Below are 52,500 nucleotides of genomic sequence, written 5' to 3'. Positions count from 1 at the left end.
AATTTAGAGAATTTAGAAGTGGAAAAGGGTCCACTTAGTGGATCTAAGGTTAATGATTCCTTTTTGGGCGACGTGTTACTTTCTGCGAATAAAGAAGCAGAATTGATAAAATTAAATTATAGTGACCCAAAGGATCATCCTGCTGCTTGTCGTGCTGTACGTAACAGTTTTGCTGATATAGGCGACATTATAAGAGGAAGAGACATTTGGGATAAAGACACGGATGCAAAACGATTACAAGGAAATTTGGTAAAAATATTTGCTAAAATTAAAGAAAAAGTTCATAAAGAATATCCAGAAAAATATAAAGACGACACCCCCGAACATAAACAATTGAGAGAAGACTGGTGGGAAGCGAATCGCGACCAAGTATGGAAAGCAATGAAATGTCACTTAGAACAATTAAAGGCAGTACAAGATAGACCAAATTGTAAAGATGGAGATACTGAAAAACCATTACAATATTGCGGCTATGATAATGATACACCATTGGACGATTATATACCTCAAACTTTTCGATGGTTAACTGAATGGGGAGAAAGTTATTGCAAGAAAATAAAACGTGATTACGACGATGTTAAAGAGAAATGTGACAAATGTAAGAGTAATAGTAGAGAATGTTCGAAAGGAAGTGGAGATTGTAAGAAGTGCTCGAATATGTGCAGCATATATACTGATCATGTAAAAGAATGGAAATCTGATTGGGAAAAACAAAAACGAAAATATCAAACTTTATACAATAACCCTAATATTGGTGCTAATGATGATGAAAGTGTGAAAAAAATTAATGAGTTTTTCGAAAAACTTAGGAAAGACGGAATAAAGGATTATGAAAATCCTGAAGATTTTATAGAAGCAATGCGAGGTTATACGTATTGTCAAAAAGCAAATCAGGTTAAATACCTGGACAAGGATAAAAGTGATGACGCCCATGTGTTTAGTGAAACTCCAAAAGATTATAAGACAGAATGTAATTGTGACAAGGAGCCTGCACCACCGCCTAAACCGCCACCTGCTGAACCAACAGAACCGTCACCTCCACCGACATCGAATACATGTGAACAAATAATGGCTAGTGGGATAAACCAGTGGGATTGCGAAAAGGCCACAAGTGGTGGTGAACCAAATATGTGTATCCGAAAAAGTGGTAGTAGTGTTGGCACAAATAATTCACCTGACGATTTTATCCTTTTATTCAATGACTGGTTGAACGATATGCAACGGACGTTACAAAGGAGTACTGAAATGATAGAACCGTCATGCAAAGGCAAATCACAATATAGTTATAAACCAGCTGGAAAAGAATGTGCCGAATGTAAGCGTCGATGTGATTGTTACGAACAAATAAAAAAGAAAATCGAAGACCAATGGTCAAAACAAAAAGAATACTTCAATGCATACGTAAATAAAGAAGGAAAGGTAATGAAAAATGTTGAATTGAATGTTTTTTTGGAAGCGCATTGTATGTTTAATGAAATTTCCAAATCAAAAAATATAAGGACTACACAAAATGGTAATTACCATGAGGAAGAAAAAAAAAAATGTAACGAACTCAAAAAAGAAAAAGCGAATTATGTGGATGCATTGATAGATGATAGTAGTGATAAGCAATCAAAAATTTGTTATGTATGTGATACAAACAAAAATACACAAGAAGAGACGTTTGACAAAGAAACATGTAAAGGTATTGATAATATTGACGATCGTGAATGTGGATCAAAGGATTATACGGAAACAAATTGGAAATGTAGAGAAACACTCGGGACGTTAGAAAAAAATACTTGTGTTCCCCCTAGAGGACAGAAATTATGTATAGCAAATATGTATACGGGTGGAAAAATAGTAGCAGATATGTCGACCGAATATAGAATAAAATCCGAAATACAACGAGCAATAAAAAGAGAAACGAAATTATTGTGGGATAAATATGCAAAAAAAGACAAGGATAAAGAAAAAGGATGTAGGTACATACAAAGAAGTTTTAATGATTTCAAAAACATAGTGACAGGAAAAAGTTTGTGGAAACCTAATAGTATTGGAGCCTTGGAAACAAAAGTTGGTGAAATTATTAAATCTAAAAGTGGTGATAGGAAAAAATGGTGGAAACAATATGAAAAAGATTTTTGGAATGCAGTTAAATGTGGGATTGAAGAAGCTGGTGACAAGGGCAATGAATGTCCCCAGATACAATACGACAACGAGTATGATTCGCAATTTTATTGGTGGTTTAGGGAATGGGGGGACGATTTTTGCGATAAAAAAAAAGAAAAGGCACAAAAAGTGAAAGACACATGTAACAAGAGTGGAGCAAATAAATCATGTTCTAGCGGTAGTGTTAATGTTATGGAAGATGGAGAGTGTAAAAAATCGTGTGAGGAATATAAGAAATTAATTAAAGATAATAGAGAAGCGTGGAAAACCTTTTCTAAACATTTTGATGAAGAGATAAAAAAAGAAAAGGATAATGACTCCTATTACAATCCTTCATTTTATTTATTATATAATTGTGATGATTGTAACGGAACAAATTTTGAAAAAGTATTTAGAGATGGTATGGTTTATGGAGATTACCAAAATACGTGTACATGCGAACCAAGTAGAAGTGGTCGTTCTATGCAGAATACTGTGAGTAGTACTACCACTAATATAAATCCATGTGACCCCGAAATCATAACATCGAGTTGTCATGAAAAAAATTTGAATGGAACATCATGGAACACAACTATTGTATCTGATAATGATATGTTTAACGTTTATTCCCCTCCACGACGTCAAAAACTCTGTTTAGGGAATTTGACCTCATTAACAGGTGGAGAAAATCCGAAATTAACTTTAGAAAAAGAATTATATGCTGCAGCAAAGAAGGAAGCGGAACTATTAAGAGAACTTCACAAAGTTTCAAGACGTACTACTGCACCCAATGACAAAAATGATAAAGCCTGTAAAGCTATAAAACGCAGTTTTTATGATTTCGGAGATGTAATAAAAGGCACGGATAAGGAAAAAGGATCGTATGACAAAATAGTCGAATCACAAATAAAGGAAATTTTTAAAAATGATGAAAAAAATGGCACTATACCTACAGAGGAAGAAATAAAAAAGTTACGTAAAACATGGTGGGAAGAACATAAAGATAAGGTATGGAAAGCAATGAATTGCGACAACAAAAAATGTGGAGATGACACAAAAGTACCTACTGACTATTATAAGAATGACCAATTTTTGCGTTGGTTTATTGAATGGGGCGAAGAGTTTTGCGAAACAAAAAAACAGTATATACAGAAACTAAAAACTGTATGTGAAAATAAGTGTAACAATAAATGTGAAGGAACAACATGTGAGGAATGCCAACAACAATGTTCAATATATCATAATTGGTTACAAAGTAAAGAAAATGAATGGAAGGGTCAAAAAAATAAATACGAAGAGGAATTTGAAAAAAATGGATTAATGTCCACTAATAATTTTTATACGAAGAAAGATCCTCATGAATTTTTAAAAAGTGAAGCAAGTGGATGCGGTGATGTCGAATATAATAATGTTTTCAAGAAAGAAGATCACCAGTATAACCCATATAAACAAAAATGCAAAAATTGTGCAACAAATTTAATTACAAATATTGTAGAAAAAATTGAGAAACAGAAAATCAATAAATCCAAGGGTCTTCCAGAACAACCATCACATATAGAAAATATATGTAACAATGGAAATGTAGATTGTAACAAAGTGAAGAATGTTGGTTTAATAAAGGTTCCTATGGATCCAGATAATACAAATATTAACACTTATCGTAATAAAGATGGAGAAAGGGATAATTGTGGGGGAATACCTAGTAACACATCACAAATAGAGTGGAAAAATAAAGAACATAAAGATTTGCGGCACTTGAGTAAAATGGATGAACGAATGTACGTTTCCCCTAGGAGAAAAAAATTTTGTGTAAAAGATCTTGACAAAGCGACAGACGACAAAGATTTAAAAGCTAGACTATTAACTGTTGCTGCAAATGAAGGTTATAATATATCTATTAAATATGATGATTATAAGAACAAATATGCTGTTCCTCCATGTAATGCATTGAAATATAGTTTTTATGATTTTAAACATATAATCCTAGGTGATGATCCGCTCGAACCAGACAACACTGGTACAGGAAAGATACTGAAAGGTCTTTTTCAAAAAACATTAGAAAGCAATACTCAGGATGAAAATAAACTTAATAAGAAACGTAAAGAATTTTGGAATGAATACAAAAAGTGTGTATGGGAAATTATGAAATGCGGTTACGATCGAGGAAAAGAAAAAGGAGGAAATGCCCCCGATATTAAAAGTGGATGTTATATGCCAACAGAATTTGATAATTCCGATCAATTTTTGGTATGGTTGACCGAATGGTACGACGACTATTGTCATAAAAGATACAAATTGGTAGAGAAGGTGCAAGAAGCGTGTAACACAAAAGAGGATGATTTCAAATGTAATGATGATGAGTGTAAAAAAAAATGCACAGAATACAAAGAATATATGGAGAAGAAAAGAATTCAATGGGGAAAACAAAGTCAGTACTATATTACCAAGAAAACAAGTGGACCTCCTGGTGTAAACAATAAAGGATATACTAAAGATAATGCGACAGAATACATAAAAACTAAATTTACTAAGAATTGTAATGCCCAATCACATGATAATTCACACAATAGTGGTGATGAAGTAAAACACAACATCAATTTGTTAGAACAACAACCCTATTATGATGTAGATTCACATTGTGGGTGCAAAAAATTTATTGATGAGGATGACTATACTAAAATTTCGGGACAAAATAATTGTAAAGGGATAAAAAAGGAAGCACTAGAGGAAAGGAAGGAAAAAGAAGAATCTGGAATTAAATGGAAACATAAAGGTGCGACGTATGGATATAATTATTTGACTGAATTGTCTAACGATGTATTGTTTTCTTCACGTAGACAAAATATTTGTTTCGAAGGACTAGACAACAAATCCAAGGACAGAACAGTTAAAGTTGAAGATAAAGTTACGTTGAGAAAAAGATTATTGCAAGTTGCTTCAACTGAAGGATATAATTTAGGAGCATATTATAAAGAAAAAGAAGACGAAAGTGGAAAAAGTATTGAAGAAAAAAAATATACATACGAGGTCAAACCTTGTAATGCTATGAAATATAGCTTTTATGATTTAAGGGATATAATTCTAGGTACTGATAATTTAGAACCTGATACCACATCGACAGGTAGTAATCTTAAATCAATATTTGAAAAACAAGATGGGGGAAAACAAGGTAATGGTGAACCCGGTAGTGATACGCGAAAAATATTTTGGAATAATAACAAAGAATGTGTGTGGGAAGCAATGATATGCGGATATAGAAAAGGTAGACTTACTAACGATAGTCAACAAGAACTAGCAAATTGTGTACGTAACGATGATGATTATCCTACAGGAAATAATCGCAAGGAAGGTACTTCATACCAATTTTTAAGATGGTTTTCCGAATGGGCAGAAGATTTTTGCAAAAAACAAAAGAAAGACTTTGAAAATTTACGAAAGGCCTGTGATGATTGTAAGGTTGATGCAGGTGGAGGAACTAATATAAAATGTAAGAACGAATGTGAGGAATGCAGAAAAGTTTGTCAAAAACATAAAGATTTTATTCAAGAATGGCGTCCGCAATATGAAAAACAAAGAAAAAAATATAGTGAGGATAGAGGGAAGAATATATATAACGATGTTCCTGTGGCAAAAGACGAATCAAGTGCTCGACATTATTTAGACAAAAAATTAAAAAATATTACATGTAATAGTGGTGTTGACTGTAATTGTATGGATCAAACGACCACGATACAAACCTCGAAAACACCTGGTAGTAATGATATGCCTGCATCGTTGGATTATCCGCCAGATAAATATAATACTCCGTGTACGTGTGGTGCTGCTGCCAAACCGGTCGCAGCGAAACCAGCTGCGGTGCGATCTCCGACGGCTACGTCAGTACCTAATAGTACTAGTCCTAACACTAATCCGTGTGCCAAAAAAGGTGGTACCACACTCACCATGAGTGTGGATACGGTGGCGGAAACACTACAGGAGGAGGCAAAACAAAAAATGGGTCAACGTGGTGGTACTATTTTGACAGCTGATGCAATAAAAGGAAAATACCAAAACAATAATAAGGAATTTACGTTGGAGGGACACATATGTAATATAAATATCAATCATTCCAATGCTCAAAATACGTCTGGTTATACATATAAAGGACCATGTGAAGGCAAAGGTACAGGTAGGGGTAAAGACACAAGGTTTGAAATAGGAACCCTGTGGGGAGAATATGACAATGAAGTAAATCCAAACAACAAAGGCCTTTTATTTCCTCCTAGACGTCGTCATATGTGTACGTCGAATTTAGAATATTTACTGAATAATGGCGAAGGTGCACTTCTAAAACAAAATGATGACAATATTAATCATTCTTTTTTGGGTGATGTGTTGCTTTCTGCAAATTTAGAAGCAAAAAAGATAAAGGAAGAGTATCAACCTCCAAATGACAATGAAGGTATATGCAGAGCAATGAAATATACTTTTGCCGATCTAGGTGATATTATAAGAGGAAGAGACATGTGGAAAGATCAGTATCAAAAAAATATACAAGCACATTTGAATCATATATTTAAAAGGATTAAAGACAAACATCCTGGTATCCAAGGAAATTATACCGATCCTGATGGTATATCAATCCTACGTAATGATTGGTGGTCTGCTAACCGAGATCAAATATGGAACGCAATGATGTGCAGTAACGGATGTAGTGATAAAGCCACACCGTTGGACGACTATATCCCCCAAAGATTAAGATGGATGACCGAGTGGGCCGAATGGTTCTGCGAGGCACAAAAACAAAAATTTGATGAGTTGGTGAAGGGATGTAAAGGATGTGAGAGTATTAGTAAGGGTAAACCATGTGCAAATTGTTCACAATGCCTACAGAAGTGCTCAGACTATAAAAAATTTATTGAAACATGGAAAGAACAATGGGACAAAATGAATAAAAAATACGAAACATTATACCAAGAAGCAAAAAACCAAAATAGTGGTAGTGCTGCTCCTAATGTTACTGAAGATCAAAAAATGGTTAACTTTCTGTCAAAATTAAAAACTACAAATAGTGGCACCAGTGTTACCAATACCACTTATTCTACTGCTGCAGGGTACGTTCATGAAACAGCATATGTTAAGAATTGTGAGAAACAAGATGTTTTCTGTAATAATAATAGCGAGAAGGATAAATATGTTTTTGAGGAGTACCCAAAAGGTTATAAGCAAGCATGTGGTTGTCAGGAGCATACAACAACAGCACCTGTGACAAGGGCAACACCGACACCAAATGGGATACAATCAACAATACCTACACCACAAACACAGAATGTGGTGGCACCTGGACCCGCACAACAACAACAGACTAGACCACAAGGTCTCCCGCCGCCGACATCATCATCGTCATCAAAGGACACGGGATTACCACCCGAAAAATCTCAAGGATCACGACGGGATCCAAGCACTGGTGCACCCGGAACAAGTGACGAAACCACTAGTGGAACAGGAACCCATACCCAAGGTAGTGTAGTCAAAACAGTAAAAGAACCTGCACCAGGACAGCAAGGAGTATCGCAAACTAGAAAAAATGATCAGGGTGTTGATAATGCAGCAGGATCACAAACGGCTCCAAGTAATAGGGTTTTTCATTCTGGTCAATCTGTTCCTCCTCGTACTGGCAACGTTACTGACCCTGATAGACCAGGTACTGTTTCTTCTTCTAGTGCTGGTAATATCCTTGCTTCTAAACAAACTAATATTAATCCCGTTAATATCTCAACTAGTGGTGGCCAACGTGATGTGGGACAAACACAAACACCTAAAAAAGGACAAACACCTAGCGAGCAAGAATTGGAAAAATGTCCTGATATAAATCATTCATATTGTAATTATTATGGAGCAAAAAGAGGAACTGTTTGTCGTCAAAAAAAACTTAATACAGATTTGAGTACTTGGAGAGGTAGTCTTGTAAAAGTTCCTATAGGTATGAAAAACGATAACTTAATTCCTCCTAGAAGGAGACAGTTATGTCTTAATCATTTGAATAAGCTAAATGATCGATCACTAAATAAAGAAATGTTAAAGGAATATCTTCTTCGTGATGCATCAAGCGAAGCAAAAATATTATGGGAAATATATAGTAATGATCAAAAAAAAGCCCTTGAAGCAATGAAATATAGTTTTGCAGATTATGGAAATATTGTAAAAGGTAATGGTATGCTCCATAATTTTGAATTTTTAGAACAAAATATAAATACATTATTTAAAGAAAATGGAACTGCAAATGAAAGTACTAGTGTAACTGAAAATCGCAAGAACTGGTGGAAAAAAAATAAAAAATATGTTTGGAACATAATGATGTGTCATTACAATGGAACGGACAAAAAAGTAGGTAGTTGTCCTCTTTACGATGATATTGATGAAATACCTCAGTTCTTAAGGTGGATGACCGAATGGGCTGACGAATTTTGTAATGAAAAAAAAAACGAAGCACAGGCATTAATGAAGAATTGCATAAATAATTTTAAAAATAAAAACTATGAGAAAATTGATGATATTAATTACAAAAATTGTAAATACTTATTTAAAAAATATAAACATTGGTATATTAGTAGAAATCAACAATGGAAAGGATTAAAGGATCAATATGTACAATTTAAATCTCTTGATACAAAGGTTTCTGCTCAATGGTACGGAATATCACAACAACTTGAAGAAAAAGATGCTGAAGAATATGTGAAAAAAAAATGTCCTAAATGTAATTGCAACTACAATGATTTGGAATATATAACTAATGTTATAAAAGAACGTGAAGACGAATTATTAAATGAATTAATTTTAAAAGCTAAAATTGATAGTATTGTTCCTGAGGAAACATACATTTATAAAATTTTATCTCTTGGTGGACATGGTCCAGAAATGGTAAAATCAGCTATTAAGACGGCTGAAAGTATAATTCCTCAAGCTGCAGAAATTGCAAACGTAACTGCATCAGCTGGAATTAAACTTGCACAAGAAACAGCAACTTTTGGATTAGGAGCTGCAAAAGATATTTTGAATACACTTAAGGAGGTCGCTCCTGTTGTCCAACCTAGTAGTTCTAATGGTGTTCAAGATCCTTCGGGTAGTTACAATTCTGGTCATAGTGGTCTTAGATCCACAAGGAACCAAAATCCTGGCTCACCAAGAGCTACTAGTGGTGATGATAATGCTAGTAGGCATAGTATTTCTTCCTCATCATCAAGTTCATCAGGTAGTGGTCCGCGACATGGTACCACTGGACATGCAACATCACACAAGGCATCACCAAGTGCAAGAGCAGGATTACCCGGACCAACAGGCGTAGTTGTTGCTCCAGGTGTGGGTGTTGCTCCAGGCGTAGGTGTTGCTCCAGGCGTAGGTGTTGCTCCAGGTGTGGGTGTTGCTCCAGGGGGAGGTGGATCTGGTGTACCTAATGGAGGACCAGCATCAATACAAGGAAATTTTGTACCAGCGACAACTCAATTAGCACAAGTACAACAAGCAACAGGAGCACAAGCAGCTCATGGACCACAAGGACAACCCGGAATAGGTAGAACCCCTGAAAAAGCTGTAATATCACAGACCTCACCCTCAAATGATATATCCCTATTTGAAGTGATAACATCTGTTCAACTACCCCTTCAAGTAGGATTTCTATTAGGTGGGATCGGATTCCTTTTCTATTACCTGAAGGTAACTAACACATACATGTGTTATTTTGGTGTGTTTACATGTATATCTTATATTTATTTTTTATATATATATGTTACGTTTGGATATATTATATATATGTATAACGTTTGGGTATGTATTATATATATTAAATATATGTATTTATATTAAAAAAAAAGCAAATAGGAATAAGGAAACATATTTCTTAAAAAAAAAAAAGAAAAAAAAAAAGAAATTTCAAAAATTTAAAAATAAAAATGAAAAAAAAAAGTTCATTAAATACAAAAAAAAAAAAATTTTTAATGAAAAATGATAAATTTTATAAAAAGAAAATAAAATAGAAAAGAAAAAATTCTATCAAAAAAAAAAAAAAAATTTATTAAAAAAATATATATATATACTGGACCTACATAAACATATACATACTAGCTCCTATATATATATACACCTCTTTTCTGTTTATAGAAAAAACCCCAAACCGCATCTGCCGATATATTTCGTGTTATTGATATCCCCCAAAACAATTATGGAATACCTGATGAAAAATCTACCAATGAATATATAACATATAGTCGATATAAAGGAAAAACATATATTTATATGGAAGGAGAAGAAATGGACGATTATATTGGAGATATATCTTCCTCTGATATTACGTCTTTATCAGAAAGTGAGTATGAAGAGTTTGATATAAATGACATATATGTATATAAATCGCCAAAATATAAAACGTTGATCGAATTGGTATTAAAACCTAGTAAATCAACACAGGATGATACACCTATGTATCATGAGAATGACAACAACAAAATTACGGATAATGAATGGAATGAAGTAAAACATGACTTTATATCTCAATATTTAAATAATATAGTATCTGACGTACCATTAAATAATGCGTCACAATCAGATAATATTCCTAAGGATGCCCAACCTGACATATTAGCAAATAATATGGAAGAAAAACCTTTTATTATTTCGATACAAGATAGATATCTTGATGGTAGTCGTGAGGATGTTACTTATAATATTAATTGGAATGTTCCAAAACATAAGGAAGTAACTATTAATTCTATGAATGTTCCAAAATACCGTTCATCAAATAATATATATGCTGGAATTGATTTAATTAATGATTCGTTAAATAGTAATACTAATCTTGATATTTATGATGAATTGCTCAAAAGAAAAGAAAACGAATTATTTGGGACAAAACATTCAAAAAATACATCAACAAAAGTGTTTGCCAAACAGATATATGATGATCCTATAAATAATCAACTAGACGTTTTCCATAAATGGCTAGATAGACATAGAAATATGTGCAATAAATTGAATCATAAGGAAGAAATATTAAGTAAATTAAAAGATGTGTGGAATAAATCAAATAACGAACATATATTTGATATACCACAATCAACTCATAATGAAATTAATGATGAAACATATAATATGATTAATACAAACACTCATAAAAGTAATGATATAACATCTCTTGAACAACTTAGATCAATATATAACAAACCTAGCGATATTACATAAAATAAAAATATTCAAAAAAAGAAATTACGAACAAATGTATCTATGGATATATATTATAATGAAAATAATGATATAAAATTTGTCGACGATTAGTTAGAAATTATTTATAATATTTAATAATATTCAATATAATTACCATGAGTGATATAAAAAATATAATGATATTTTAATTCAAGATAAACAACAAATATGAATCAAAAAAGGATTGTTTCAAGAGAATATATTGATAATAAATTAAAGTAAAAAGTTATTCCAATATGGAATATATAATATATATATATATATAAATATATATATAAACAAAGAAAAAAAAACAAATAATACTCTTAAATATATATATACCAATACACAGATATAAATATTTCTATATAAAGTCATATATATTTGTGTGGTAAGAGATATTTCTTTTTTTTTCTCATTTATAAATACTTTTTTTCCAAATGTAAATATATGTACATAAATGTATTGGAAAATTAGTAACTTTCATTTTAAAAATATACAACTATATATTTTGTATATTTTATCATTCTATTCAAACATATTCAATTTTTGATACACAATAATGTATTCACATTATATTTTCTTTTTATTTTTAAATTTTATTGTTATATAATGATATTTTTGATTAAGTATTTTGATTTTATTTTTATATTTTCATTTTTTATTTAAAATATATTTATTTTATTTATTTATTTATTTATTTATTTATTTATTTATTTATCTTCATAAAACAAAATTAAAACATTAAAAAAAAATAATAAATTATTTCTATAAATAATAAGAAAAATAATCTAACCTAAAATATTTTAATAAAGAACTATGTGTAATAGTATTATTAATATTAATTATATGGTAATGTATTTAATTTATAAATAATTATTTTTCACTTAATTAAGCAAATTGACAACATATAAAAAAAAATATATTTATACTTAACTAGAATTTTATTATATATAAAAAATATATAGATGGAACATTAAAAAAAAAAAAAAAAAAAAACATTATGCACAAAATAAATATAAAAAAAAAAAATTTTATAAAAAGATAAAAACAAATATATATATTAAAATAAAAATATAAATAAATTATGAATAAATATATATACAAAAAAAAAAAAAAAAAAATTGGTTCATTTCATAATTTATATGACTATAATTATATAATAAATATTGATTAAAAAAATATAAAATGGAGCTCATGTAACACATGCATATTCTTAATAACAAACATAAATTAAATAAAAATTATTGCATTAATAACTAAATAAATTACAACAAAAATGTTATAACCCCTTCAGCTAAAAACAGCCCTGAATGTGAGCCTCAGTGCAACACCACGTGCAGGATTACCACAATATGGATAATAGTAGTAACAGTTAAGTGATAACAGGATATTGTTGAAGCTAAACCCGGAATCCTACATGTAAGTTCAGTCAATTATGATATGTTTGGACGTTATAGTAGTATGTGATGTTGTACTAATGATTATATAGTGATGTAATAGTAACATTAGTTCACTTTAATATGATATTTATGTGCATGGAGGTGCAAGAAATGATAAAATGAGTATTATGTTGACATGTTATGAGCAATAGTAAGGTAAGATGAAGTATGTAGATGAGGTAAGTAGTGGAACAATGATGAAATAAGTGATTATAGTAGTAGTAGTTGACTTATGTTGGACGTAGTTGTGCATGTAAGTGCGACATAAGAGAGAAATATGTAAAAATTGGACATGAAATAGTAACAGTAAGGTAATATAAGGTTAGTAAATGACGTTATATGTACAATAATGATAACATAAGTGTTGATAGTAGTTGTAGATGACCTATGTTAGATGTTATAATGCATCTAAGTGCGAGATAATACAACAATAAGAGGACTTATGACGTAGATTTAGTAATAGTAAGGTAATTTCACTTTAATGGGATATTTATGTGCATGTAGGTGCAAGAAATAATAAAATGATACTATTTTTACCATATGTGCGTATTGGTAAAGTAAAGTAAGGTATGTAGATGAGGTACAAAGTGGAATATTGATGAAATAAGTGATCATAGTAGTAGTAGAAGACTTAAGTTGGACATAATTATGCATGTAAGTGCGACATAAGAGAAAAATATATAGAAATTGGACATGAAATAGTAATAGTAAGGTAATATAAGGTTAGCAGATGACGTTATGAGTACAATAATGATGACATAAGTGGTTATAGTAGTAGTAATTGAGTTATGTTAGGTGTTATTATGCATGTAAGTGCGATATAAGGCAACAATATGAAGACTTATAACGTATATATAGTAATAGTAAGGTAAAATAGGGATAGTAGATGATGTTATAAGTAGGATAATGATGAATAATGCCTCAATAGTAGTTATAGATGATGTATATATGACGTAATTATGCATGTAAGTGCGAAATAAGAGAACAACATGCACATATTGGACCTGATATTAGTAATAGTAAGGTAATATAAGGATAGTAGATGATGTTATATGTACAATAATAATGAAATAAGTCATGATAGTAGTTATAGATGAGGTATATATGATGTAACTATGCAGTTAAGTGCGAGATAAGTCAACAATATGAAGACTTAGGACATAGAATTAGTAATAGTAAGGTAATATAGGGTTAATAAATAAAGTTATATGTACAATAATGATGAAATAAGTCATGATAGTAGTAGTACATGTTGTATATTGGAAATAATTATGCATCTAAGTGCGAATGTACACTTTAAATTCGTAGTAGTCAGGTAATATAAGGTTAAATATAGACTTAATGAGTACAATAAACATTATCAACGTCATAATAGTAGTACTAAATGACTAATGTTCGATGTAATTATGCATATAAGTGCGAAGTATGACCTGAATATGGTAATAGTTAGGTACGATAAAGATTATAATTGACCTAAGAAGTACAATAATGATGAAAGAAGTCATGATAGTAGTACTAGAACACATAGAAATGACATTATTGTGCATGTAAGTGCTACATAGGATAACTTAAACTTCACATACATAACAAATGAGAACATATAAGGCAATAGTAGTATAAAGAAAAGTATAGGATATGTAAAAGGTATAATAGAAGAAGTGAAAAAGAGAGTTCCTAAGCTAAATCCGGAATCTAGAAATGCATAAAAGGTATAAATCATGATATGACTATAAAATAAACTAACCCATGAACTATTTAGTAACATAAAAAAACCTACATGATCATAATTACAAAAATGAAACAATGAATCATAACCCCTTATGAACTAAAGAACAGCTAAACCTAACCTTAGTGCCCAACCAAGTACTTTATTACCACATAAGTTATAATAAGTAAGTAAAGATATAGATAATAAATATATAAGACCTATACAAAGTAGTAATAAGCATAGAGAAGTAAAGCTAAGCCCGGAATTTGAGAACAATGATGTAAAATAAGAGAAGTAAAGTAAGATAAAGACCTTAATCTATATCATACAATATATAAATGAGGTACTATTGAAGTAAGAAGTACTATGAAGTTAAGATTAATAACAAGAAAAGGTAAGTTTATGTGAATTAAACCAAGAAGATAAGCTAAGCCCGGTTCAGGGTTCAGGGTTTCCAGTGGTTTAGGGTTTAAGATTTAGGGTTTAGGGTTTCAGGGTTTAGGTTTAGGGTATCAGGTTAGGGTTTAGGGGTTCGGGTTCAGGGTTAGGGTTCGGGTTACAGGGTATATATGTATTTAGGAGTTTGTATGTATACGTTTATGTAGTTGCAGTATATATATATATTTTTAATAAAATTTTTTTTTACTTTTTTTTTTTATTTTTTTATTTAAATTTAAAATTAGCTTTCATGGTATAAATTTATATATATATATATTTTTTTTTAGAATATATTTTTTGATTTTTTTTTATATTTTTTTTATAAAATATCTCACTTTTTATTTTTGAATAATTTTTTTTTTTTTTTTTTTTTTTTTTTTATTTTAATAAAATGTTTTTAATTTTTTTAATTTATTTTTAATAAATGTTTCATTTTTTATTTAAGCTGAAATTTTTTTTTTTGTTTTTTTTTTTTTGTATTTAAAAAAATTTTTCTTTTCATTTTTATTTTTAAATTTTTGAAATTTCTTTCTCTCTTTTTTTTTTTTTTTTTAAGTAATATGTTTCCTTATTCCTATTTTCCTTTTATTTGAATATAAATAAATATATTTAATATATATAATACATACACAAACGTAATACATATATATAAGATATCCAAACATAATACATGTATATAACATATCCAAAAGTAACACATATATTCATATATAAAAAATATAAATAAGATATACATACAAACACAGACAATTAACACATGTATCTGTTAGTTACCTTCAGATAATAGAAAAGGAAGCCAATCGCGCATAATAGGAATCCTACTTGAACAGGTAGTTGAGCAGATGTTATCACTTCAAATAGGTTTATATCAGTTGGGTGTGAAGTCTGCGTTGTTCCAGTTTGTCCTTCTGATCCACGTGATAATCCACCTCCTCTTGTTTTTCCTGGTGATACGGCTGTTCCGAGTGCTCTACCTTGTACTCCTACTCCAGATGTTCCACCTGCTCCTGCAGTTGATGCTTGTGCTCCGTGTCCTGCTGATCCACTTGTAATTTGTTGTCCTTGTGTTATTGGTGTTCGCGTTTGTATAGTTGTTCCTTGTATTGATACTGCTCCTCCAGGAGATACTCCAGCTGAACCTACGCCTGGAGCTACACCTACACCTGGAGCAACACCCACACCTGGTGGTCCATCGGGTCCAGGTGATGAATGTGACTGGACACTCTGTGCACTACTTGATGAACTCGATGCTGAGGACGAGAAAGATGAGGAATTACCACTACTAGTGGGTTTACCATTAGCACCAGATCTTGGCAATCCAGGATTTTGGTTTCCAGTGGAACCAGTACGAGAACTTCCAGGAGGAGACGAAGAACGAGTAGAAGCAGAAATAGGGGAATTAGGTTCACCTAAAAGTTGTTTTGCAGCTTCTAACCCCAAATTTGCAGCTTCTCGTGCAAGTCCTAATCCAATTGTTGCAGCTACTTTTGCCATTTCTGCAGCTCCAGGAATTTTATTTTCAGCAGTTTTAATGGCTGATTCTGCAATATTTTGTCCATGTCCACCAAGAGATAAAATTTTATATAATAGTGTATCTTTAGGATCAAAAGTTTCATCTTTGGATTTTTTGAGCAATAATTTCATTACTTCTTTTTTATTATGTTCTCTTTCATAAACATATTCTAAATCATCATAAGTACAATTACAGTTAGAACATTTTGTTTTCACATATTTTTCAGCATCATCTTCAGTAAAAAAAATATTGGGAGAATTAGTGCCTGTATGTTCATCATTCGATTTTTTTTCTTGTTCTTTTTCTTTTTTATATTTTCCAGATAATTCATCCCATTGAATATGTCTATTATGAAACCATTGTTTGTATAACGTTAAATATTCCTGGCATATATTATCGTTCATTTTGTCAAAAGGAATGTAACCAAGCTTATTATCTATTTTACATTTTTCTTTTACTGATTTTGCCCATTTAGTTCGATCACTACAATATTGTCTTGCCCATTCTTCTAACCAGCGTAAAAATTGAGGTATATTATCTATTTCTTCGTAATCGTCACAATGTGCATTCTTATCATCTCCAGTATATTGGCATAACATAACGTGCCATACATGTTTTTTATTTTCCTTCCACCAACCCTTTCTTTCAAATGATGTCGTTGTTGAAGTTCCAGCGGTACTGACACTAGCTGAATCTGTATTAGTGACACCAGTAACGGGATTTATACTAGATCTAGTTTGGATTCTTGTTAATTGTTCAATTATTTCTTCAAATTTAGATGATATTGCATCCAATTTATTATCCAAATCATCTCCTTTAATAAGATTTCCATAATCAGAAAAACTATTTTTTATTGATTCTAAAGCTAATTTTTTATCTCCCTTATGATACTCCATTAAATTTTTTGCTTCTGTAGCAGCAGAATTCAGCAAATGTTTTTTGAATTTTTCAGGTGTCATAGTTTTTATTTCACGACTAAGTATTATTGGAAAACATAGATTTTTTCTTCTTGCAGGTACTTGTACTCCATAATGTTGGTGATTTGTATCCATTGTTAGAGTGTTCCAGTTTTCAAGTAAATCATAATTCGGAGTTTTTTTTTTACATCTATAACGTCCAGGAATACCATATTTACTACAATATGATTGAGACATATCAGGACATGTATCCAAATCTTTAAATTCATCTGGTGGTATTGTGGGTTCCCTAGAAGATGCAGGACCTGTAGAGGGTGCAATAGGTTGCGAGATTGCACCAGAAAGAACGGGAGCGGTAGAATCAAGAACAGTACCAAGGCCGGTATAGGGTGATATATTTGGATCGCTTCTAACACTTGCAGCATTCGTAACATCAGCAGCAGAATCCATATGTGGATCAACACCTTGAACAGGTTGTGATGCCTTCGCCTTATCAACTTGGATACTTGATGATGTCACAACCGCTCCTCGTGGTTCTTTTTGTACTTTGGCGTCTCCGTTAGTGACTCCTTGTGAAGATGTCCGATATGGTGGGGGACCTTTTGTTATTCCTGGTGGAGGATGGGGTCTCTGTGCTTGTTGTTCCAATGGTGGTGATGGTGTTTGTAGTTGTGGATGAGGAGCAGCTTGTGGTCCGGGTCCTATTCTCCCAATATCTACAGTAGAGTTTTGTGGTGATTCCAGTGATGTCACTCCTGTTGGTCCTTGTGGCTGTGAATTTGGTGGGGGACCTTGCGGTTTTCCGGATGCTGTTACGTTATAGTCCTGACATCCACAGGCTTCCTTATAACCTTTTGGGTACTCCTCAAAGGCATATTTATCCTTATCGCTACTATCATTGCAGAAAACATTTTGTTTCTCACAATCCTTAACATATGCTGTTTCGTGAACGTACACCGCAGCGCTAGAATATGTGGTATTACCATTATTCTCTTTCTTAAATTTATTTAAAAATTCGTTAAGTTGTTTTTCACTTGGATCGTTACTATTACTATTACTATTACTATTACCATTTGCACTATCGTATAATGCTTTGTATTTTGTTTCCATTTTTTCCCATTGATCTTTCCATGTTTGAACAAATTTACTATATGTAACACAAGCTTGTTTGCACTTATCACAATCTACACATTTTCCATTATTAATATTATTTATACATATCGTACACCCCTTTATTAACTCCTCATATTTTTCTTTTTGTTTCTTGCAGTACCATTCGGCCCACTCTGTCATCCATCTCAACCTCTGTGGGATATAATCCTCCTGTGGTGTCAGATCGCTGTCACTACATGGAGACGTATTTCCGTTTATTTTTGCACACTTCATTGCTTCCCATACTTTGTCACGGTTCGCAGACCACCAATCTTTACGTAAAACTAAATGTTTTCCATCATTGTTTGTATATTTTTCTTTGATATAGCTAGGAAGGTTTTCATGTATCTTACCAAATATTTTTATCAGATATCTTTGTAGTTTTGTCTGATCACTATGATTCCAGAGATCTATTCCTCTTATAATATCACCTATATCAGAAAAACTATATTTCAGTGCTTTACATATAGTTTTCTGATGATTTCCGTCAATTCGTACATTTGAGCCATTTAGATTATTATATTTTTTATACAGTTGTATTATTTTTTTTGCTTCGAAATTGGCTGCGAGAAGGACATCCCCTAAAAGGGAATCATTAATTGTATTACCATTATATTTTAGAATTGGTCCGTCATAATTATGAAGTAAATATTCCAAATTTGAAGTACACATATGTTGTCTTCTAGGAGGTAAATAAACATCGACTGGGATATTTAATTGTCCTTCCCCTTTCCAGTCGGTTTCTACCTTAAATCTCGTGTCATCTGGGTTTGTACCTTTGCCTTGACATGGTTCTTCATAATAATAACCACCAGTACTTTGAGCATTGGAATACCTTTTGTCAATTATACAAATATCCTTAGACAGGTTACTTCCACTACCGTGATGATGATATATTCCTTTGTGCGCCTCTCCTTTCAACTTACTTTCACCCTTACCATTAACAACACTATTGGATTCCATTTGTATTTTCGCCTCCACCTGTAGCGCTTGCGCCACTTTCTCCACCCTCGTTGTGTATGTAGTAGTATTGTTGCGAGCACACGGATTATTAATGGTGGAACTACTAGATGGTGGTTTGGTGGCTGCAGGTTTTGCAGCTTGTGTAGGTGGTAACTCTGTTTTATTAACACAATTACACTTCTTCTCATAATCCTCACTTGGATATATATCCAACGATGCGGGCATATCATTACTACCAGGTGCTTTGGACGTTTGTATTGTGGACGTTTTTTCCATACAATTACACCCGACACCACTAGTACATGTAATATTTTTTAAATTTTTTTTTAAATACTCGCGAGCATTTGATTCGTCTTTTGCTACAGGAATATCCTTATATATACTCTTTCCTTTATCCTCAGTATATTTTTTCCTTTGTTTTTCATATTGTGGACTCCATTCTTGAACAAAATCTTTATATTTTTGACACGCTTTTCTGCATTTATCACATTCGCTTTGAGTTGTACAAGTTGCATTAGTTCCACTATTATTAACATTACATTTCGTACACGCTGAATTTAACCTTTCCAACTCTTTCCTTTGTTTCTTGCAAAAATCTTCTCCCCATTCGGAAAACCATCTCAAAAACTGGAGATTTTTGCCACTATCACGGCTATCTCCGGTGGGGTAATCATTTGGTGCATCTTTATCACAATTTTGTAGTTCTTGCTCTCTACCTTTTCTATAACCGCATGTCATTGCTTCCCATACACATTCCTGATGTGTATTCCACCACTGTATACGTTCGGTACTACCAGGGTTACTCTCAACAGATTGGCCTCCACTTTTAAAAATTCCACTCAAATTTTTTTCCGTATCAGTAGATTCAGGTTCCAAATTATCAGTACCTAAAATTATATCTCTTAAATCATAAAAACTATATTTCATTGCACTACATTCACTAACGTCGTAAGAATATTTATATGCGTCCTTGTTTGACGCTTCATTTTTTTTTTTATAATATTCTCCTAAATTGTACCCTTCAGTTGCAGCCAATTTCATCAGTTTTGTGCGTAGCGAACTTTTATCAGTAACTTTGATCGTCACGTCATTGGTTTTGTTGTCAAGTCCTCGAAAACAAATATTTTCTCTACGAGAAGAAAAATACACTTCTTGAGGCAAATATTTCAAATAATCATTTTCTCTTGTCTTATCATAGTGTTTCCATTTAATCCCAGATTTATTATTCAACTCCTTTGTCTCTTCCGATACCTTTTTTAATCCTTTACAGTTACGTTTACCCGAAATATGATAATATTCTTCATCTTTGATAAATTTTGTGCATCCGCAATATTGGTCGGCATCATAGTACGACGATTGGTTTTGGAACAATTTTATATTGTTTTCTACTTCTTCACCATTTGATGGCTTACCACTTGATTGGGCAACACAACTATTATGAAATTTATTTTTCAAGTAATCTGTGGCATTTCTTTTGGTATATCCTTTACTGTTTCCATTTATTTTGTGTTGTTGGTCATAGTATTGACTTTGTTTTCCCCACTGAGTTTTTTTGTCCTGCATATATTTTTCGTACTTTTCACATTTATTTTTACAGTTGTCATCACATTTCAATTCGCCACCATTTTGTGAATTACACGCATTTACAACATCCTGATGAAGTGTGTTTTTTCTATGGCAATAGTCATCGTACCATTCGGTCAACCATACCAAAAATTGATCGGAATCTTCAAATTCGGTTGGTGCATCCTTTGGGCAATCTTTAATTTCTGGAACAACATTTCCACCTTTATTTTTTCCTTTTTCGTAGCCGCATTTCATAATTTCCCATACACATTTTTTGTTTTGGTTCCACCATCCTTTACGTTTCTCTTTAAGTTTGTTTGCATCATTTTTTTCGTGACTTGGTAAACTATTTTGAAATAATTCTTTCAATTTCTTTCCTGTACTCCATTTTTCAGGCTCCAGAGGGTCATCTCCTAGAATTATATGTTGATAATCATAAAAACTATATTTCAATGCATTACATGGAGGAAGACCATAATGGTTTTTATAATCATTATATTTAATAGCTAGATTATATCCTTGATTTGCAGCAACAGTAAATAAATTTTTCCTTAATGTATCTTGGTCTGTTGATTTGTCAAGATCATGGACACAAAATTTTTGTCTTCTAGGGGAAACGTGCATACGTTCATCCAAGTCGTTGTAAAGTAAATCTTTTGTATTTTTCCATACACCGTTTTTCTCAACATCGATTCCACCACAATTGTGATTGCTCCCCTCCTCGTTGTGATAAGGACTTCCAGGTTTTGGATCCATAGGAACCTTTATTAAACCATCATTCTTCACATTATCACAATTTACTATATTTCCATTTTTACATATATTTTTTATCTGAGATGTTTGATGTGGAGAACGTGTGGATTCAAGCATTTTCTGTTTCTCAATTTTTTCTACAATAGTTTTCATAAAATTTGTTGTACAATTTTGACATTTTTGTTTATAACGGCTATATTGTTGGTCTTCTTTCTTGAATACTTTATTAAATTCGGCATTAAGGCATCCAGATACTTCTCCTTCTAAATATTCGGGAGCATCTTTCTTCGTGTAAACATTATTAGTGGACAAGTATTTATTTTTTTGATCGTTCCATTCATTTTCTTTAATTTGTAACCAATTATGGTATATTGAACATTGTTGTTGGCATTCCTCACATGTTTGTTCAGCGCACAGATCATTACAGTTATTTTCACATACACGTTTTAGTTTTTCTATATGTTGTTTTTTTGTTTCGCAAAACTCTTCGCCCCATTCAATAAACCATCGCAAAAATTGGTCATGTTTATCATAATCTGTGGGGACTTTATCTCCACATTTCTTGTTGCTGCCACAATTCATCGCTTTCCAGACATTATCTTTCTTTGATTCCCACCATATTTGTCGTTCTTTACTGGAATCACTAGTACCCGAACCAGCACTTGTTATACCATTATCTGCAAATATTTTTGATATTTCTGTTTCCACCATTTTGTCAAGATTACCTTTTTCTAGATCTATGCCTTTAATTATGTCTCGAAAATCATAAAAACTGCGTTTAATAGCTTTACACAAAGCAGAATTGCTGCCACCAGTACCACTATTTAGAGTTTTTTGCTCGTAATATTTATTTAAATATTTCGCCTCCATTTTTGCAGCAGCATACAGTTCTTTTTCTAATGTTTCTTTTGGATTTTCACCACCTGTCAATGAGATCAAATTTCCTAAACAGAGTTTTTGACGTCGTGGAGGGGAATAAACTTTAAACTTATCATTATCAGATACAATCGTTGTGTTCCATGATGTTCCATCCATATTTTTCTCATGACAACTCGATGTAATGATTTCGTGGTCACATGGATTTATATTAGTGGCTGTATTACTAATACTGTTCGGTGCAGAACGACCACTCCCAGTTGGTTGGCACGTACACGTATTTTGGTAATCTCCATAATCCATACCTTCTTTGAACACTTGTCCAAAATTTACTCCATTACAATCATCACAATAACTGATTAAATATAGTGAAGGACTGTAATAGAAGTCATTATCTTTTTCTTTTTTTCTCTCTTCATCAAAATGTTTAGAAAAAATTTTCCATGCTTCTCTATTATCTTTAATTAATTTTTTATATTCATCACAAGCATTTTTACAATCTCCATCTTGCATATTCGTTTTACTGCCATTAGCACACTGACGTTTGCTTTCTTCCTTACACTTCTTTGCCACCTCCTTTGCCTTTTCCTTTTTTTTTTTGCAAAAATCATCTCCCCATTCCCTAAACCACCAATAAAATTGTGCATCAAATTTTTCATCATATTGGATTTTGGGGCATTCATTGCCCTTTCCACCACTTTCTTTGATCCCACATTGAACTGCATTCCAAAATTCTTTTTCATGTGTTTTCCACCACTGTTCCCTAGTGCTAGAAGTAGTCCCATTTTTACCTATAATTTGACCAATTTTTTTTTCCAAGACATCAATATTATGTGGTTTCCACAAACTGTCTCCTGTCACTAGGTTTTTGAAATCGTTAAAACTTCTTTGTATGTTCCTACAAGCTTTATCTTTGTTTTGATCATCTTTACCAAATTTATCCCATAATAATTGTGTTTCTCTTTTTATAGCTCTTTTCATTTGTATTTTTAGATCTTCTTCATTATCATTTAGTTCTACCTTATTACTAGTTCCTCCTACCATGTTTCGTATACATAATTTCTGTCCTCTAGGGGGAACACAAACATTAGAGTCCAACGTTCCACTATTTTCTGTACATTTCCAGTCTGTTCCATTATAATTTTTTGATACACATTCACGATCTTCAATGTTCTTAATATCTTTACATGTACTTTCGTCAAACGTCTCTTCTTGTGTATTTTTGTTTGTATCACATACATAACATGTTTTTGATTGCTTATCACTACTGTCATATATCAATGCTTCCACATAATTATCTTTTTCTTTTTTGAGTTCGTCACATTTTTTCTTTTTTTCCTCATGGTAATTACCCTTTCTTGCAGTAGTTATATTTTTTGATTTGTTAATTTCATTAAACATACAATGCGCTTCTAAAAAATCATTCAAGTTAACATTGTTCATTGCATTATCACCTTTATTTACGTATTCTGTGAAGTATTCTTTTTGTTTTGTCCATTGGATTTCGATTTTCTGTTTTATTTTTTCGTAACAATCACATCGATCCTTACATTCGGCACACTCTTTTCCATCTGTTTTATTACGATATGCAAATTTGCCTTTGCACGACTGTTCTACCATTTCTATACTCCTTTGTAACGTCCGCTGAATATCGTTCAACCAGTCATTGAATAAAAGGATAAAATCATCTGGTGAATCATTTGTGCCAGAACTACTACCACTTTTTCGGACACACATATTTGGTGCACCACCACTTGTGGTCTTCGTGCTTTGTCCGCACTCCCACTGGTTTATCCCACGAGCCATTATTTGATCGCATGTTTTCGGTGGCGGTGTTGGTGGCGGTTCTGCTGCAGTTGGGGGTTCAGGTGGCGGTAGGAGCTTCTTATCACAACTACATTCTGTCTTATAATCTTTTGGAGTTTCACTAAACACATAGGCGTCGTCATTTTCTTCTTTGTATTTATTCTGTTTAAAATCTGCACAATATTTATAACCTCCCATTGAGCGTATAAATTCCTCAGCATCTTTATAATTATCTTTTTCGCCTTTCTTAAGTTTATCGAAAAATTCTTTAAGTTTTTGCTCGCTTTCATTATCACCAGTGGTAGTATTTCTTGTGTTATTGTATAATGATTGGTATTTTGTTTTTATATTTCCCCATTGGTCTTTCCATTGAACAACAAAATATTTATATTGTTCACACAGTTTTGAACACATAGTACATTTAGGATTATCTTTCTTGCATTTTCCAACTGGTGGAGTACGTTTACATTTTCTACATTCGGCCTTCATATTATCATAATCAAATTTTATTTTCTTGCAATAGCTTTCGGCCCACTCGGTCATCCATCTCAACCGTTGGGGTATATAATCGTCAGGTGGCACATATGTATCACGGCCGCATTTAGGACTATGCCATTGAATTGTTTGACCATCGGATAATGGTACGAATAATTTAGCTATTGGTGGCGCAGAACATGTCATAGCTTTCCATATTTGGTCCCGGTTGGCGGACCACCAGTCTGATCTCAAATTTTTATATGGGGGTTCTTCACTTGCACCATTTTCATATTTGCCGCTTCTTTGGATTTCAGGAGTCTCTTTAATTTTTTTAAATATTTCTTTCAAATAATTTTGTAGATTTTTCATATCTTCGTTTTTATCCCACAAATCCCTACCCCTTATAATATCTCCTATATCGGCAAAACTATATTTCATAGCATTACATATACCTGCAATATCGCCTTTACTTCTAAGTTTATTTACTATATCTTGTCCTTCGAATTTTGCAGCCAACAATACATCTCCCAAAAAGGAATCATTAACCTTGGTGGCATCAATAACATTACTAAATGGTTCGGTACCAGGTTTGCTTAAATTTTCTAAATTAGAAGTACACATATCTAATCTTCGTGGAGGTAAGAGGACGTGAGTGTGACCATCTTTTACTTCTCCGGGCTTAGTTGCCCATTTTTTTCCTATGGAAAACCTGTCTTCATAATTGTCTGTGCCTTTGCCTTCACACGGACCGCCTGCACGTTCCTTTTTCTCGCGAATATCATTGGTATGTTGGATAGTTATTTCACATAAATTGTTCTTGAAATCACTCTTGTCACCTCCTTGCTTATATTCACCTAGGTGTGCCTTTCCTTTCAACTTACTCTCACTACCATTAGTACGCAATTGACTCTTAGCCGCCCATTGCACCTGTTGTGCTATTTGAGTAACGGTTTTTTTTGTGCCACTCTTTTTCACCATTTTCGTTATGTTGTGTTACAATATTTGTTATATTTTCATTCTATTATAATTTTATGTATATGTATATATAATTTGTGTAGCTATTTTAATAAAAAAAAAAGATATTATCAATTTATGATCTCCACATCTTCTCATATACATATGTATTTATTACTTTATATTTTTACTTCTCCAATTATCTACAACATTTGAAGTATATTAGATACTTTCCTCTTTTGTAAGTCTTTTCCATTTTTATATGTATAATACTAAACTTATATAAATGTTTTTTTTTTTTGCCTTGAGGGCTTATTAAATTCATTTTTATATATACGTATATATATTTCCATAGTTATGAAAAATACATATATGTGTATATTATTTAGATTAATTTATATATATCTAAATAAATATTATTATTATTAATAGAAGTATCACTGTAAGTATTATTTGTGGTAGTATTAATATTTAAAATTAATTCTATTCATTTTCTTTTTTAAAATATTCCAAATAAAAACAATTAGAATATATAAACAATAATTGATAAATAATATATTTTTTCAAAGAATATTTACGATAAAAATATACTAAAAAAAACAAAAAACAAAAAACAAAAAAACAAAAAACAAAAAACAAAAAACAAAAAACAAAAAACAAAAAACAAAAAACAAAAAACAAAAAAACAAAAAACAAAAAAACAGAAATCAAAAAACAAAAATCAAAAAACAAAAATCAAAAAACACAAAAACAAAAAAACAAAAAAACAAAAATCAAAAAACAAAAACCAAAAAATAAAAACCAAAAAAACAAAAAACAAAAAAACAAAAAACAAAAAAACAAAAAATAAAAAAACAGAAAAACAAAAAACAAAAAACAAAAAACAAAAAACAAAAAACAAAAAACAAAAAAACAGAAATACAAAAAACAAAAAACAAAAAAAAAATTTATATATAGTTTATTTTTCCATTTATGTAATATTAAATATATTAATGAATTATAATTTTCTATTTAGAATTATTAAATATTAAAAAATTCGATATCATATAATATTAAACAAAAACAAAATCTATATTTATGAGAATCACTAATATCATGTAATAACTATAATAATATATTAATATTCTTATCAATTTTCAGAGTTCATTTACATTATTTACATATATATATTTATATATAGTGAATGCTATACAAATTATAAATCTTAAATGCAACATATTTGTATTCTATATAATTACACAACTCAATACAAATTATGCTATGTTGATTTATAATATCTTCAGAATATCTTTTAATTTATTTGGTATTTGCCATATTAATAATAATTATTATTTTTTATTTTTTGTAAATTATTTATAATTATTTCATTTTTTTTTTTTTTTTTTTTGATAACTAATAAATTATATATTTTTATATTTTTATATATATATTAAATTAAATAACAAAATAGATACTTTAGAGAGAATATTGTAACATAGAATAAAGCTTAATAACACAAAATAAATTAACTAAAAATAAAAATAAATACAATAAATTTATAAAAAAAAAAAAAAAAAAAAAAAAAAAAAAAATTATATTCCATAATTTTTACAATTAATATTATATATTATATTATTATTTAAATAAATCTTTACATTAATTTCACAATAGTAATTATATTAAATTATATTTTAGGGCATATATTTGATGCAAATATTGTTACCTTTTATATTACATATGATACATACACCTATATCAACTACTATTCTACACATTTTTATTAGATTTATAGTAAGAATATATTGTTCCTTATCCCTATATTATTAGATTTATACAAAAGATATTTATTAAAATATAATTTTAAATTAATTTATCATAATTATTTTATATACAGATAACAGAATTACATTAAAAAAAAAAAAAAAGAAAAATTATAAAATATGAAATAATCTTTCTTACTTTATTATATATATTTTTTAAATATAATTTCAATTCTTTTATAACAATAATTACACTTTTTTCATGAAAATATGATTGTAATATATAATAAAATTAAAATAATTATATTTAACCTTACTAATATAGATAATATGAAAAAAATATTACGTAAAATAAAATACATCAATTCGACATGAATTAGATTAATAATTTTTGAAATATAAAATATTACATTTTTCAATTAAAAATGAATATATACCAACTTAAAATGATATTATTTACCTTTTTATTTAATACGTTTTTATTATCACACATTATATGCAAATAAATATTATTGTTACAACAATATATATATATGAATCAACTGTTGTTCTTGATATATTTATTTCTTTTTTTCTTTTTTTTTCAAATAAATGGTAAAAATAGCAATCGTAATGAAAGCCCTACAATAAATAGAACACATAGAACAACATCAAAATCACGATTTTTAGCAGAAATAGAGAAGAATAACAATCTGCATTATTATAACGATCATGAACTGAAGAAATAATTGACAAATCGATAAAAAAATCGATCAAAATATACCAAAAAACTCATAATCCATATGAACAATTACAAGAACTGGTAGAAAAAAACGTAAGAAAAACAACGTGGGGAAATAACGCTGAAGCTATGTCAACTATAGAGAAAAAATTATTGAACGAGTATGAAGAAATGTTTAGGGAAACAAATTATATTTTGTTAAAATCTGGTTTGTATATCTATGAACATAAAAGAATCTTGTGAATGTGCAAATAAGAAGATTTCATATAATAAATTATTTTTATTGAATAAAGTAAAAGATAAATATTTAGATAATTTAAAAACAGGTTGTATTGTATGCGCAATTGTTTCTGCACTTTCATCTGTAATTATAGAAAAAGTGTATCAGAGCATCTGCTTCTGCTGCTATAGGTCTTTTTCCTACTAACAAGTTTGCTGCTCCTTTTAAATTGACGCTTCAAATTTTTGCTAATAGTGGAGCTTTTGTCCCTTCTATTATTCCATTTATTGTTCCTTTTATAATAGCTCTTGTAGTTACAATATTATATATATGGTTGCATAAAAGAAGAAAATTATCATGGAAATATGAATGCAAGAAACATTTTTGTACGTAATATGTTCTCGAATATGAAGAATGTTATTTGTCAGTTGTATATAAATTATTTTCTATGATTATTTGTGTTACATAAATAATTTTATTTTAATAATATTTTCCTAATGAAAAAGTTATTTATATATATTATGTATATAAAACAAATAAAAATAAAAAAAAAATAATAATAATATACAAATATTATATAAATTAATTATTTTATAAATTATATTTTCATTAACTTATTTATTATTAAAATTATTTGGTGTCATGTTAAAATTACCATTCCTATAATTTTAAATACCTTTTCTTGTTTAAATATTAATATTCTAAGATTTATAGAAACTTTTGTATTCTATATTTAAATTGAAAATAAAATATTATAGAATTAAAATACATACTTTTAAGCATTAATTATGATTTTAATATCCATTTATGTATATTTCACAGAATTTTTTCATTTTTCTATATTATACATCATATAAAATTTACTTAATATTTTCTTTTTCAAACAAATAATAAAAATATAGACAATCGTTTCATAATAAACTAAAAATAAAATTCAGTATTCTGTATAAAAAGGTATTATATACAAAACGATATGGTAAAATATTTTCAAATACAAAACATAATATATATTATGATTTTTGTTGACTTCGCAATAAAAAAATTTTAGTACAATATTTTAATGTTAATCGTATAAATAATTATAAAAAAATATTAAGATATTATATTTTTTATTATTATATACTTTTTATATAAATTATATATTTTAAAATATATGAATAAAATTTTCAAACATATTTATTTATCTTTCCAAATTATAAAAATTACACCAAATATATACAATTCATATTATATATATATAATATTGTTCTATCCATATAAAACGTTCAAAATATGTAAATAGAATTAAAAAAATAAATTAAAAAAAAAATTTTTAATAGTTTTAAAGAACTAATATTTTGCACAGAAAAATATAATCGAACAAATAAACCCTATTACATTATTTACTTTATCAAATCACAACATAAAACAATAATATTTATATAATTATTATAATTTGAAATATTTAGAACAATATATTCCCATTTTTCCTTCATATACATTTCATAAAATAATAAAATGTTTATTATATATATTTTCATAAATTTACTCATTGCACAAAATATTATATATACTATAGTATTAAAAATAAATTAATAATAAATATATTGTAAGTTTTTTTGAATTTTGTTATACTCGTTTATAAATATAAATATTTATATATATAAGAACAGACACAATTATAATTCTAATATATTTAAAAAATTATATGCATTTACATTTATATGATTAATTAAATAACACTGTTTTAAAAATATATTATATATATTTAATAAATTTTATTCGAGCTTATTCATGAAGAATGCAATAACATATAGATACTATACGTTTGTTTATTCGTGAAAAATATATAATTTTACATATATATATATATATATATATATATAATAAAAGATAATTTTTATAAAATTCAAAACATATAAAAAACGTTTCCTATTAATATTTCATATATAATATTATTAAAAATAATATATGATTCATTTAACTTCCATAAAATTTTTCACCCGCCCAAGGCTTCTCTATTTTTCGAAGCAGTTCCTTTTTATGTTTTTTATGTAATTCCTTTTTAAATTTTCTAAAATGTTCTAAGAACGAATAAATAAATTTTAAGATATCATCAAGTGTAGGTTTACCTTTAATTAAACTAAAAAATTTATCAGTATATTTTTTCTGTTCACTTTCTAAAGTTTTATTAAATCTCGAACTATTTTCTTCCCATATACTGGCATATACAGGTTTGTATTTAATACAAGCATACGAATAATAATAATCATTATCTAGATATTTTTGTATTAATTCCTTTAAATCTTTCAATACACTATCAAAATCTTCTTTTACGATAGCCATTGCGTGATTCCATATATTTTTAAGATCGTCTTTGGAGGGACATTCTTTTAATGAATTTAAAATATCATATAATTGTTTTTCCTTTAATTTCTTTGATACATCATTGTTATCCTTATTTTCTGATGTAATTCTTTTATTATTTTTTGAATTTTTGGAACTTTCATTCGTTTCATCCAAAGGGTTCATTGTATTTTTGCTTTGCACATTATTATTTTCAGTTTCAGTTTCAGATAAATTTCTTGATATTATTTCAATATATTTTGTGGATGGAACTATATTTTCATGGTATATATTCTGTAATAAATATTTATATAATAATAATAATAATAATAGTATAAAATGAAATAAAATAAAATATATATATATATAATTGCACTTAATATTTTAAAAAAATAAAACAATATATAAATTTATTTATGACAAACTAGTATAAATATTTAGTAATATATCATTAACTCACCGATAACGATATATAGAATAATGAAATTACACATAAAATTAAAGATATAAAAATAATAGACCTACGAGGTATTCTATATTCCATTCTTTCCCTATTTAAATAAGTAGAATATTGATTATATTTATCTTTTTTCAAATTATTTTTATAAATAATTGCCATATTTTTCAGTAATAATTAAATAAAAAAATATATATTTATTCTAATTTGCTTTAAAAAAATATATTATATATATAATTAAATTTTTTTTTTTATTACAATATATTGTTATAATAAATAAAATATAAATACAAAAATTTTGTTATAAAATTTATATTATTATTATGTGTGTATTAAGAATTATTTTATATATACATATGTATTATGTTTAAATATTTATATAATATTTTTCTTTAAAAAAAAAAAAAAAAAAATTATAATAATAATTAAAATAATAATAATAATTTGAAATAAATATAAAATATATAATTTAATTGATTTTTAATAAAACATAAATATTTATTAATATAATGAATATAACAATTTAGATTTTTAAAATATAAGATTAAATCATATAAATCTATATATATAACTAATATTTATTTAATATGATAATAATAATTTTTTGACCATAATATATTATATTTACTAGAATTTATATTAATGTATGCATTCTATTACTATTATGTAGAAATTACACAAATATATATTTAAAGTTTTATGAAACATATGAATGAATAATATTAGATAAAATATAAAATAAAAGTTCAAAATATATATGCTATATTGTTTTTCACAATTTAATATAAAATTTGTATTCATATATATATATTTATAATAATATATTTATAGAAATTAAAATATTAATACACACTTCATAGTAAATAACATTACTATAAATTATATCTAAATTATTATAAAACAAACAAAAAAAAAAATTAATTAATAGATATATTCATAAAATACATAATTTGGGCTTTTATAATAGTATATCATAAGTTATATTGGCATTAAATAAAAATATGAAATATTAAAATATAAAAAATAATATTATTTCAAAAGTGTAAAATATATCTTTAATAACATATAACAAGAAATAATTACATTATATATATATATTTATTTATATATTCTTCGAACCTAATTTGAGCTATTATAATAGTGTATCTTAAATTATTTTCTCATTAAATAAATACATGCAATCTTAAAATTTACCAAAGTATTATATTATTAATGTGTAATATATATGTTTAATGACAAATAACAAGAAACAATTTAATTAAATACATATATAAATATATATAATATGTATTATTATTTTATTTCATAAATTATTAATATTTATTTATTTATTATAAATGATAATACTTATCTATTTATTTTATATGATAATGTTTATCTTGAATTCATTCAATCAAGAGAATATTATAAACCTAGTTTTTAATTAGTTTTAATCCTTTAATTAAATTATAAGAAATATATTTATATATATTAAATAAGATCTTGCATTTTATTGTACACGTTCATATATCGAATTATATGATTTTTAATAATAATAAAAAACAAAATACTACAAAAAAAAAAAAAAAAAAAAAAAAAAATCTTAAATACAAAATAAGTTTTAATTTTTTTTCTTTTAAATATAAATAATTTAAGATATTCATTATAGAATATGGTAGAAACAAAAAAATATATAAAGAAAAAAATTCCTTCCTATGAACAAAAATATATTAATTATTAATTAAAATAATAAATAAAATATATTAAACTTGAAATATTTCATATATAATATATAAATATGTTTATAACATAATTTATTTTAAATAGTATAATACATAAAAAAAATAAATAAAATGATAATTAAAAATTTATATTAAAAAAAATAATTTTTTATTTACTGTTTTAATCAATTACATTTTAACAAAATATTTAAATTATTCTAGTTTATATATATATTCATAAATAACATTTTTTTTATTTTTACAAAATCATCTTAATGATTGTACATGTCTATTTGGATTAGGTCTATTAATTTGGTTAGGACCTTTTCCATTATGTTTTGAATAATCATTTTGTACAGGAGTTTTATTTTGCCTATTTTGTTGAGCTGCTTTATTTTGTATATTTTGTTGAGGTACTTTATTTTGTGCATTTTGTTGATGTAGCTTATTTTGTGTATTTTGTTGATGTTGTTTATTTTGTATATTTTTCTGTGGTGCTTTATTTGTAGTATTTTGGGGGTGTTTTTTTCCTACTACATTTCCTGTATCGAATTTCTCTTTTACCATTTGTTGAATTCCTTTGAACAAGGTGCTATTTTTTCTATTCCATGTTTTTTCTTCTTTATCTTCAGATTTATTTGTATTAGTAAACGACTTCGCGATATATTTTATACCTTTAATTTTAAAATATTTGTCTTTAAATGCTTTTGTCTTTTGACCCCTTATAATTAATAAAAATGGAAATGGCAATGAAAACAAGACACATGCTCCCCCTAATATAGGGCAACCCAAAGCACCAGCAGATGCCATAACTGCTATTCCTATACCTAGTGTAAGAAGAATAATTAATCCAAATTCTACCAGCATAGTTTTACTTAATATAGAACTTATACGGTGTGTTTCCATAAACTCCTTAAACATACGTGTCATAATAGAACTATATTCTTTTTGTTTACTATATTTTTCAATAACTGTATATATATCACTTTGATGAAACTTATCCATTTCATCAAAATATAAATTCATAAGTTCTATCATTCTATATTTTCTTGTTAAATCTTCATCTGCATCTTCATATTCTGCTTTCAAAATATCTTTTATTGTACTTTCAATAAATTTTGACTTTATATGAGGAATTTGTATTTTGAATTTATCTTCAACTCTATTAATTTTAATTTTATCTAATTGGTTTAAACCTTCCTTTTGTTCTTCATCTCGTTTTAAAGGGTCTTTAGGTTTCGATTCTTCTTTTTTTAACAAATCTGTTGGTTTTACTTCCTCTTTTTTTAAAGGATCTTTAGGTTTCGATTCTTCTTTTTTTAACAAATCTGTTGGTTTTACTTCCTCTTTTTTTAAAGGATCTTTAGGTTTCACTTCTTCTTTCTTTAAAGTATCTGTTGGTTTTACTTCTTTTTTTAAAGGATCTTTAGGTTTCGATTCTTCTTTCTTTAAAGTATCTATTGGTTTCACTTCTTCTTTCTTTAAATTATCTGTTAGTTTCACTTCCTCTTTTTTTAAAGGATCTTTCGGTTTCACGTCTTCTTTCTTTAGCATATCTATTGGTTTCCTTTCTTCTTTTTTTAAAGGATCTTGTACTATTATTTTATCTCTCCCCAAATTATCTTGTATTATTATTTCATCCCTTTTTAATGTATTTGGAGATTTCCTTTCTTCTTTTTTAAAAGAATCTTCTATTATTATTTTATCTCGTCTTAAATTATCTTGGGCTTTTATAGAATCTTCTTTAAATGTATCTTGTACTATTGTTTCGTGCCTTTCTAAAATATCTTGTGCTTTTATAGAACCTTCTTTAAATGTATCTTGTATTATTATTTCATCCCTTTTTAATGTATTTGGAGATTTTCTTTCTTCTTTTTTAAACGAATCTTCTATTATTATTTTATCTCGTCTTAAATTATCTTGTGCTTTTATAGAATCTTCTTTAAATGTATCTTGTATTATTGTTTCGTGCCTTTTTAAAATATCTTGTGCTTTTATAGCATCGGCTTTAAATGTATCTTGTATTATTATTTCATCTCTTATTAAATTATCTTGAGCTTTCGTTACATCTCTTTTTAAAGGATCATATGGTTTTCTTTCGTCTTTTCTTAAATTATCTTGCATTTGTGTTACATCTCTTTTTAAAGGATCATATGGTTTTCTTTCGTCTTTTCTTAAATTATCTTGCGTTTGTGTTACATCTCTTTTTATAGGATCATATCCTTTACTTTCTTCTTTTTTTAAATTATCCTCTTGTTTAGCCATATCCTTTTTAAAAGGATCATACGGTTTACTTTCTTCTTTTTTTAAATTATCTTCTGGTTTAGCCATATCCTTTTTAAAAGGATCATAAGATTTTATTTCATTTTTTTTAAATGGGTCTATTCCCTTTTGTGAATCCGTTGTGAATGGATATTTTTGCGTTTCTTTAATTTCTAATGGTTTCTTTTCTATGGATTCCATTTTTAGTTGTGTACTTTCTTTTTTTTCTTCTATTTGTTCTTCTATATCTTCATCTAATTCTTCTTCTGAATATTCTACCTCTTCATCATCATCATCTACCTCAACTTCAACTACTTCATATTCTACTTCTTCATTATCATCTACCTCTATTTCAACTACTTCATATTCTACTTCTTCATCTTCATCTACTTCAATTTCTACATATTCCACTTCTTCATCCTCATCAACTTCAATTTCTTCATATTCTACAACTTCCTCTGGTTGTTCCTTTTCTTTTTCTTGAATTTTTATTTCCTTCTTTTCTGTTATGTTAGTTTTTAAAATTCCTCTTTCCATCAATTTTTTTGTTATAGGATCATCATCTAGTTTATTACTTAACAAAGTTTGTTGTCTTCCTATAGAACTACCACCTGATAAATCTGTTATTAATGTTTTCCTTAGTACATCCACTTGTGTTGGTGATAATTCTCCTGTTTGTATCAAAATTCTCTGATGTCTATATGGTATAAAATTAGGATTCCAGACATCTCGCTTATTATATTTTATTCCATACTATGTAAAAAAAAAAAAAAAAAAAAATATATATATATATATATTATACATATATTTGTTCATGTATTAATTTATATTAAATATATATATATATATATATATATATATATATATATAATTATTTTCATTCAATGAATATTCTTTTTATTAATATTTTTTTTTTTTTTATCGTACCTTATTACAAATAAATAATATTACACATAATATTGTGCATATATAATAAAGAATTTGAAAGATATAGTTTTCTTTTTTTATTATTTTTCCACATGATTTATTTATATACATGATTTACGTTATCATAACTTTAATCTAATAATTGTATATTTTATATATGACCAGAAATAATTTTCTTCAATACTACCATATATAAAATTATTTATTATAACTATATATTTTGAATTGTTTTATTTAAAAACATGTTCATGTAATAAATTTATATAAATATAAAAAAAACAAATAAAGAAACAATGAAAATAATAATTTCTCAAAAACAATAATTTAATTAAAAATATATTACATATATATTTCTTTATATTTGTAAAGATTCTTTCAAATAAATCCTAATAATATAAAAATAAATATATTATATATTTATTACATTCTATAATTAATTTATTAGATTTAATTGAAAAAATTATTTTAAATGAAATATTATTAATTAAGCATGTCAAAATATATATAATAAAATATAATAATACAAAATAATATATTGTATAATAAAACTATAATATACATTAATTATATTTATTTCATTGTTCTTAAAAAATATATATTTTTTTATTATTAAAAATAAAATGTATTTTATAAATAAAATATATATAATACAGATCGAACAGAACAAACAAAAAACAATTTTGTGGTTGTATATTTTATTTTAATTATAGACGAAAAATATATATATATATATATATATATATATATAATATGTTATTAGATATAAATAAATAATATAACAATAAATTTTAGATAAATTATTATATTTTTTTTTTTACGTAATTTATAAATATTACGATTTTATTTCTTATATTAAAAAAAATAATAATAATAAATTATAGCTCAATTATTATTATTTGTATTTTTTTTTTTTTTTTTTTTTTATAATCATTACATAATGGCCTTGAAAAATTATAATATTATCTATTAAAAACATATGAATAAAATATATTTATAATATTAAAAAATATTTTAATTAATTCTAATTTTATATATCTTTTAAAAAATCAATAATTATAAAAAATAATTTTTCATATAAATATATTTTAGCTATAATATTTAAATATGCCTTTAATAATAAACATATTAAATTATATTCAAATTAACAGTTTGAAATGAATTCAATATAACATGCATAAAATAATAATAATACAATATATTTATATAAAGATTATATTATATATATATTTGAAAAAATTATTAAAAAAAAATAATATATTAGAAATACATATTTATATATTAAATAAAAATTGTTAATAATCTGAAACGTATATATATTTTGAATGATTATTAATGAATTCTTTATTCTTAAAAAAAATATAATATATAAAACAACATACGATAAATAAAAATATTCCTTCTATAAAATTAAATTATTTACTTTCATTTTAATGCAACCTTATAAAAATATATAATTGAAATAATTTATTTTTAATTATATTATAATATTTATATTAATACAATTATAATAATTTAAAAGACTAATTTTAATAAATATTAAAATATTATAATTTTAAATATATAATATTTTTAATTAAAGACAAATTATTTTATAAAATAATTTATATATTTAATATTATTTAAAAAAAAAAAAAAAAAAAAAAAAAAAAATAAATAAATAAATTATTACATATATATATATTTTTTTTTTTTTTATTAATAATATAAAGTTTTACAAATTTTATTTTTCAGATATTTCAAATAATACTAATATATTTTTATTATTATTATTCCTGAAAATGCTTGTTCTAAAAAAATTGTTCGTTATCTCCCCTCTGTTGTTTTATATACTAACTCCTCAAAATGTAATATAATTAATATATGTGATATTTGCTGTTTTTATATTTATTAAAAATTCATTATAAATGAATAATATAATATTTATTATAGTAATATTTATATATATTTATTTATTTACAGGATATTCAACAAATTGTTATTCAAAACCAAAAAAACATATTCAATGAAACAAACATAATACCTTTTCGATCATTGGCTCAATCCTCCATATCACATCCACCAAAAAGTCATAAAAAGAAAAAAATAAAAGAAAACACTCAGAATTCTTCTAGTATCAATACTGAAAATACTGAAATAACACAAAAAGAGGATTCCCAATCAACAACACCAAAAAAAGGAAAAGAAAAATCTTCAAAGACTAATCCAATAAAACCAACAAGGAGTAATGAACAAAGACATAACACAGGTCCATCAAATAATGTAGATAATAAAACAGATATCTTTTATATGTTAAATCGTTCCAGGATAGAACATGCAAATAAGTTAATAGATACTTTGGATCTTAAAAATAGTGTCAAAGATGATTTTAAAGAATTTATATATCTATATATTACAAACACATATCCAAGAAGACAATATATTTTATACAGATCTATAAAAAAACATATTAAAAAATACCATAACCATCCTGAACTTAGTTTCCTTATAGATTTTCAAAATGTGGAAGAAGAACTTTATTATAAATGTTATCCTGAGAGACAAAAATATCTACAATAAAGTTTCATAAAATAATATATAGTAGAAATGTTAGAGTTTTAATATATATATATATATATTAATATACATTTATTAAAATTATGTATATAATTTATATCAAAAGAAAATATTTTCAACTATTAAACCAATAATAAACACTTAAATGTAAAACATTATATTTTCAATATTTTATTCTGTTTTTTTTTTTTTTTTTTTTATTTTTATTATTATTAATTAAATATATTTCACATTATAAAATAGAAAAACAAATCATCAAAAATATTATATTATATAAAAATGAATATATGTATTGGTAATCAATCAATTGAAAATATTTTATTATATATTTTTTTCCATTTTATTTAATGGAAAAAAAAAATCAAAATAAAAATAATAATAATAATAAATAATAATGTATGTCATTTTTATATACAAACAAATATCGTTTTTCTTCAACTATTGATAACACAATATTTTTGAGCATAATCATATGCATACGAATACACTTTCTCCTAATAAAATGCATAACCTAAATATTATTATTTTATAATTTTTTTTTTTTTTTGTGTCATTAGAAAAATATATAAATAATTACTTAAAATTGATAAAATAGTTTAAATCTTTAAAATTTTTATTTTAATTTTTTACAATCTAAATTCTTAATTGATACTATGTTCCTTCTATATATTTTATTAAAGAACTAATTTTATCTAATTTAAATTGAACTAATATGGGTTATATATATATTTATTTGTTTATTTACACGTGTATATATGTTTATATAGTTCTATGTCAATATGAAACGTACAATAATAAGGACATACTTGTAAGAACAAAAACGTTGGGATGAATACAAACAAAAATTATAAACCACACATGCATAGAATAATATATAATTCGTACAAATATAATTTTACCTGAATTCACACGAATAAGGTATAATAAAATATATATATATATATATATATATATATATATATGTATTATTTGTTTTATAAATAAATTTGATGTTTTTCATTATTTATATTACCATAATATTCTTTATATATATATTCATGATCAATTTTGTATAGCTTTTTATTTTCTTATATAAGTAACGTATTGGTCAATAAAACAATGAAACCAATTTATATAACTTTCATATTCTTTTTTCTTTATATCATCAGCATATTTTATATATGATTCAATTAATTTTTTGATTTCCTCTATTTTCTTTTCTTTTTTTAGGATTTTATAAAAAGATTGACTAAAAACAAAATCATCACATGCTATTTTTTTAACACATTGAATTTTAAAATCATTCCAACCTTTTGAATTCATATTTAAATAGGTTTTTATTTCATTCATACTTATATTGTTCTCATTATAATTATTTATATAATGTTCTGTATAGGATATTATTTTATCTATAATTTTATCCATTTCTTCTCTATTTATTCCAACCACATGACTCCATATATTTATAAGGTCATTTTTTGGTGTATTTTCATTTATAGTTTCGAGCACAGCTAAAACTTCCTTTCTATTTAAATGTTTGGTAAGATCATTATAATTTATAACTTTGTCTTTAATTTTTTCTTTATCAGAACTTGCAACTTTTAAGGGGTCTTCCTTATTTAAAATCTTTTTTAAATACTTCTGATTTATTCTACTTAATAAGTCTTCATTACTTAAAATGTTACAACTATTTTTATTATTCTCCTTTTCATCTGTACCTTCCAATTTATTTTTTAATTTTGTATCCTTTTTTGTTCCTTTACCACCCTTTTGTAATTCATACAGTTTCCTTTGACATATTTCAGATGATTTAATTGATGATACTTTCTTTTTTCTATCAATTGATAAATTCTATAAAAAATAAAATAAACAAAATGTTATAATAAAACAGGATCATAAAATGTAATAATAAAATATAAACATAAAGGGGAAAATATATATATATATATATATATATATATATATTCACTTACTAATATTCCCATACACAATATTCCTATAATAACTACAACAATATATTTGAAAAGAAAAGACTTCAAAAGAAACTTTCTATCCATTTTCTTCATTTATTTTTATATATAACGTGCAAGAAAAAAAAAAAAAAAAAAAATTTTTTTATAAGAAGCACCTTTTCAAAATTTAAAATATCCTTTAACACCAAATATTGAAAAAAATAATATATTTATTATATATATTTTTCAGAATATCATATGAACAATATATAAAAAAAAAAAATAAACATAATTTTTTTTTTGGTTTATAGTTATGTATTCCAAGGTTGTATGGGGTTTTTATAGCATTGTAATTTATTTGAGGTTATTTTTTTTTTTTTTTTTTATTTGCGTATTTTTTTATTTCATATATATTTTTATAATATAAATTATATTTTTTTTCTCATTTTCTTAAAATAATATAGTTCTCACGTGTTTTAATGATATTAATTTTAATGCGCACTTTTTTTCAATATATATATAAAAAAAATATATTATTTTTTATAAATAATAAAAACCGTTATTAAATAAGAATAAATATTAAGTGGAAATATAATTATAATATAAATAAAAATATACATATATATAGATATATATATTATTTATACAGTTGAAATATGTAGAACATTGTCTTAATATTTCTATATATTAGTATATTATTCGTGATATAATAAATATTCTCTTCTTTTATTCGATAGAATATATTTAACCTTATACTTTTCCAAAAGTACTTATATTTTATTAAATTGAATTCTTTCCATTTTTATCTTTTTCTTTCCCAATTCACAATTTTCTTGAACCCTCCCCCAAAAAAAGGAGTACACATTTTTAAAATGGTACCCAAATTTTCTTATATAAAATTAGTACTATAATTAAAAAAATATTATATACATATATTTATATTTATTTATTTATTTTATTTTATTTTTATTTATATACATATAATCAGAAATGTATGTAATATACATACTCCATAAACTAGTACATTTATACATAAACTTATCCTTCCTTATATCACTAACATTATTTTTTGTACGTATCTTCTTAATTTTATAATTTTTCATTTATGAATATTAAATATTTATAAAAATAGAGCAGTTTTTCCTATTCTTTTTTATAACAAAAATATTTTTTTATTTCTCACATATCAAAAAAAAATGAAAACAGTATAAATTATTATATTTTCAACTTAATATATCAAATATTAATGCAAATTATTATGGAATACTACAATATTTATATAAATAAATAAATAAAATGAAATGAGAAAAAAAAAAATTTTACAAGTATTCCAAAACGTTATGTTGTATATGAATGTTAATGTACATAATAAAATATATAATTTTAAAATTTTGTTATTTTCATTTTTATTTCTACTTTTATATTTATTTATTTTAAAGGAATACATATATAAAGGTCCAAAAAAAAGAAAAAAAAAATTAATTATTTATAAAAATATATAATATTAATTAAATTAATCTTTTTCAATCTCCTAGACACAACTTAAAATATATTTTAACTTATCAAGTACGTATTTTATGTCTATACGTTTTTCAACAAACTGAATCAAATGAGTAACAATATCATCATGAGCATAAAATTTTTTATGTAAAATAAAAGAATATATACTTTTTGAAATTATACATGAAAAATATATACATATATATATATACATATGTATATATATATATATAATTTTTCCTTTTTCTATATACATTAATCTTGGTATTCTTTATGTAGTAATACTAATACCAATTATTCGGACATTAATATAAATTTCAAAAAATTTTATAAAAAATTTCAATTTACACACATATAAAACATACCTGTACTTTAACATATATTTTTTCATTAAAAAAAAAAAAAAAAAAAAAAAAAAAAAAAAAATCATTAAAATAATTAATATTGTTTATAAAAAGAATATTAACATCTTATGTATAATTATATTACAAGGCTGGGAAAATATAAAATATCAACTTTTTTTTTTTTTTTTTTTAACTTTGATTATTTAAAAAAATGAATAATTCCTTATATTATTTTCATATATTTTTTTAATATTTACATTAAAAAATATATATTTTTTTTTTTTATTTAATTTTAATAATATTAAATATGATAAATGCTACACATATATATATATATATATATATATTAAAAAAACAAAAAAAATGGCGTTGCCCATTCCGAACGAAACTTCAGTATCTTGGACTGCAACTTTTTATCTCAGAAACTCAAGGACGCGGAATCGAACCTGGGTCACTTCAAAGAAAACTTACATACCTTCCCACTGGATCGTTGGGACAACTAAAATAATTTATATTTATAAAAGTGTATACCCCTTCTAAATTTTCCCTTCAAAACAAAAATGTGCACATACATATATTTATATATATCAATATAAACATACATTTTTATATATATATAAATAAAAAAATTAATAAATTTAATATATTATTTTAAAAAATGAAATGAATAAAATGAAATAAAATAAATTAAAATATATAAGGAATATTATATATATATATATATATATATATTCATAGAGCGTAATTTTCCAACATACTATATTTTTTTTTTTCTTTTTATGAACATTCAAAAATGTTAATATAATTATTCATATTTCATCATTAAAAATATATATATATATTTTTTTTTTTTTTAAATTAAAATAAATTTTTTCATTATTCCTACAATAATTTGTGGAAAATAAATCATTTTCCTTAAATGAAGAATAAATATATATATATATATATATATATATATATAATTAAATAATGAAGATACTCATTTAAAAAAAAAAAAAAATTCAAGCATAATTAAAAAGAAGTTTATTTTAAATAAATTTATAAAAATAAAATTAAAAGATTGTATAAATATTGTATGTAATTATTAAATATATATTAAGAATAACCAATATGAACATTTTTACAACAATATTTAAGGGTGTAAAACATTTGAAAGTAAAATTATTGAGCAAAAAAAAATATATATATAATAAATAAATATACATATATATATATATATATAAACAAATTGACAAATGTATGTCTATGGATGCATTAATAAAATATATTATGTTTACAATCCTCACAATAAAAAAAAACATATCAATATTTTAATTTATATATAGCATCTTATGTATCATAACTCTTTGTACCATATATAACAAAATATTTATAATTAATTAGTCACCTTTTTATTACACTGGTTATTATTCCTTCATATCATGGATTTATTATCCTCATTTCTATTATAACTTTCTTTTAATATATTCATTTTTTGTTCTATCAATTGTTTATTATATACAGAAGTTTCACCTTCTAATTTTTCGCTCATAATTCCTTTTTCTTCTAATTCTTTTTGAAATGATACTTTTTTCATTTTATTCTTTTTGGCTATCTTTCCATTTTGTGTTTCAGTTATACATTTTTCAAACCATTCTCTTATTTTTATTTTTTCCTCTTCATCATTGTAATCATATATCATATCATATTCCATATTTTCCATTTCCGATTTTGTAAAATATTCATTATTCTCCTCACTCACTTCATTAAAACTTGTATCTAAAATTGCCATAAATATATCTATTAGCAATGCTACTTTTAATATTTTCTCTTTCAAATAATTTTCTAATTCTATACTATATATTTCATCACTAAAATCAATTGTAAACATTTCATATCTTTCTAATAAATCATTAAACCAGTATTCATGTTCCCATTCCTCTATATTATTTATATTTTTTAATATCCATTCTTTCCATATTTCTTTCTCTTCTTCAATATATAAATATTTTAATTCGTCATCAAAAACTTTTGTAATATTATATTTATATGGTATATTTTTCATATGATTATTTCTTTCTTCATTCCAATCATTCCACAAATTAATAAACCATTCCTCTTTTTCCAGTTCATCAATTAATATCTTATTTTTTTCTTTCATATTATATAACAATAATTTATGTTTCTCCAACATTTTATTTAATATATTATCCAAATATTCATATGAATCATCAATTGTTTTATTTTTTATCCATAAATTTGTATAATACATATTTCCTTCTTTCAACAAATCAAAGCAAATATCAAAATATTCATTCTTTAATTTATAGTCATCTGCTTCTTGATAAGTATTTTCCATATCATGATTCAATATTTCCTTTTCTATATTTATTCTATTTATTTTACTTATTTTTTCACATATATTATTTCCACTTTTTTTTCTATTCCTTTTATAATATTCACTATAAATATTCATATATTTTTTCTTCCTATTTCTTGTATAAGCGTAATTATCTTCTTCATTTTCATTACTTGCAATTTTTAACCAATCCCTTTCGTTATCTTCATCTATCCATTTTAATTGAATATCATCCCAATGCTTTTTTGATATTTTTTTTTCAACATCTCTTAATGGCTTTCTTATTATATCTTTATATTCTTCATCATCTTCTTCATTTATTATTGATCTGAAATATCTATCTTCCTCAATTATCCATTCTTTCTTCAAATCTTTATACCATTTTTTCATTTTTAATTTTTCTATTTCTTCTTTTTGATCATTTAATAGGATACTTTTTTTCATATCATCCACACATAATTCGTTACCCTCTAAATTTTCATTTCTTTTCAATTCATCTACACATGTATCCAAAAATATTTCTTTACTTTCTAAACATTCCTCCTTTTTGTGTTCCTCAATTATCATCATATATATTTTTATCCATATGATACATATTAATTTTTTTTTCCTATATTCTTTTAATTCTTCCAAATATTCGTCATCTTCTTCCAACTGCATTAAATTTTTACATTCATCTAAATCTATAACTCCTTTTCTTTCAATTTCTTCTAATAATTTATCAAACCATTTTTTTATAACATTTGATTCTATATGATATAAATTTTTTGCAATCCACTTTCTCCATATAATTTTTTGCCTTTGTAACATTGGATTTTTAACATCCTCTCTTAAACTAATCAACAATTCTAAATAAGCTTTTCTCATATATTTATTCTCTTCATTCTTCCAATTCTCTTTCAATATAATAAACCATTTTTCTTTTTTCCATTTTTCCAACATATATCTATGTCTTTCTATCCATCTATTCCACAAATTATTTTGTCTATCTATTGCATCCACATTTAAATGTTTATATTCTAGGTCTCCTATCATTAACATGTTATTTATAATATGGGAATATTCCTTATTTTCAATATTTCCAAATTCTTGCAAGCATATTTCTAAAAAGTCCCCTTTATTCATTTCCCACTCTTCATTTTTGCAGTCGTTCAAAACTTCCATATGAATTTCTATGATAGTTTTCCATTTGATACTTTTATTATCATGCAATTTATTTGAATAATCGTTTAATTTATTCAACTCGATCATTCTATTTATGTCCTCATTCATTTCGTCTGTGTTTATATTATCTTTATCTATTGCGATACGCAACCAATCCCTTTCATTATCTTCATCAATCCATTTTATATACATATCTTTCCAATGTTTTAATAATACACCTTTTTCTACTTCTATAAGGGGATTATTTAACAAATCATCCTCATATATTTCATTCTTTTCCATTAAATCCAAAGAATTTATATATTTGTCTTCTTCTTTTATCCATTCTTTCTTCAAATTATTATACCATTCTTCATTTTTCCACTTTTTGTCATCTTGTACCTTATCACATATATGAAATCCCTTTTTCATTTCATCAACCATTGATATCATTCTTTCATTTTCTTCAGAATATTCTTCCTTTTTTAACTCATCTATACATGTATTTAAAAAGGACTCCTTGCTTTTCTCTAATTCTTCATTCTTCTCTTCTTCCAAAACAGACATATATATTTTTATCCACAAAATTACTTCTAATTTTTTCTTTCTATATTTATGTAACTCCTCATCCGATATATCTTTTTCTAAAGATAAAAATTTTTTTATAGCTTCGTCACTAATAATACCATTTTTATCTATCTCATCCAATAAATGATTTAACCATTTATTTATAATTTCTTCATTTATTTTGTAAGGATGTTTTGCAATCCATTTCCTCCAAATTATTTTTTGTCTCTGCGACATATTATATTTGTCACCCTTAAGACTAATTAATAATTCTTTGTATGTTTTTCTCATATATTCATTTTGTTCATTATCCCACTCATTTTTTAATTGAACAAACCAATTTTCTTTATTCCATTTTTCTAACATATAATTGTGTCTATTTGTCCAGATATTCCAAAATGATTTGGTATTCTCCACTATGTTGTAAATATCACTTTCATTTGTTATATAATCATAATCTTCATTATTTTTTTTATCTTCATTTTGTTTTTTTACTAATTCTTCTATACATATATCTAAAAAGTCTTCTTTATTTTTTTCCCACTGTTCCATTTTACAATCGTATAATACCTCCAAATGTATTTCAATGATGATTTTCCATTTCAATACCTTTTTATTTAATAAATAAATACCTCTTTTTTCTATTTCATCATAAATTTTTAATTCTTCGCTATATATATCATCCTCTCTAATTATTCTATGTTTCATTTTATCTTCAGGTTTTATATACTTCCTTTTTTTTAACAATTCATCTTCCAACCAATCTTCATCATTATCTTCATCAATCCATTTTAATTCTATATTTCTCCATTGTTCTTTTAACAAATCTTTCTGTATTTCCATTGTTGGTTTTTTAACAAATTCATAAAACTCCTCTTCATCGTCACTTCCCAAATTATATGACGAAACAAATTTATATTCTCTTCTAATCCAATCTTGTTGCATTTGCTTAAACCAATCCTCTCCTTTATACTTTTCAAGTTCTTTCATTTTATCTATTCCATATATATCTTTTTTCAAATCTTCTATCACTTCTTCTTCTATTTCTTTTTTCTTTTTTAATTCTTCAAACGATGTATCTATAAATAACTTTTCACTCTCTATATCTTCTTCCTTTATATATTCCTCCAATATTGACATATATATTTTTATCCATAATATAACCACCAACACTTTCTTTTTATATTTTATGAATTCTTCGATTTGTTCTTCATCATATTGTTCTTCATGTAAAGATATAAAATTTCTTATGGCTTCATCCGATATGATACCTTCCTTTTCAAGCTCTTCAAATAATTTATTAAACCATTTATCTATAACAAATTCTCTAACTCTAAATGGATGTTTTGCAATCCATATTCTCCAAATAATTTTTTGTCTTTGGGACATATGATATTTATCACCTCTTAAACTAATTAATAATTCTTTATAAGCTCTTTTCATATACTCTTCTTCTTCATCTCTCCAACTCTCTTTTAATCTTAAAAACCATTCTTCTTCTTTCCATTTTTCTAACATATGTTCATGCCGTTCAACCCATCTATACCACATATCGCTTTGCTTATTCATCATATATATAGTTTCTACATCTTTTTCTTCACCAAATAACAAATCACTTGTTATTACATTTATATCTGATTTTTTTTCCTGCCTTGAAAATTCATCAATACATATATTTAAAAAATCTCCTTTATTAAATTCCCATTCTGCTTTTCTTTGTTCTTCCAAAATTAACATATGTATTTCTATAATAGTTTTCCATAACCATTTCTTTCTTTCTAATAATTTAATTTTATAAGGATCCTCTATAATTTCAACTTTTTTTTTAACCTGTATTTTTTTTTTTAATTTTTCTTTTTGCTTTTCCTTTATTTCTTCACGTAACTTTTCTAATTCTTTTATTCTTATATACACAGCAGAAGGAACCACAGTTTTCACTTTAACTTTTTCTTCTTTTCTCACTGCTATCATTTCTTTTTTCTATAATAGAAAAATATATATATTTAATTAAAAAAATATATGTGCACATATATATTATAAAAAATATAATGTTCTTATTATTTTTTTTTTAATATACACATACACATATATATGATGTATTTCTTTTCATTACTTACTTTATCCATTAAATTCAGGATTATGGAAATTAGAAGGATTAACAAACCTATAGGAATAAATATAAGATATGGTGTTACTTGCATAGGAGGATTACCAGTAGGTGGAATCTTAGGAGTTGGTACTACAACATTTGTAGGTGGAATGCGTATATTAAAAATATGGCTAAAACCTTCTGCAGTACTTGTAATTTTGGATTTCCCAAATATTGGTAACTGAAAAAAATTATCGAACATATCTAAAGTAATGAAAATAAATAATAATTTATATATATTATATTATCTTCACATAATTAAAATAATAATTTCACTATTTTTATTTAATATATAACATATAATAATAATGAAAAAAAAAGAAAGAAAGAAAAAAGTTAAATTATAACTATTAAATATACAAATTTATTATACATACCAAATATTAACCTAGGAGAATCACGTACAAACCTTCCAGATTCTGTTTGTAAATGGTTAAAACCAACATATGGAGGTAAATTAGAAAATCCAGGTATCTCAGTACCCTCATTTTCAGGGGGGGGATTCGGAGTTTCAGGTTCTTTGGGGTCTTCATCATCAGAGTCTGTTTCGTCGTCAGGTTCTTTTGGGCCTTCATCCTCTTCTCCACTATATTCATCATCAGAGTCTGTTTCCTCTTCAGGTTCGTCTTCCTTTTTTTCTTCCTCATTTTTACACTCTATTCGTGGAAATAAAATAGATGCTTTTCTCAAAGTACAATTATTATCAATAGTATATGCTCCTTTAATTCTATCATCATCAGTTATATTATTATTAAATGAATTATTAATTGCGTTCTCATTCGTAATTACCCATTCGTTAAATTCTAAACATTTTTGTTCATAATTATCTGAAGCATTAACTTCATCTCTTCTTTTATCCCTTTCTTCACAATAATCTTCCAACATTTTTCGTCTGTGTCTTTGAATTCTTGGATAAAAAGGATATATTCTTTTACATTTATTTTCTGACTTTATACGCATTTCCCTTTCTAAATGATTTTCAATATTTCTATTCCATGATGCTACTTTAGCATCTCTAGGAATATTTAAGAAATCATATGTAGAAAATATTTCTTGTGCATCATCGATGTCATAGTTTAAATGCCTGCATAATTTATTGTAATTTTCTGAATTTTTTACATTACTAATCCTATCGGAAACATAATTTTTTAACCTTTCGAAAAAAAGAGTAAAATATAAAGGATATGTAGTAGAACTTATTTTTTTTCTGGATACTGGAGAATGTATTTTAACAGCCATTTAATTCATAAAAATATAAGTTGTTCTTTATTGTTTTTGTTTTTTTTTCATATAAACAATACATTTAATACATAACTAATAAAACCTTTATATATTATACAATTTAAGAATAAGTAATATATATATTCACAAATATGTTGTTGTTCTATATATTACTGATGAATAAATAGTAATATGAAATAAACACACATGTATTTACTTAGTGCACTTTTTATTTTTTTTTTTATTTATGAATTCTTTTTAAATATCACATATATATATATATATATATATATATATATCATAATAAATTAAAAAAAAAAATTGTACATATCTGATATTTACAAAATATAAATAAACTTATCATAAAAAAGAAATTAAAATTAAAATATATTTATCAATACCACAATATAAACATATTCCTATAAATAATATATTTCATTCATTATTAAACCTGAATAAAAATATCATGAAAAGATGTGCATTAAGGAAAATTATTTTTACAAATTATTTATTGTATCTAGATGTGAATCAAAATTTATATAATTTTTATAATTTTAAAAATTATTATCTTTTTTTTATATAGTATAATTTAATTTATATACAAATTAATTTATTACAACGAATGAATGTATTACGAGATAATTTTAAATTAATAATTTTATATAATACATATAACATATATATATTTATTTATTTATTTAAAATAAATCCATGATTATTCAATTATCCTATATTCTTAAAACATATGAGAATATATTTAATTTATTTAATTTTGTAGGCCATATTGGACGTTTTTTATATTTCTACATAATAATACGTACACTTTTTAAAGATCAAATATATAGAAAAAAATTAATATATTATATTATTATTTCCTTTTTCAATAAATCCATAAGGATAACGACCACATTTTAAATATATATATGTATATTTTTCCAACTATATCATTTTTTATGCTTTCACTTTTGTTACTGTTCCATCATTTTTATTATACATTGATAATAATAAGTGTACACATATATTTAGAAGAGTAAAGTGAATGAATGAATAAATAAATAAATAAATGAGAATACAGCATTATTTTCTTTATATAAAAATGATAAAAATAAAAAATACATAAATATTTTAAATAGAAATTGAAGCATACATATATATATTTATGTATATATTTCTTTTTTTTTCATACAAACATATTTATTTATTTTTATCTTTATAATCCTTTCGATATCAGTTTTTTTTAAGTATTTTCAAAGCATAAATAAAATAAAAATAAAAAAAAAAATATATATATATATAATAATATATTGCTAAATAATTTTTAAAAAGTAAAAAAATATATATATATAATTTTTTCCTTTTTTTTTTTATATACTTATCATTTTTATTTTCTATATAAAGGAAATAAAAATGTGAACTATGGGATATTATTTTATAGTGTTTCATATTCAAAATTAAAAAAGAAATATAATGAATATTTATATTTTTTTTTTTTTTTTTTTTTTTTTTCATTAATTTTTCAAGATACAAAAAAAAAATTAACTTTGAATAAAGAAAATTTCCTTCTTTCTTTATCCATTAATTTCCAACATATTGTATACATTTTATTAAGTATATTTGGATCTTTATCTGTTTATATTATTTATCATTTTATTTTATATTTTTCATCATTTAATAAATCATTAAATATATTTTCACTTTATTTTATTTCCCAAATTTTTATCGTATATTTAAAATTTTATTCTTCTTAATAAATGAAACAATTCTTTTTCTCTTTTTAAAATTATATCTTTCGTAAAAGAAGGATCACTTAAATATCGTATATAATTGTGTCATAATATGTAATATTTATAAAACCATCTTAAAAATTGAATAAATAAATAAATAAATAAATAAATATATATATATATATATATATATTATTACATTTAAGGACAAACATAACTCTTCAAACAAATATTATGTAAAACACAAATTGAAAAGCAACATATATTTTCTTTTTTTTTAATATATTCAAAAATATAAAATATTTTTTCCTTTATTCTTTTCAATAATATTCCTCATATATACTACACATGAAAAGAGTATACCCACACTTATTTATAAATATGTAATTATAATTTTCTATAATATATATATATATTTACTCTTATGAAAAAAAAAAAAAAAAATCACACAAATATTATATTTATATATTATCCAGTTGGTAAATATAAATAAATAATATTCATACACTTAATTTTTTTTTTTTTTTTTCAAGATATTTTTCTAAAATATATAATTATATTATACGATATATAAAAATATATATATATATATATATATATATATATATATATACACGAGAACACACCAAAAAAAAAAAAAAAAAAAAAAAAAAAAATGAAACCACTAGAATAATAATGAACATATATTTTATACATATCGAATTTTTGTCTTATATATCCGAAAAAAAATTAATGAATTAAAATAATGTTTTAAATATTGAATTATTTATT

The 52,500-nt window shown here is 25.4% G+C and overlaps 7 protein-coding genes, 1 non-coding gene and 1 pseudogene across 8 annotated transcripts in view, besides 1 other annotated feature; 3 read left to right on the top strand and 6 right to left on the bottom strand.

Annotated features, from left to right (window-relative positions):
- Positions 1 to 11,343, top strand: part of PADL01_1200900 (erythrocyte membrane protein 1, PfEMP1, putative) — a gene marked incomplete at both ends in the record, with an annotated part of 13,083 nt that extends 1,740 nt beyond the window's left edge. Inside the window, 2 exons of the mRNA XM_028682953.1 lie at positions 1 to 9,822; positions 10,267 to 11,343. The exon at positions 1 to 9,822 is cut by the window's left edge and continues 1,740 nt beyond it. Of these exons, the coding sequence (XP_028539179.1) occupies positions 1 to 9,822; positions 10,267 to 11,343 (10,899 nt within the window). The remainder of the gene's footprint in view (positions 9,823 to 10,266) is intronic.
- Positions 11,344 to 15,681: 4,338 nt separating this feature from the next.
- PADL01_1200800 (erythrocyte membrane protein 1, PfEMP1, putative) lies at positions 15,682 to 25,932 on the bottom strand (the record flags this gene model as incomplete). Its single annotated transcript, XM_028682952.1, has 1 exon — positions 15,682 to 25,932. One exon carries the CDS (start codon positions 25,930 to 25,932, stop codon positions 15,682 to 15,684), a length of 10,251 nt encoding a protein of 3,416 aa, XP_028539178.1.
- Positions 25,933 to 28,231: 2,299 nt separating this feature from the next.
- PADL01_1200700 lies at positions 28,232 to 28,982 on the top strand (annotated as a pseudogene).
- Positions 28,232 to 28,982: a sequence feature (stevor, pseudogene).
- A 1,565-nt stretch (positions 28,983 to 30,547) lies between these two features.
- PADL01_1200600 (Plasmodium exported protein (PHISTa-like), unknown function) lies at positions 30,548 to 31,532 on the bottom strand (the record flags this gene model as incomplete). Its single annotated transcript, XM_028682951.1, has 2 exons — positions 30,548 to 31,185; positions 31,439 to 31,532. 2 exons carry the CDS (start codon positions 31,530 to 31,532, stop codon positions 30,548 to 30,550), a joined length of 732 nt encoding a protein of 243 aa, XP_028539177.1.
- A 1,805-nt stretch (positions 31,533 to 33,337) lies between these two features.
- PADL01_1200500 (Plasmodium exported protein, unknown function) lies at positions 33,338 to 36,449 on the bottom strand (the record flags this gene model as incomplete). The annotated part of the gene is made up of 2 exons (XM_028682950.1): positions 33,338 to 36,085; positions 36,447 to 36,449. 2 exons carry the CDS (start codon positions 36,447 to 36,449, stop codon positions 33,338 to 33,340), a joined length of 2,751 nt encoding a protein of 916 aa, XP_028539176.1.
- Positions 36,450 to 38,037: 1,588 nt separating this feature from the next.
- PADL01_1200400 (Plasmodium exported protein (hyp12), unknown function) lies at positions 38,038 to 38,815 on the top strand (the record flags this gene model as incomplete). The annotated part of the gene is made up of 2 exons (XM_028682949.1): positions 38,038 to 38,103; positions 38,219 to 38,815. 2 exons carry the CDS (start codon positions 38,038 to 38,040, stop codon positions 38,813 to 38,815), a joined length of 663 nt encoding a protein of 220 aa, XP_028539175.1.
- A 1,056-nt stretch (positions 38,816 to 39,871) lies between these two features.
- On the bottom strand, positions 39,872 to 40,857 carry PADL01_1200300 (Plasmodium exported protein (PHISTa), unknown function; the record flags this gene model as incomplete). The annotated part of the gene is made up of 2 exons (XM_028682947.1): positions 39,872 to 40,642; positions 40,765 to 40,857. 2 exons carry the CDS (start codon positions 40,855 to 40,857, stop codon positions 39,872 to 39,874), a joined length of 864 nt encoding a protein of 287 aa, XP_028539174.1.
- Positions 40,858 to 42,951: 2,094 nt separating this feature from the next.
- PADL01_1200200 lies at positions 42,952 to 43,097 on the bottom strand. Its single transcript, XR_003699367.1, has one exon. It is a non-coding gene; the product is annotated as an H/ACA snoRNA (non-coding RNA).
- A 904-nt stretch (positions 43,098 to 44,001) lies between these two features.
- PADL01_1200100 (surface-associated interspersed protein 8.3 (SURFIN 8.3)) lies at positions 44,002 to 50,023 on the bottom strand (the record flags this gene model as incomplete). Its single annotated transcript, XM_028682946.1, has 3 exons — positions 44,002 to 48,615; positions 48,753 to 48,988; positions 49,162 to 50,023. The coding sequence occupies 3 exons, from the start codon at positions 50,021 to 50,023 to the stop codon at positions 44,002 to 44,004; spliced, it is 5,712 nt and encodes a 1,903-aa protein (XP_028539173.1).
- Positions 50,024 to 52,500: the final 2,477 nt, after the last annotated feature.

Source organism: Plasmodium sp. gorilla clade G2 (assembly GCF_900097015.1).
Source record: "Plasmodium sp. gorilla clade G2 genome assembly, chromosome: 12".
NCBI classification, from domain to species: domain Eukaryota; phylum Apicomplexa; class Aconoidasida; order Haemosporida; family Plasmodiidae; genus Plasmodium; species Plasmodium adleri (nom. inval.).
This window is presented reverse-complemented; position numbering and strand designations above follow the sequence as displayed.